This window comes from Vidua chalybeata, chromosome 13 (genome assembly GCF_026979565.1).
Source record: "Vidua chalybeata isolate OUT-0048 chromosome 13, bVidCha1 merged haplotype, whole genome shotgun sequence".
NCBI classification, from domain to species: domain Eukaryota; kingdom Metazoa; phylum Chordata; class Aves; order Passeriformes; family Viduidae; genus Vidua; species Vidua chalybeata.
In genome coordinates this window covers 5244109-5315531 of record NC_071542.1, presented here as the reverse complement: position 1 = coordinate 5315531, position 71423 = coordinate 5244109, and the positions used below count along the sequence as shown (strand labels likewise).

The window sequence follows — 71423 nt, the reverse complement described above, 5'->3', positions numbered from 1 at the left end:
GCTTCTTGCCCAAGCAGCACCGAACCACCCGCCAGGGAACAGGCTCCTTGTACAGGCTAAAGCCGCGAATGCAGGAGCGAAGCGAGTCTGCAATGCAGAAACCCTTCCCGGAGCTCATCAATGAGCCGGGGGAGACGGGGCGGGGGCAGAGCCGACAGCCCTACCCGCATCCCCGCCACGACAACCCGAGGCATGGGGCGGGAGGCGTTTCTGAACGCCCGGCTTTGCCCTTACGGGCTGCGGCCGAGGACGCTGCCCTCAGGCTGTCCGCCCGCAGCTCCGCACAGCGGGAACTTCTGCGGCCGGGGCGCCGCGGGCAAGGGCACGGCAGCGGCGAGGCCCACCTGTGCCAATGACACCGGCCCGCCCGCCGCTCGCAGCCCGGGCGCGGGAGGAGGAGTAGCAGCTCTTACCTGCTCCCGCTGCTCCTCCCGCGAGCCCTCACTAACCGAGCTCCATCTTCCTCCGGCCGGGAGGGGGAAGGGAGTCAACCCAGCGCTGCCGTCCCCCCCCAGCTGCCGCTTTCCGTCACCGCTGTCCCCCGCCCGCGCTGCCGGCGCAGCGGCCGCCTCTCGCCCGCCCTGCAGACGACACCGGGAGACGGAAAGCGAGACCCACCTCCCGTCGCCTCCTTCTCATGAAGTCACCGGCCGCAGGGCCCTCCCTCCCCTGACTGCCCGCAGCGGCCCGGGGAGCCGCGCTCCGCCCCGCTCCGCCCCCGCGGCAGCCGCGCCGAGCCCCCAGCACGGCCGTGGCCGGGGCCGCCGCCTTCTTCCTTCCCCTCGACGGCCCTGGGCGAGCGTGACCTCGGCGCTCCTGGACGATGCCGACGGCAGAGCACGGCCGGGAAGGGCCCCCAGCCGCCCCTGCACCGCCAGCGCTCCTTCGCCCCGCGATGTCCCGCGGCAGGGGGAGATGGGAAGCGTCGCTCCCTTTCCGTTTCCATGCTCCTTCTGGAAATCACCATGCCCACTGCAAAGGTTTTGCCCACTGCAAAGTGGGGTATGTTACAGTAAGTTACTGCTTTAGATGTACCTTCTATCTCGACATGAAAATCTGCTTCTGGTTACAGTAACTTCTCAAGTAACCTGGTTCCAGCTATTCCAGTGTGCACACGGGTGTGTTCTGTCTCACTCGGTTAAATCTACCTCCCCCACACCAAAGCAGTCTTTCATTGTTACTCTTCCAATAACATTAGAGTTGAAAAGGAAATGGATTAAGGAATACACCTCTAGAACTAAGCACTCCATTTTTTTGCTTACTATGACAAAACCAGAAACATGTAAGACCAAGAACAAGGCAAAATATGTGGGAGAGAAGAGAAAAAAACCACAGGTGTACCTGTTCCTGTTCAAGAAAGGCCTCCTTATCTAGAAACACCAAGAATTCTCACCTATTATCAACATACTACAGATGATGTGCAATCAGTGACAGATACAGCAACCCTGAATCAGTAAGAAATACCAGCTGTTAACATTGCAATACATTTTGCACCAACACACACATTGGTCACACATGAAGACAGTTTTGCAGATATGCATTTTCATATCATAAGCAAGGGACAGTTGATGGTTAGGGAAGAAAACCAGATCTAGTTCTCTGATAGAACCCCAATATCAGTTTGGAATATTGTTGAAATCCCCAAAAGAATCTCATCTTACTTTTGAAAAATATTTCGTTCTGCAGCTAATGTAAAGGACAGGAAAAAAACATTTGAAGAAGTTCCCAACAGTTGCACACATAACCTTTCGCTGTAAATGCACTGAGCTATTAGGTTTTGGCGAACCCTTGACAGGCAAAAACCAAAACAGTTTTGCACCTGCATAAAATGAACTCTCATTGTTTGCCCCTCACATTCTCTATTCTCCTTAGTCAAATTCTTTATGCTCATGATTGAAGATTACTTCACCCCAAAACCAAAAAAACCCATGAGCAGAACAGTTCCTTGGTTTCTTCACCAGTCCAAAGTCCAGCATTCTTTAAATGTGGCAAAGAAAAATAAATTGTGAAATATATGGATAATACACTCAAAAAAGAACCATAATTACAGAAGGACATACTTTTTTCTTTTCCTTGATGTGACTGTCTGCACATTTTGTCCTACAGGTGATTCCCAGCCAGTGAGAGTTCTGTCTGTAAAAGAAAGAACAGTTTAGCAGAGTTTTGCTGAAAGCTCTAGTCCATTTGCCTTGCAAAGGGAGTTAATTAGTGAATATGTGACCCTCAAGTGGCTGCTCTAGAATTGCTCACAGCAATGTGAACAGATTCAAGAAACAAAATTCTCTAGACCAAAGAGATGCAACAAGTACTGAAATGTGTCATCTGAACATCTTCCTCCTCTTTAAATTAGAAAGCAGGTGTGCAGTAGTCCACAAAGATCAGAAACCCAGAGATCACTAAATCATTCAGAGACCTTAAATTTCCAGGCTGGAAGAGAAGGGAAGCATGCATATGACCAACACTCCCTGCAAAATCCATTGTATCTCTTCTGTGACCACACACAGACACAGGGGGATGAAATGAAAGAAGTATTGTCAAAACTAATGTTTGACACTGCTCATTAGTCCTGGGGGTTGGGTGACTGTCAGCATAATGCAACTCTAGAAGTAGAGAGGTTCCTGTCATGGGAAAAATGATCTGGTATCACAGAATAGGTTGGGTTGGAAGGGACTTTAAAGATCATTCTACTCCAAACCCTCTGCCAAGTTGCTCCAAGTCCCATCCAACCTGGCCTTGGACACTTCCAGGGATGGGGCAGCCAGAGATCCTCTGGGATCCTCTGGTGTGCCAGGGCCTGACCACCCTCATGGCTGATGACATCAATCCAGTCCAACAGTATACTTCCAAATTTTCTTGGGAAAGAGCTATTTTGTAGAAAAATATAAAAGCACAGAGTGCATAACATTTAGCGGATAAAATGAGCTTAAATGAAAATCTGCTGAATCCTCAGCTTGGGGAATGAGGTTTCCTCCACAGCATTTACTGTAACATACTTTGATGTTTTCTTCATCCATCATGCTTTTTTCTTTAGCCTAGCCACATTTCTACACCTCGCTGAATGCAAGACGTTCTTTAGAGGACCACAGATGTGCTGCAGCTAACAAAAAAACATATAAATACACATATATATATGACCAAAAAAAAAAAAAAAAAGTGGAATAAGGTATCTAATCAGGCTTCATTGGTCTGTTAGGTATTTTACCTCTATAAAACAACTTTGTTTCTATTCTGTCTTTTGTCTTTAATATAATGAAGCATCCACTTTAATCTCCCCCTTCAGAAAACATGGAAACTGGGGCAAAGCTGTCAAGACAAGTTATATACCACAATTTAAACTATATCCAACAGAAATGCAAATTGGATCCCTTTCCATTGCAACTGATACTGAATACAAATGGTAAGCACAACACACAGTGCTCTTATTTCTGCTAATACCTGTTGCAGCACATGTCACAGCTGAGATGGCCACAATACACAGAGTATCATTATACAAGTTTAGAAAGCTTCAACCCACACAGAGTAACACCAAGTCACTACAGAAGGCTGCAAGTATCTGCTCCTCTTGTTCTTCAGCCCAACCTTTCACGCCCCTCCTGTTGATGCATTGCACCTGTGTGCCCTCTGTTCCCTTTGGTGGCTGGTCAGTGCCCCTGGGCACTCCATGGCTCATTGCTGTCAATGCTGTTCACCTGCTTTTCACAGCTGAACCCACTGGGGATGAGGCTGGGCTGCAGCCCCACTCCCAATTACCACAAACTGGATCCACAAATACCCATCTGCAAGACCATTAGAGACTAGATGCAAATGGACAGACAACAGTTTCATCTTGCATACCAAGATAAAGAGATATTTGTGCTTAGAGGCCAACAAAGTTTTTCAGAAACTCTAGCTTTGTCTAATACAGTGAAGACACAATCAACTATCCCCAAGAAGAGAAACTCCTGTATTCATCTTTTATGGTTGCTACATGAGAAATAGCTCTTAGTGATACTTTGATGTAGCACCTGGCAGAGTTTCTAATGAAGTACCTCTTAATAAGAAGAATTATTCTATTTTAATACACAATATCCACAAAAAATATTTGCTTGAGGGTTTAGGAAGAATCTTCTTTAACTGTAGATGTAAATTAAAGCTTTAAATAATTAAAATCACAGACACAAGGAGGCCAGTTAAAAAGGCAAGAAGGACATACGTTATGAATACTTCCAAATATTTAACTTGAACTAGAAAGGAAGGGTATAACTATTTTTAGCTGGTTTTGAGTAGTTGTAGCTAGTAGTGTATAAAATTAGGGCTACTATGAGTTGCTGCTTCCCCTCCTTATGTTTATAGAAATCAAATAATCAGAATCTTTGCTGATCAGTCCTGCACTGCTTAAAGCACATACACTGCAGGCCAGGACAGAATAGGGCAGGACAAGAAATCAGACTGGTTACCTCTTTTACCTTCTGACCTGTGAGTCTGGGACCAAGATGATGTCCTTTCTTAATTAATTTGATTTTTAAAGCTCATTATTATTAAATGTCACTGAAATCACAGCATTTCTTGCCAGCAAATTGCTTTTATGACTTGTTGACTCTGTAAATATCTACTCAACAGGAACACATTTTTCTGTCAGGTCAGCTGGGAAGTTTATTTCTCCTGTCATTATACCAGATTACTATTTTACAGTTAAAGACAGATTGTTATCAGCCTTCAGAGACTTTAAAAATAATACAATATGGTTCCTGACACTCACAAGCAGACTGACAAATGCCACCCACACAATTAGCAACACATTTTCTATGCAGTATGCAAGAAGATTTGTTCTACAGATGTTTTGGAGTTAATTCTGCAGTGAGACCTGGTACAGAACAGAATCACCACGGCATGACAGTTCTCCACTGAAACTTGCAGCAAATCTGCAAAGCCTTTGCAGTTTACTGTAGAGAAAAGTAGATCTGGAAGTTGTTTGTCACAGACAAAAGTGACATGACATTCCAATTCAATTTTTTTATTTCTTATTTCTAAGTCAAGCTGAGTGGCTAAAAGGTCAGCACTACATGCATAAGGAACACAGTAAGCATTCCTGATTTATAAATAATATAGGAAAGTTTTGCTTTGTGAGAGTGACCACACTTTTGGCTGATATTTCAGGAGTGGAGTAAACATCTAATCCACTGGATCTCCATGAACAGAGAGGTTCATGGAGGTCTTTCAGTACAAAATTTAGAACCTGTAGAAGAATATAACTACCTATGTGCTATGACTGAGTACTTGGAACAGTCAATTCTGTATTTGGACAATAATCCAGTAATGAGGATCATCTCAGCTTTCTTTAATAGAGCATTACCCTTGCATTACCATATTGCTGTGAAACAGGGGTCTTGTTCTTTTACCAGATAAACCAACAGTAGTGAAAGAACATCCCTGAGCATTCCTGACTCCTCCTGAATTGCAAGCTCCTAATATATTTTTCACATCTATGCAAAGGCACAACAATACTGTTCCAAAAATCATAGAACCAATTAGCAGACTTGTGACAATTGGTTTGAAAAGAAACAAGCTACAAATTTTAGTTCCTAAAAGCTTTTACAAAGTCCTAAGAATAAAAAGCAGGAGATATATTCTGCTCAGTTTGCAGGAGCCTTGGAAAGAGCAAAGAAAACACTGTCTTTCAAAGGTAGTAGCAATGTCAAATATTTTACTACTGAAAGGTAAATTTTCTTTTGGATTATTGTGTTCAGCCTGAAAATGCTATCTATGAGCAGAAGCTGAAGAGACTCAGAAAGATGTAAAGAAAGAACAGACTTCTAGGTGAAGAGACTACAAGCTATATAGTAAATAGGACAACAGTGGTGGGCTTCTATTATCCTCAGTGGGGAAATCCAGAGGAGCACGTTATTAAAATGAGCTCCACTGACTGAAATTACAATACTTCCCCTTCCCTTTTAACACATTAACTGCATGGCTGTAAGAGTAACTTAATGGTCCAAAGACTGCTTCAGGCTTGAAGCAGAAATTATACATTGGTCACACTGAATTAGCAGTTGTCATAGGGATTTTGGAGACTATTATTCTCTGTATGTACATGTAGCTCCTACTACATTGATGTGGTTAACAAACACACTGAGAGGAAAGCTGGCCCATTATGTGAACATTGTTGCAAAAAGATTATCTGATTTCTCATCCTAGATGGATGACATAGAAGTTTTCAACACAGATTCATTGAAGAACATAAGAGAACACACTGCTATTAAATGAAGGCATGGCACAGAAGAGAATTGAAAGCCTGCCTTTGGAAAGAAGGGGCTACAGGGAGCAATACCATTCCTTAGGAATCCCGCTTTAGAGCATGGACAGGACTGGGAATGAGGCTATATGGACTTCATTCAGGTTTCTGCCATGGATGGATACATTGTATAAACACACACAACTTAATCTCTTCAGAGACCATTAGTGCTATCTAATACAGGAGCCATCTAATATAGGCGTCCAAATTAGAAGCCTGCACTGGTTATACTCACAGAGCCTTTAGAAGACTCCCAAACCTAAACCTACCACTCTTCATTGAGTGTTAAAGAAGGCCATACTGCTGCTGCAAACACTTAAGTATAAATTATTATATTTCCACTAGCAGCAAAATACAGTGTTTTTTTTTTTTTAACTCTGCAGGAGGGAAAAAGCACTGGCTGAGGAAGTACCAAATGAAAAACCACAGAACACCTCACATTTGAGTAATGGCACAGTATATACCTGTGTCAAGGCTCTGCAGGCTCACCCTTCCTGATGAATACAACTGAAAATGAAAGAACAGCTCCCTGGAAACATTACCCGCAGGGATGTCTCATCACCAGATTCTGCAGCAAAGACTTAAAAGAAGGTCATGAGATTAAGAAGTGTGAAGGACAGAAAGCCAGAAGACATGGAAATGCTTTATCCCTTCCTGGAGCATCTGCCACGTATCTCATTCTCATCCATGTGCACACAAGGAGAAGAATATGACTGTTGGGAAGCACTGCAGTGCCATGGCAGAGCAGAAGAACCCAAGTACACTCTGTGTGATGCATGTAGGTCAGTGGAGCATGGAAGAGAATGGGATTTCTGAAAGAGCCTTCTAAGCAACAGCTAAGGATCAGCATAGAAACTTGTTCTATGCAGGTTTGTGACAACACTAGTGACTAACAATTACTAATGTATGTGCGCTCAACAGCAATGAAATATCTCAGTCCCGTGTCACATGAACAGTAGTGGTTTTTACAGGAACTATAAAAACAAGATGATATTTTAAATACTGTGGAAAATTTGCCCACAGAGAAACAATCAAGTTAATTACCAACCATCCCAATCAGAAATTCATCTACTGCAATAGCAGGTTTGCTCTTCTTCCCATCAGTTAGAGAAGGAAGGTAACCTAAGAAGTACAAAATTAGGTGTACATAGAGCTAGTTTTGCAACTGTTAGCTCAAGGTCCAGAACCATGGCAGAGTGCTACACATTTCAAGACCAACTCATAAAAGAATGTTTCTTGCTTTACCCCACAAAACTCAAAACCACAGTAAAGAGTATTATTCAGATAAGAGATGTTGTAAAACCACTCTTCAGTGGTAACCAGTCCTTAAATCAGCCTTTATGTTCCTGCTCAGTTCTTTCCCCAATATAGAATGGAAAATAAAAATCATCACTTCCCTGCTCCTCCCAGACATTTAAAAAAGGACAATTAAAAATTGCAAACAAATGACTGAGTACTAACAGGCAGTTAATAGACCAATACTTAGTTGCTAACACCTCCTTGATTACAAGTCTCTGTTTACCCTTTGGCTCAGCACAGGGTTATTACTAGCCCCTGGAGAGGAAAGGAAGGTTTTATGGACAGAAACAGCAAGCAGGAAGTTCTTTATATCAAAGGAGACAAACCTGTTTCTTAAAAAAACCCTGATGTGCATCTCAAAACATAGAAAGGCAGGATGCTTTCTAAGGCCAATCATTACTGTGGGGTTTACTCCAGGCTGAAAATGACTCATTTATCCAGTTCTCTGGTGAAGTTCAGAAACTGGAGAGTAAGAGGGAAAATCCTAAGCCTTTATTGCTGCTCTTGCATTTCTCAGTTCTTATTCCCTTCTCCTCAAGCAGGAACAGGCCATATGCTGACTAAAAGCAATCAGAGAATACATTTGAGCAAAAGATTCTACAGTATTAGCCCCATCCCCTATGTCAGGCCAGTTTTCCACACTGTCCAATGCTGCCAAATCCAGTAGAGCTTAGCCCACATGTATAGACTGCGAAAAGTGGGCAGCTTCTACCAACAGAATTTACTGGAAGTGTTACCTAGAAAAAAAATCTCATGAAAAAAATTCAGCTTTGGCTGAGAGTACAGAAGACCTAATTAAATAGTTGAGGTGTTTTCCTTCTCTCCAGGAAAAGAGCTGAGTTAGGTGCCATCAGAGGTTTGCTGATAGGACATTTAATGACAACACCATAGAACTCATCCAGTTTGCTCTTGCACATAATGCAGACATTCTTAACTAAGAGAGGGTCTGTGAATTTGAGATAAGATTTTATCCTCTGAAGCCTCCGAGGAAGTGAGTTTTCAACAGTTATCCCATTTGTGCTGATTTTGAGTTGAGGGTTTTCGATTTGAAGGGAGCACAGAGCACACTGTATGGCTGGAGTTTACCTCAGGACACTTAGCTATGACTCACCACACTAATTTTGTGACACTGCTGAGCGAACAAGCACTCCCTGGACAGATGGGTGGATGCCACACATCAGTACAGGATTTAATGACAGGAGGAATCCCCGGGCAGATGGGTGGACACCACACGTCACTCCAGGGTTTAATGACAGGAGAAGCTCACATGCAGCAGTTTCAGGGTTTGCAATGTGCAGAACTTTGCCAAGCACATGTTCAGGAGGCTGGATGCTTCCTGGAGACACTGCTCTCAAAGCCACAGCCTTTACTTGCACATGCACATTTGGTATGTGAGATACTCCCAAAGGAGCCATAGCCAAGGCTCTGGCTCCAATCAGGGTGCTCAAGCAGAATGAAACAAGAGTACCAAGTCTTCACATTTCACTGTTCAAATTTCTGGGAGAACCTTGGGATGTATTCAGTGTATTTGAGAATCAGGAAGAAAGGAAAAAGCAGAAGGACAGATCCAAGTTTCTCTCCTGCTGCAGATCCGCTTAAGCTGAAAGACTACATCTGATCTTCCCACAGCAGCCAATAAAAACTTTCCTGTGCCAAAATCAAAACTTGTCTCTCTGCTGATGGGAGAGAAGAAAAGAAAATAACACAAAGAGAGAAAACAAATAAAAAGAGACATAATGAAAAATTAATTTTCTAAAAGATGGCATTCAAGATGGGTTGCCCTCAGATACAAGGCAGGACCTTTGAGACATGAGTCACAACTGTATGTGTGACTAAGTGCAAGAGGCACATGGATAGGGCTGGTACTGACTGTGGGGAAGCCAACAGCAAAAGCCTCATATAACACAAGATTAAGTTCTCAAATGAATAGGATTCTCGTACATATAACATTCAGGGATCTCTATTTATTACAGAAAAGCATACTTTGTCCCTCTAGATATTTTCATGAAAACGGTTCTTGCGTAATTTAATAGGGTTTTCTCTGAGACGCCTCCTGATTTACACTGCTCTAATAGATGGCACTTCATGGAAAGTAATTAGATGTGTATTCACTTTGGTGAAGTCAGTCTGTCAATCTCTGTTAAGACTGACTTCATTAAAAATAAAACTTTCTTAGGGCAAATATATTTTTGCCATCAACTAGAATTCTTTCACATAACTGCAGACAGAACTTGCACTGGCAAGCCTGAAAATTTTATACTTAAACCAAAATATGTATACATACAGGTAGAACAGAGATAGCAGAGTGACAGCAATGTCTGTTGTGTGGGTTTTTTGGGTTCTTTTGCCCTCCATTGTCATGCAAGGATGTTACTTTCTGACACATATACACAGCAATCCACAGCTGTTCTCCATGAGCCTGGATTCTACAATTGCAATAAAATATGATAAGACTAATTTTCACCAATTTTAAATAGAGGAATCACTATAAACAAACATTAAACATTTCACATTACACATATGCTGGTTTGCCCCTGCATGTATGGGGCAAGTGTATCACTGTGGTGCACACAGGTCTGGAGATGTAGGTTGGAACTGTCCACAGGGACACAATTTATTTCCAGAGATCATTATTCTGCTACAATTAACATACAACAGAATAGAATGAAATTAGCTTGCTGTAGAGTTTGCCTTTCCTAATTTTGGCTTTTCTGTTTCTGGGACTGCTACTGTTACTCCTCTGAGATTTACCAGCACACAGCTCACAGCCTGAAGAGCAGAAAGCACCTGGCACAGGATAAACAGTCAAACACACTTCACACATTATTCCAGTAGATGGGTCAGAGGCACTCTCATCTTGCTTTTAAACGAAGAAACACAACACAATGGGGCTTATACCTAGTTTTTAACCACAATGTAACTTACATACAAAGTGGGAACCCTGCAGGAAGACTGCAATCAGCCCATGAGACACCACTCCCTTCACCAAGAGTTCTATTTCTGAACCAGCATTCTTTCTTTCCCTGCACTCAGCAAAAAGATTAAGCCTTTATTGTAAGGAAAAAAAAATAGCCTTTAACTTTATAATATGCTCTCATTCTCACAATTGCCTACAGAAAGTGTTCCAGTGGCCTTTGGGACTGAGAAATTTGACCTGCAGTTACAGGTTCTTCTCTTACTTTGATCCAAAGTGCCTCAAATGGCCTAATTAAACCTATCCAGTAAGTGTCATAAAGGCTGTCTTGCTCTGCTGAACCTCAGAGGGAAAAAGAAAGCATGAACATCATCCTCTTCAGAAGGCAATCTATTCCATACAGCCGATGCACTAGACAGGAATTCCGAATTTCATTGTTTTGATGCTGACAATTAAGTGCAAAGTACTTATTATGACAAATCTCTTAAGGTTACTAAGGTTAAGAACACCAGAACATTAAAAAAATATTTTTATCAATTTAATCTATATTTTGATGTTTATAGAAGTATAATGAAAATACTATTAATGTTCATTTAACAGACTTAGAATAGCGATTCCCCTAAATAAGATAAAGTTATTTGCCTTAGGTGAACCATCTCTGTTAAAATTACTGTCCTTAACCCTTCCTACTCAAACACTCTCTAGAGCTGACTTGTATTGATTCTCCATTCTCCTGCCTCTAAAAGAGATTCCAAAAAATCACACTAAAACTAAAACCTAACTGGATATAAATATAAATAACTTCTTCAGTCATCCTTAGTCCCTTTTACTCGTGTCAGCTCACAGATAACGTTCTAGAAGTGACAGAAAAAAATCTAGGTTTGAAGGTAGCTAGTCCAGCTTGCTGATCAAAGTCTAATGTTAAAATTACCACAATATATCATTTTATAGTGAAATTACTAAGCAACTAAAGCCTGTGCTTACACCCAGGCTTTTTATTTCTTGCACAAAATCATGAAATTAGAAATTTTCAGTGGTAGTAATTCCTATGAAGTTTATAAGTAACTTCAGGTGTGGAGAAAGGGCTTAAATACTACTTCCTTCTTTACCAATCCAAAATATTCCAAAATATTCCCAAATGACAGCTGTCTGTTCTGACTTGTGTGGCCTCACCTCAAGTCCTGTGAGCAGTTTTGGGTACCAGAGTATAAGAAAGATATCAAGCTATTCAAGAGCGTCCAAAGGAGGCTACAAAGTTGGTGAAAGGTCTGAGGAGGCTGTACGAGGAACGGCCAAGGGCACCTGGCCCCTGTGCCTGGAGGAGACAGAGGGCAGCCCTCACTGCAGGCACAGCACCGACCTCTGCTCTGTGGTGACCTGACAGGGCCTGAGCAAAGGCCCTGAAGCTGTGTCAGGGAGTTTAGGCTGGACATTAGGGAAAGGGTCTTCCCCCAGAGGGTGTTGGGGCGCTGGAGCAGCTCCCCAGGGCAGTGGTCACAGCATCAGCCCGACAGAGCCCAAGGCTCTTGGGCACAGCTGGGGCTGCTGGGCTGCCCAAGCAGGGCCAGGAGCTGTACTTCAGTGATTCCTATGGGTCCCTCCAGCTCTGCATCTTCTGTGATTATATAAACTGACACTCACTCTCAGGAATGCTGTGATCAAGATAGACTCAAGCCCAGATATTTACAAAAGGAAGAGTAGTTTAAGACAGACATCCAAGAGAATGTACTCTTAAGAAAGAGAGGCGTAAAGATTAAATTCTTTGGAATGGGAAATAGAGCTATGAGCTTTCTCTGTTCTGAAAATACATTCGGTATTAAAACATCAAAAGCTTTTTCAAAACCACATTTTAAACTTAGATAAAGTAATGGGTAAATCTTAATTGACTAGACTTAGTTCTCTAGAATTTAATGATACTAAGAAGACAAAATTGAAATGGCTGTAAAACACTTATCAGATGACTGTGAAGGTCAAAATAGTACATTTCACTCTCAGTTTTCATGGACATTATGTAACTCATCTGAAGTTCTACTCTTAAAGCAAAAAGCATTTTATAAAATTTTCCTCCTCCTCCTGACAGTTAGAAAAAGAGCAAGAGAAAAATCAGATTTGCATGGAATTAATTCTGACTCATTAAATAAAAGTTTTTAAGAGTCAGTGAAACAGTATTCACCTAATACAGCTAATCATCTCAAAAAAAAAAAAAAAAATCAGCCTCCCATGTATGGCAGCTGCACTGTTTCTCAAGAACCTCCCTCTGCACTCACAGGGGTGATCACTCCTAACTCCAAGTCACACATTTTGTAAGCCTGCATTCAGGGCAAAGCTGTAGGAAGAAACAGTATTTCATAGCAACTTGTTACCTGCTAGTCACATTACATTTCTCAATGTAACATGAATTTACCTGTCTGAATGAGGAAGATTGAACTTTTCATTAGTCAAATAACCTTCCTCACAATTATCAAGCAAAACAGAATCATCAGCTAGTTTAGTACCACAGATGAATTTGGGAAGAGAAAACAGATGCATTAATTATCTCTAGCAGATCCCCTGTGAGCTTCCTATGGGCCACTGCCATTTGCTGTGTGTCTTATGCCCATAAACCAGAACCAGTGCAATATCCCTGCAGGGAGTTTGTTCTCTACAGTAAATCATGAAGGAGTAAAATTTAGGTAATAGCTCATTTCATCACTATTCCGATCTGAAATAGATCCTAATAATGAATTAATTCCAGCAATTTATGGTATTTTTATATTTTTAGACACAACTTGCTAGTGAGATAGTCAAATTGTGGGAAGACAAACAGTTACTTCAGCAGACCTACACTTGCACTGTGTGCAAAAAAACTCCTACAGATCATACTGAGGTGAGCATTAGGCTTTAAAAACCTGCAATTTCCTTCTTTTTTAGTGTGGTAAAGGTAGAAATAGAAAAGAAACCGAATTCATCTACATATGTATATACAGCACACAATAAACCTACTGTTAAACCAAACCACTCATTTTACAAGAGCTGTACAGAAGCCAAAGTCCAGGTACAAAAAGAACAACTCCAACATTAATCCATGTGACTCAGCGATCTTAAAATTTCAATATAACACATTTATCCTATTCCTCCAATATCAGCAAGGGTGGCCACCTCGTGGTGTTTGAACTAAAGAAAAATAGGAGAAATCATAAAGCTACCTCACCAAAATGTTTTAAAAGCAGATAATTAGACCCATGTATGTAACCATTAGAGAGAGAAAACTCTGCCAATACCAGGCAATTCAGATCAGATTTCAAAACAACTGCTTCAAGGTAAATTTCATTATAAGCATCACCAAGAGGAAAGATACACAATAACACAAAACCTCTTGTAAACATTCTAGAAAAAAGACATATTCAGCTTTGAACTGCCTGGAACTAATTTTAAATGCATCAGACTTCCCCCATCCCTTTTCTGGTTTTATTTCTTAGCTGCAAATTAAAATAATAATAAAAAGAAATTATAGCCTTCAGATGTATACTGGCAGCTCTGCTTTGGACAAGTGGCACTTCACGGTCTCTTCAGCCTTTTTACTGAGATATTAATACAAACAAATGGCAAATTTCCAGACAGTAAATTGCTTTTATTTCCACTTACCTCGTCAGCAATAGCATACTCTCTACTCTTCCTAGAAATTAGATAGAGTTTTCTGCTGTTTGTGTTGCTCTTTTTGTCCCTGGAGTGGGGCCACCCAGGTCTCTTGACCTAAGAACTCTTTGTTAGTTGGGTCTTTGCAATTGACTTGAATTTGGCACTGTCAAGTTTTTCCCTGGCTCTTCACCACTACAAATCCAACCCAAGCTTCCCAGACCTGCAGTCTGATCGCAGCCTCAATCTAGCATTTCACAGATTTACTGTCACCCACAGAGCAATTACATAATTTGCTAAATCTTCAATTCTGTGATTAAGTAATCCTGACTTTGCAGGTCATCTTTAAGGTCTCTAGTCAATACTTTCAAGGTAGCAATCTCCAAACTTCTTTTTCCTATAATGTTCTAGGGGTGCACTGTGAGGCACCTCACAGAAATGGACTATTTCAGCCCAAAGTGTGTCAAAGGTGTTTCCCAGTGGCAATCACAACAGGCAAATGCCTCCTCTCCCACAGACTACAGTGTTGGGTTTGTGCTGACTGCCACCAGCCCTATCTGTGCTTAGTTAAAAGTAATTCAGGAGGACTTCACTGAAGTGACCGGAGGTAAAGCTCTAACTGGGGAGGGTCTCACTGTAACAGCTGCCTTGACCAGGACCACAATCATAACAAACATGCACTTCTGAAGGGAGCAGAGGTTATTCTGTAGGGTTGTGCAATGGGAGGAAACTACACTGGGCCATAAAGGGAAGACTTCTACCTACTTCTGCATAAGAAACAGCAACAAGAAACAGACTCTTCCATTGATCGTGTGCTTTTTCCCACTGTAATGTGGGGCAAGATCCAGCCCTGTGAAGCAGGACCATCCAGGACATTTTGTGTTCCCCAAGGACAGTTACTAGGGCTTTGAGAATGACTTGTCAGAACTACAGCTCTCTGCCAGGATTAAGGACTTCCATGAAGCAGAAGAAAGAAATAAAGCTGTTCTGTCAGTTTGGATCACTTCAGGTACATGCTGCTTTGTAACAAGCCAGGAAAAGTCCTGTGTCATCTCTAAGCATGGCTCAGCTGAAAACACTGTGAGAAAACCTAACAGCAGCAAATGAGAAGTAAACAAGCCACTGGTGCTGAAGAAAAATAGTTTTAAATGTAAGTGTCTTGTGACTACTATATAGACCTTTCTGGGATACTATGCTAGCTGCTTAAGCACATTTCACAAGAGAATAACAATGGCCAAGGAAAAAGAGAGAACTTTATCCAAACCAAGTTATTAAAATGGTCTTTACCTTACTTCATGTGAAAAGCCTGTGTTACAAATTCTAAAGTGTTATATGAACTTTAACTCAATCTGAGGCAATCCATGACAGAATTTCCACATTTTAAAATTAATTTTTCTTTTTTAAAAGTAGCTTGAAGTAGGAAAAAAAAAAAAAAACAAACAAACAAAAAAAAAACAAACAAAAAAAAAACACCCCCCAAAAAACCCCACCACAACCACAAGATTTAGAGTCAACTATTTCAACATAGGGGATGGGGGGAGGAATAAATACATTTCTCAACTTAAAAGTTTACAGATTTGCCAGTTTTATTTCCCACACACATGTGCGCACACAATTCTAGTTCTAATAATGTTGCTAATAAATAGATACTTGCTTATTTCAAAGCACTCTCAGATTATGACTGCATGAATCTCAATTATAGCACAGTCTTCCTGTATAAACACCAGTCCTGTTTCTCCCTTAGGAACTTTTTCTCAAAATTGTACTTCATTGTTTTAAATGAGAGGTACAAAAATGTGACCAAATGTAAAACAGTATTGGCAAGTGGCTGCAGAACAGTTGCTTTGCTCTTTAGCTTCCACCTTCAGAATGGAAACCTGAAGCAAAGAAAGATTGACTCATAATAGGAGTTAATGAATATATAAGTAGGCTACAATTAGTTAAGCAGATATGTTGCTTTTTAAAACTTCCCTTCTGTATTTCAGTCTTATCTCAGTTTGCTCAGTCCAACTCTTCTGACAGCCATTGACAGCAACAGCCAAAAATACCCCAGGCCTTCCTACAGAAACCCTACCAATACTGACTGCTAAATACAGTGGTGCATGTCAATTTGATGACTCATGCCTCTTATTTCATTTTAATCTCCTTTCCTTTCATGTTGATGAACTGAAGTTGTACAGTTTCATTACAGCCTTCTCCCCATATACCTAAGTAGGACAAGTAGAAAAGCCCCCACTGGCAGCCCTTGTGCTGTTGCGATAGCAGCCTTTAACAATTTATAGTGTCTCTAAAGCTTCAACAAAAGGAACAGAGACAGGAACAACTCTCAGTAATGCCACTCTGCTTGCCACACAGTAGTAGGATTTAAGAAGGAATTGTCCTGTTTTCTCTTTCCTTTTGCTTCCTTCCCTACAATGCTGAAATCTGTAGAAATTAGAAGAATGGACACATTTCCATTTTAAGTAGTGCACTAAACAGAACCAAAATAGACATTCAAATCTGAGCCTGAAGTGCTTGATATTTGTGATATTTTGACTTTCCTGCTCAAACAGAGTAACTGCACTTGTGGCTATGATTAAGGCTGTTACATCATTTATTCGAGGTGACCATACCAGATTGTTTTTTCATTAATCATTTAAAGGTTATACCAGTTGATCTTACCATATGTTTTGGCATAGACTGGAACTCTGCTTGGACAGATATTCCTATTACACATTTCTTTTAAGCTTTTGCAGCTGCCTCTAACTTAAGTGGGTTTGAATACTTAAACACAGGGATATGAACTCTGTGTGCAAAACGGCCTCTGAAATACAGTTTCTTAAAGAGGAAAAAAAAAAAAAAACCCAAACAAAAAAGTAAACCCCAAAGTTCCTAAAAATTATGGTACGTCTTTCAGGACTAGTAGTGCTAAACCAACTCCTATGCACAGCTATAATTTAAGAGGTGGTGGGATCTAAAAATTTACTCTCATGCTGATTGATAGTCTTTGACATTTGTGAACTTACACCTACAAATGGGCAAAGCTACAACTGTAATATGAACACAGTTCTCATTCATCCAAATAAACGTGAGAGGGTAAAACTGAGTCCATGACATACTAGAGTATGGTATGTGTTTTCCAAAGCTAACCAAAGCTGGTCTAGGCACTTTGACATTTATGAATTTATACTTCCCTCTCTCAGTCCTTACACAATTATCTGGATCATACAGTCACCTACACTAAGCAAGTCATGGGTGAATGGGTGAATGTGAGAGAAAAGAGCATTTCTTCACAGAAAATTTGGGTATTTGGTTTTGTGAAATATTATTTACAGTTGGTGTCTGACAACCAAATTAATTCCAGTTTTGCTTTTTTACTATGCTGCAAAGAAAAACCACTAAATTCTGAAAATATCAGGTAATTGTCAAGCTATATTTACCTACCACGTTTCACTTGTAAGGAAACATCAATTTAAATAAACAGATGGTGTTGCTATGGGGTTGCCATCACAAGTAGAAGCAACTCTGAAAATGGCAGATACAAAGGACAAGAAAATTATATGCAATGCTGGGCATTTCTGGAAGCAAAACCATGGTTATACTAAATCTTTACTTCATTCCTGCACTCAGTAACAGTGTCTTACTGTTAGGATCACTTGATTCCTAAGAACTAAATAAGAATTCATAATATTAATCCTCAAATAATATCAGAAGTATTTGCATCTCTAGCTCCATTGCTCCCTCCCCCGAAATCCCTGGGAAAGCAAACGTGGTTTTGGTTACTTCCTCAAGTCATTTAGGTAGCTGGGAGTCTACTGAAAATAGATTGTCATGCTGTTTCAGGAAAAAGGATGCCACTGGCCAGCTAATGGATTTAGCCATTGTTACTTAAATGTTGGAATAGAGATTTTTAAAAAGCTCTCAGAATAAAGAAATGTGCAGAGTATTCCAGTTCCTCCAAAGAAATGCAAATAGAAGGCCTGTTTAGATGTCTATGATGTCTGACATTACTTGTATAAGGAGTTGAACTTTACTAAAACAGAACATCATGTTAGAAGAGAGGCACTGTTTTATTTCCAATAATTGCTTTAAAACTACAACAGCTAGAAATTTTTCCAGACTACAACGGGACTTTCATCTGTTTAAACACTCAAATAACATTAAATTAAATAATTTAAACATTCAAATTCCAAGTTAGTACCAAGAGGAATGAAAAGGGAAGCATGGCCAATTTCATCAGCTGCTTAAGTAAGTTAATCATTGCTCAAGAACACTGAAGATAATGTTACACTATATTTGTGGATTACTTTGAGATTTAGAAAGTGGTTGGTTGTTAGATTTCATTTTGGCCTTGTTGGTATTTCACTCAAATACAGATAGTAAAAAACAGGTATAACCAATCAGTTCAGCAATATATAAAAGAGCATTTCCACAAACTACTTCTGATATGTAGAAAGGACTGTGATTATTATTTACTTCAGAATTTCTCAGTGTACTAACACAAGGATGGGCCTGCAGGAAAAGTCTTTCTCCCTTTAAAATATTACCACTGCACTACTGTCTAGGAAAGAATAAAATATGCCAAACAGGAAAATTCCATTACTGACACAATGGCCTCTTCATATTTCAATGTCAGAAACGTATTGAAATTTATGACAATTTACAGCATTTTATGTACAACCACAAGCAAGTCAACAGGAGTAGGGAATTACTGAGCAAAATGAGAGCACAAAAGAAAACTGTAACAAATTAAACTGAATTAAAAAAAACTATTGAAGTATTGATGGGGACCACATTTAAAGTGTGATACAGTAAAATCAAAATGTGAAAGATCACGTATTGCACTGGACAGAGGTGAATATGCTTTCCTTGTTTACAACAAATATACAGTGATAAAACTTACCCTGCTACAGATACAACACCAATCACTATTCACAAGCTTAAATTCTGGGTTTGTTCAGGAGCAGAACGTTTCTATTCATTAAAACCAGAAAATTGTCTTTCTGTACTTACTAAACATCCAGTGCTAATGGTAAAGACTGGACATTTTTCTTTCAGTACCAAGTATCACAAGCTTGGCAACAGCCATTCCCACTTTCAAGGGTAATACCTTTCCAAGGTACAATTGTTAGATTCATACTACCTGAGAGAGAAGGTATGATAAACCATTCCAATTCACAGGTAGAAAGGACCTGGCTCAGTCCTTAGTCTGTCTAAGGACCCTGGGCAGAACAAATCCCCAAACCAAGTTACCCATCACCTTTGTTTTCATACCTCCTTTCATGCTGTTCTGTAGAATGATGAGCTTCCCTGTGGCCTCCTTCCTTCAAAGTGTGATGTAATGCACTTTATTTGCATTACACCTGGCAGCAATTACAAAGCTTTTATATTTAAATGATAATTAAAAGAGTGTGAGCATAAATAGCTGCATGTAAGTAGAACCTTGCCAGATATAGATTTATTTCTATGCAGAAGTACTAATACAGCATTTTTTGAAGCTATAGGTATTTTTTGAAGCTATGGAGATCAAGCAGCACAATCACCAGTTTCAGTGAGGTCATTGTGCCCAGCATGCAATTATCTTTCCAGCATGCTCCAGATCATTACCACTAACCAGAGATTAGCACCCATGACATTTTGTCCAAAAAAATTAAGCATGCACACAGCTTCAGTCTACCTGCAAAATCAAAGCCATCCAGGAAATTATAAATAATCTGATTTACATGCTAGATCTGTGATAATGTATTGTAAATAGCATGTTATTGTAATGGGTATAAACTACCTTAGAGCCTTCAGACAGGAGTTGGTTTATGAAGTTTTTAAAATTCTCACAGCAAAGAAAGAAGCAGCACCCTAGAAAAAGCAGCTTAACTTCAGACACCAAGTTAATGAATGCATGCAAATTGAGATTCCTCCCCACTCCTCTCAGAGGCAACACTTCCTGCTCTTGCAATTTTATCATGACTCTCACTATTTTTAGTGCTTTGCTTAGAGTCTGCTACTGGAATCACGTCTGAGACTCAGCATTAATTTTAAAAGAAAATATTTCCACTCCCCTGCATCCTGAGAAAAGCTTGAAAGTGTGAAACGACTGCAGTCTACAGGCTAAAAAACTAGAAATAATACCAAAAATTCAGGGGGTTTGTTTTGTTCTTAAAAAAGCTCACAATATATAAGCTGATTGCCTGAGTGGCAGGAGCTGGATAATACATTGATTCTTCATGGCTGACTGTTCCTCAGAATCTTCCCAGAGCAGATGTAAGGCACATCAGCAGTTTTACATTGAAAAAATATGCAATGCCACTGTCACTGCTCTTTCTGTGCAGTGGACATTCTTACTCTTCAGAATACCAATACAGCTTCTCTTTAAAGTCATACTTTTAAAAATAACATTCGACCTTTTGAACTAAAAAGAAATATTATTTTGTGCACAAACTGATCTTGGTTTCTCTTCTCTGAAAGCTAACTTTTCTGCAACTAAAATTATTTTGCTTAAGAAGATAAACCCAACAGTTATGTTATCTGCAAGAAATATGTAAACACATGTTAAGAAATAAAACATCAGGCTTCTTAGGGGAACGATGATGCTTAATATTCACATTCACACAGCTACTTGCTTTTAATTATGCATGCGGTTGGAATCTAAAACAGAAAGTTAAATAGATTATCTGCTTTTATCTTAGACGATTGAGAGGCTTTTTGAAAAGGTACCACTAGATGGTGCAAGAGTTTAAATAATTAATAAATCCACAGCTAGTCCTCTGCCTCTTCTCCGCCCCAGCCACAGCAAGAGACAACTTAGCACTGCCAAGCAAACAGAGCTTCAGTGATTTGTATTTGGCAAAATTGCTGACTTTGCCCTAGAGGCAATAACTCACTCCCTTCTTTGCTATTTCTTTCAAAGAAGAGGAAGTATTTGGTCGTCTGAGGGAAAACTGGTTGCTCAATGGCTGTGACGTCCCTAAGGCTCTGGGACTTGGGAGGAGGGAAGTGACCGACCACTGCAGATCAGGGTGGACAGAATGCTGTTCTTGATCGCGAGAAAAGGCAAATTCAGCTCCCTCCTCTGCTGGACAGACTAAGTCAGCAAACCCAAAAAACAAATCTCGACCTCATTGCACCTCAGTTCTCATTTGGAAATAAGTTCATGGAGTATTTGTTAGCACTTCCAACCTCAGAGGGATGCTGAGAGGAAAAATACATTTAAAAATGATGCCACTTTCCAAAATGGTGAAGTATTTTAGTATATGTATGATGCCTTTACTGGTGGTGAAGAATGACTGGATTTTCATTTTAGTAATTTTGGTTAAACATTTAACAAGAGTACCAGGAACCATTTATTACAAATTAAGTTAAACTGATATATAAAGCAAAATGTCTTCTCCAGTTCTAGATGCACAGCATAGGAAGACCTGAGCTTACTTTGTTCATGACCAGCAGAACTAGAAGCCTAATGTGTAAGCTATTCCAAGAAATATTTTTTTAATGATCATCATTAATGAGATTATAACCAAAGTTTTGCATAATATACATTGAAGCCTATAAGAATAAAGTAAGTGTTGGATAGGTAACATTAGGAGTAAGTCAGTAGACAAGGTAAATTTTCTATCAGCTAGTAGACGTCAAAGAGACTATTTAATTATTCAAGTATGCAAGATAACATGGAAAGCACACGCCTTCATTGCACAGGAAAGAAACCTCCACCCAGCCATGGCTACCCACCACATGAACCTAAAACCCCCCCAAAACCAAACAAAAACCTGCTGAGTAACACACACCTACAGGATGATTGTGACTAATATATTAATAACTAAGACCTGAAAACCAAGATAACAGAAAATTCTTCTCACTCTGAATACATTAATGGGATAAAATTTCCCCAGGAGATTACAGGACTTGTGACTTTCATTATAGGAAAGAACATTTCTTGGATATATATTATGCATTTAGCTGTCAAGCCTTTTACTATTCTAAACAAAACCCCACAAAATCAGTCATCAAGTCTGTAACTCTGCCAGATTGGCAAAGAGAAACTGAACTGACAGTCTCAAAATTATGACAGGATTTATCAGGAATCAAACTGCCCAGGAGGGATACCAATGTGTCCTTTTCCCCTTGCACTGCACTGAACAGAATTGTCAACATGTCAACATTTTAAAAACAAACATGAGCACAGCTGTTAAGAGATAAAGTAGAAATCCTACAATAATCCAGTAACAGCTTGATTATTCATGGAAGAAAATGAAGATCAATAATCCAGTTACAGTCAAATTTTTCTCATACACCATATAAATTCTTTATACAATGGAATAAGGTAGGTATATAGTTACTAAATAGCTTCAACAGTGATGTAGCCTCTTTTGGCTGATACTATTCCCATAGGGAACAGAAGAAAATCTTTTCACACAAGGATGAGCAGAAACCACAAATCAATACTGAGGGCACATCTGCACTACAAGGACTTTCCCAGCACAGCACGTGGTCTGTGGCACTGTGAAAGGCCTGTATTACCACACCAGCAGAGCTGCTGGCATGTACTGAGAGCAGTTCATCCTGAAATGAACTAATATGTCACTCCCTTAAGTGCCATAGGGAGAGCTGGCCTAACCACATACTTCCATGTGGCAAAATTATGTTTACACTGGAGGGTTTGCTAAGACAGGTGTTTTACCAGGCCAAGTCTAAACTTAAATCTCCACAAATACAGCTACCCACTATGGTTATTGAAGTGCCACCTTCAATATCTCCATCTCAAGGTACTGCTTAGGGCACCTCCCTAGCTCAGCCCACTTCACTTCCTCTGAGGTAGAAGATGAAGCCATTTCAGCAAGATCTGTCCTTTGTAAGGACATCTAAACTGGATGAGAATCCTGTTCTATTAATTTCCTTTTCCTTTCCTAACGAAGCTCTTCCACTTGGTTGCAAATTTGGCCTCCATCCTCTTTGTTCCAATGCTGCTGCAGACAGGGCCACTACACAAAGTAGGGGACAGTTTGAAGAGAAACCAGGAACAGGGCCTCTAGCCCACTCTGAATCCCAGCATCAGCTAGCCCCAAAATCTGCTGTGGGAAAGTCACCTTGGTTGCCCTGTGACCATGACTGCTGGCAACTCTTCAATCCAGGCTATTAATTTCATTATCAGCCTCCAAGCGACAGAATTTTAGTTCCATTTTTCCACCACGAGATGATGCTTGTGGCCATTCTGGACAGCAGCACAGATATAGGTGAAACAGGGTATTTTACAGGGTAAATTTAACAGGGTAGAAATCTATTTGGATTTAGATGAAATGTGCTGCTTTGAATTATTAGTATCTTGCTAGCATAGGTAAAATATGCTGTTTAGTCTGCTAGCTCTCCTGCGCTTGTAAAAACTGCCTCAGCCGAGGAGAAAGAATGCGAATTTCCAGGCTGAACAGATAAGAGAGGCCCCTTGAACTTTGAAACTAAGAGAATAAAATCCAAAGCTGAGTCTGCAAGAGATGGACAAAGTGACCAGAGAGTTCTCTGTACAAAGACTGTTCTCTGTACTAGGACTAATTGCAAGCTGTAACACGAAACCAGTAAAATGAGTATTCATGAACCTATTGTGAAATTCTATGCATATGTACTAGAAGGAAGAATAAAAAAGGATCAGGGGTTCTCAGAAGTGCACATGTCCTTTGAAGGGGAACAATCCCCACATGTGCCCAGTGCTGCAATAAACATACATACCGGCTTTACAAAGTTGTAGAGTTTGATTCTTTTTTCCACAATTCACAGGTGTGACCCAAGGTGACCCAGCCTTGCAACCTAAGAGAAGCTGTGTCAGAAAGCATTGCATGACAAACTCCAGGTCAACCCACAAGGAATTACATACAGCACATTAAAGCAAATAGAAGCCAGGCTGTGGCACCTATGCTTTTCCTGGATCCTCCCATCCTGAGAACAAACACAAGACAGCAGGGAAAAAAAAAAAAAAATCTGTCAGATAAGCCACTCTTGAGAAATCTGCTGGCTAATACGCAGCTGTCACAAAAGCAAGCAAGGAAACACTGCAGACAATACACAATTTCCATGCCAGTGTGTGTTTTGCATAAGGCGGAAAATAACAGTGACAAGCCATACAAGAAGAGTAAATGGCCCCAAGCTGCATCAGGGGAGGTTAGACTGTGACAATCAAAAGTGCTGTCAAGCACAAGAACAGGTTCCCCAGGAAAGTGGTTGAGTGACTAGCCCTGGAGATAAAAGAATAAATGCGTACAGTAAAAGCGAGATGTGGTGCTTTGGACATGGTTTAGTGGTGGACTGAGCAGTGCTGGGCTGACAATTGGACCTAATGGTCTCAAAGGCCTTTTCCAAGCTAAACAATTCTATGATTCTGCAATGGAGACTACACTGGGTTCTGTAGGAGGCAGAGATTTCCAAAGCATGTACTGCATATCCAGTCCTCTGATTAAGTTCATAGGTCCTAATCAGGGAAGATACTAAGTGCACATTTTTCAGCAGATATTTGCAGACTTGATCCCTCTGGGTGCCCAAGAACATTTATGAGCTAAAATGCCAATCTAAATGAGAAAGATTATCTTTATGATTAAGTCTTATGTACTCACATGGCACCTCATTATGTAAGAGATTACATAGAGAAAATATTTAACTTAGGAAAAGCCCTTTGAGACACACAAAAGGAGTACAAAAATGAAGATAAAGAAATTACATTATATTGCTTTTCACCAAAGCAAAGTCTAAAAATGAAAATGAATCCTATTCCCAGGCTAGCACTCTCAACATCCTTGTCTTCTCTGAGGCAGGAACAGTCTCTCTTCTTTTTGCCTACCTTATTTCTTTACTGTTAGACAGAGTAATAACACTGGAAGAACACTGAAATATATGCACAGATTCTATCCAAACTGCACCTTTTCTCAAAGTATTAAATTCTGTGAAATGTGTAGGCTAATTGAAAGATGGCATGATCAAAATTTATGTCATTAACTAGGATAAAGCAAGGTCAGACAGCATGGCTAAAAAAATAATCTAAAAAGCATTTTTTCTTTTAACCACAAAATATACAACTTATAGATTGTCTAAAAGTTCAGATTTCAGGTACATACAGGCACATTTGTGTTTTACTGGTCACTAGTGTGGACTTTAACAGTTATCTATATAGACATCAGAAGAGGCAATTGGAAGTGTTCCCTTATCTCTTTCTTTCTCACACAAACACACTTTTTCCTATCTAATCCAAAAGTTTTCTATTTTCTAATAAAAAGTACCACAAAGTATATAAAAAACAAAACAAAAAAAAAACCAAACAAACAAACAAACAAAAAAACATAAAAAAACTGAACAAATGCATAATTTGTCTGGAAAATTACTTCATTTTAGTTATTCTAGTAACTTTAAAAAAATTATTTTCCAAGTATAGGCATAAACTGATGAGCTCCCATTAAAAGAATTTCTAGTGTATTCCTTTCTGGAGTTTAGTTAAATTATTGTGGAAGAAAGCAGAAGGACTGCAGAGAAAACACAGCCTGTTGTCCCTGTCTCACGCCTTTAAAAAAAGCTTATGTGACTCTGACTTCTAGGTCACTGAAATTATCTGATAGAGAGAAATAAGTTGAAATCTTGACTCTTTTCTGATGTGGCTGCTCTCATTACAGTCATCCTGCTAACAGTGACAAGGGAACTCAGAGCAAGCAGAGCCATCCCTCCTTTAACCACCAGGTGAGTGGGTTTATTGTATCCAGACAGGTGCTAAGCTAAAAGCCCTGGTGTTCTTTAGGAAGGAGACATTGAGTTATTCTTGCATTACTAAGCAGGCACTTGCCCAAGAACATTGTATTCACATATTTTAAAAACATAAAACTCATTCTGTAGTAATTTATGATTCTGCAAGGTGACAAAAACAAATTAACTTTGCTCATTTCATAAAATGAATTAGAAATATGCAGGAGAAAAGACAGCTGATATTGCTTGAACAACATACATGTTTGAATACAGCAAACAATAGTTTTTAACTTAAAAAGATAAAGTTCACTTTGTCACCATTACTTTGTGATTTGATTCAAAAACACTGCTGCACAAACCAAATAAAACCACACAGAACCTGTAATGTTTGAGGAGAGTTTTGACACAAAATTGTTCTTCCTTTCTAACCAGCAGTACTGGTCTTGGTGATTATTTTAGTCATGTTTTATTCGTTTTTCCTCTTGAAAAAAACAACTTCCTTTTCCTTTTGCTTCCAGTAGCACTAACCTATAAATTCCCATTAAAACTCACATTCTGTGTCTCAGTAGGATAGAGATTTGGACACATGGGAGTATGTGTATATAGGAAACAGTCATTTCTAGCTGAGGGAGACTCTTTAAGGATTTACAAAAGGTAACAGGCAATGTGCTATACATACCTGCACTGTCAGAGGCAGTGTCTAGTCCCAGCATTCACTGGAAGACAGAACAAGATTTGTCACTAAGGATGAAAGTTCTCCCTCTCAATGCCATCATGTTGATACTGCTCAGCTCCTCACTGGAAACCACTGACAAGCTATAAAGACACATAGGGAGTAACTAGCTCACATTTAACTAATAAGACACATACAGCTTTTTCACCATACAAGAGTGTAATTCTATCAACTATCACTTGTGACACTGCTCAGAAGAGGCATTTTATCTTTATATGTACACAAAATAAATATAATTAATTTGAAGTTCAGAATTAGTAACTGGCAAAATGTCTCACACTCATTATTTGAATAATCTGCTGGAAACAATAGAATAATTTGAAGTACAGTTTAACTCTTCACCCACAGTTGAACAACAGGGATAGTCAATGGAATGTAGCCAGTTCCCTGAGCTGTAAATTAACTTCAGTTTCATTAGAAACACAAGGAGACAGTGGAACAGTGTCAGAGGCAGATCCTGCAATATACTGGATTTGCCAGATCCTCTCTGTCAGCTGTCAGACAGAAGGTGTTGCTGACACAGCCAGTAATTTGGCAAGGCTGTGTCTACTTCAAGTGCTTGTCTAATTTAGTCCCACTGTTAGGTCATTCGGTTGGTGTTGAGGGTTGCAGAGTCTAGCACTGCACTCTGGCAATTTTTCATGGATTTTGAAGTTGAAAAGAAAAGCAAACATTGCTGAGATGACTCTGAAATACAGAGAAATTGCTTTTTACAAGTATGACATGCTTCAAGTGTTCCTTTTGAGGTGACTTGAAAACAAAGAGTTGCTTGGGTTTGGTTGTTTTTCAGTTGGTTTTTTTTGTTTTTTTTTTCCTGAAGACTTGTATCCTCCCTTCAGCTTTACTCACTTTGCACTAAAAATGAAGGAGTTGCAAAGTGGGACTTGTGCACTTTGCAGGCATTATTTGCCTGCAGTTATATCTGCAGTTGAAACTTGGCACTCCATCTAGAAGGCTTTTGACCATGTTGGCAGCTTTAAGCATACACAAAGTATTAGTAGTGAACAAAATTGATGGCCTGCAGATAATCTCAAATTAATCATTAATGGAAGCTCCAAACACAGCTGGAAATCAAAACATTGGACAAGCAATTTACACCAATCCTCTTATGGAGGAAGGAAAGAAAAATGGACTTCTACCATCATCCTAGAAAAGATAATATTTTGTTCCGTTTTACTAGAAAACTCTATAGACTACCAAGTATTTAGCATTTGTTCTGGGTTTTTAGTACCTTGTTTCAAACAAGAATTTTTCTAACCCAGTTTTCAGCTCACACCTGTTAAGGAGGTAATAGAACCATGGAATTGTTTGGGTTCAAAGGGTCCTTAAAGATCACCCAGTTCTAACCCCCCTGCCATAAGGAGTTGGAACTAGACAACTAATACCTGACCAGCTCTCCATATGCAGCAATATTGCCTTCTTCTCATGTCTCTTCTCTAATTAATGCCTCTTCTTATCTTAATTTAGGTCTAATCCCTGAATTCCAATGCTGCATTCTTGATATAATTGCCTGTTCCTTCAAAAGACAAGAGTCACTAATTTCCAGTGAAAAACCTCATCCCTCGGGCTATTAATTGATAGAATAAAGTTAAAGAAGAGAACATGGAGCCTTTCTGATCTTTTTTCTTACAGTACTCATTCAGCTATTTGCTCACAAAAACTCTGTTATCAATTCCCGTGGTAAAAGCTCTTTTCAGTATATTCCCTTCTCAGAAACTCAGTTGTTTGTTGCATATTGCCCAGACTCTTTTGGGGTTTTCCTGCACTCACAGCTGCAACTTTTCCCGATTGCTGGCCACCTAGAGATAAACTGCTATCTCCTCTATGAAAGTACACAATGTTGTCAAGTGTCATTAGCAGGTGACAAATTCAAAGCTACAAAAACAAAACATTCACTGGCATGCTCATATGTGAAACTGTGCACACAGCCCAGCCATCTACCCTCACAGTCACCCAGTATTAAAAACAACATCAATATGGAAATGGTGAGTAAGAGCATCAACAGCACCTATTATTCTCTACCAATCTGAGGTGAGAACACATATGATGCCTGAAGGCCTGGAGGGATGCACCATGATGACCTTTTCTGCATTTTTTACATTTTTATCTCTTATTGGCAAGCATTTCATTTACCATTACATTTGGTCACTTCTGGTGCTTCAAAAGCAGGAGAGTCAGCTTTCACTGCCTGGTAAAATCTGTGTCACTTTGATTCCTGTTAGAGCTAACCATAATTTCAACATGCTTTACACATAGGATGAAATAATGGCAAAACTACCCAGATAATAATGCCAAAACTACCCAGACTGTAGCTCATACCCTCATATGTGTAAAGGTTTTCCCTCTTTTTTGGCAAAGAGAGTTTAGTCTGTGATATGTATTTTTTATTCAAACGAACACAACCACAAACACCACATTTCCTGACCCAATTCTTTTCTACAAGTTAAACATTCACACTAGTGAGTATATATGTGTCTGTCAAGTCTTAGCAGTAAAAAGACACAGCCGTATTGCTGGTGAGATTTATGGTTCCAGTTACACTAACGGTCATATAAGAAAAAAAAATATATTTAAAAAAAGGAAACAACAAACCACCAAGCAATTGATTACCAATACTCTGCATTTCCTCCTTCCCATTAGCTTTAGCAATGGTGGCTAACACCTTGTGTCAGCAGCAGGAGGACAATGCCATCTGTATTCTAAGAACTCTGTCCCACACTGGCACAGCACAGGGCATTCTGCCACAGTATCAGTCAGGATTTACACATCAGTGCTGGGATCTCACCATTTTAAATGTGGAACAGTGTAGCCCTTTTTGCTGTATCATATCCAAGTAGTTTCCAGGAGATCATGAACCATAACCTTCCTGAAATAAAGAACATTAGTACTCTTAAAGAACACCTTGTTTTAGTATGGAATCTATTGTTTGCTGAAATATACCCTTACAAAGGGTGGTAGTTTCCTTGGCATTCTTTTTTTAGCTTTTTTTTTGTAGGTCTACCTGGGGAAGATGGTAGGGAAGAACAGTTCCAACTTACCAGCTTGGTTGAACCCAGCCTTTATTGTCCAAGAACTGTTCCACAATTAGTCAAATACACATTTTTCAAACATTCTAATTTTTTATGCTCTAGCATATGGCAAAATCTTTCTAGTCTAACCGTTTTTACATATACACCTCAGAAGTCTGGTATGGTTTTAGTGACAATTCCAGTGTTTTTTCTCTGAAACAACCTGCAAAATTTCATCTCAGTTGTGACTAAGAAAAATAGCTTGAATCATTTTTTAACTGAAAATATATTTTATAGTATCATGTCACTCTTCTGCAAGCTGCCTAATAACTAGAGATGCATATATTCAAATAGTTATTTTTATTTAGAATCATAAAGACAGTGGCTCTATGACTTTAAATTGCCATAAGAGTCCAGAGATGAAGTTATTAATAGCTACTTGTGACAACAGTAAAATTGCTTTAAAAAGGTGGGTGAAATATTCTGGAAACAGCTATTCACAATAGCAGCATTAGACAATACTGAAGTAATCTAAAGATCAGCAAATCACTGAAACGCTCTCACTCTGGTGTATGGACTATTCCAACAAGAGAAGTTAAGACACTGTACCTTTTTAGCTAATGTCAGAGCAAACTTCAGCTCAAAGGTTCAGGTAAAAACTATGAAATTATCCATTTGAAGTGAAACACATACACACTTCTCTTTTTCCTCTCCATCTGATTTCAGTAAGAGTGGTTCAATTCACACACTCCCACTCAGATTTACTGCCACTGTTGTATAACACCCTCACCCCTGAAACACAGAAAAAGTAGAAGTAGAAAAAAAGACTTCATCCAAATCTAGGACTGAAAATAACATTAAGATAGTGACCATGCCAGTGTCGTGTATTTTTAAGGCTAAACTACTACTCCCCTTTCCACTGCTGAATTTGTAATTAAGGTGTTTTACCATAAGGCCTAAATTTTGGTATTTCTGCAAAGCACACTATTTGCCTAAAACAAGTGCCAAAACCATGGAGGATGGCATCACTTTATAGGCAGAAAATGCATGTCAGAAGGTTAGAAGCTATTGGGTTTTTGGGCTTGTTTTGGGGGTTTTTGTGTTGTATATTTTTTTAGTAAGAATAGTAAGTAGAAATACATTTGCCAATATGACATCTAGCACTACATAACAAGCTTTGTTCACAAAGATAAGCTCAGTCATGCTCATTTGCACACACTGAGGAGTACAACCTTCAGTCAGCTAAATCAATATTTCAGTCTTTGGACAGTGAATGCTCCTCAAAACCCAGAGGAGTTCTTCCTTGGCCCCCTCTGCACAGGCAGGACACACCAGCATATAATAGGTGCCAGAAGATGCAATTGCTGTCTGCTGCATCAGCACCACTGATGCAGCACTGAACTGTTCCAGAATAAAGGTCCACACACTGAAGCACTGATTACTTGGAGGTGGGATGCTCAAATATCTCAGTGGTTGTAGACCTCAGCTGTTCACCTGATGTACAGAAAGCTTCTTTTTTGCTATTACTAACCTTTTCCCAAAGATAGTTTACAGCAGTATGAAAACATCACAGACAGGCAAGCTGTAGAGACATGTTATAAGCATGAAAAGAACGAAATAATAAGCAGTAAAAACCTTAAGGATTTTCTCTGGCATAAGTGCAGCTAATGTTTCTTCTAGCTTTGTATAAGGAAGCAGAAGTGTCAAATGCATAGGAGAATTTTAAAGGATGAAAATATGAAGCAAACATATCACCTGAAATAAGGAAAAAATGGTACTACACTCCCCACAACTGCATTTTCCCCTACAAAGTAATTTCATATTGACTTCTACTATGAATGTATGGCAGAAAAAGCAGGGCACTCAAACTATTATAAAATACTTGGGTTTCTTTGCAGAATTCCAGCCAGAACAAGGGCAGCACATGGCAGAAACCTCACACAGAGCTGAATAGCCCACAACAGTTCTAGATGACAATCACCTTTCCCCCATTGATTCCTTGTGTGACTTCCCTTATAATGTACCCTATGAGTGTGAAGGAGTGCTCTGGGTGAATCCTCCAAGCATTGAAGGAAAATTTACTGAACTCACAATACCTGTTCAGCAACTGGATAAAGTCCCAGCCCAAAGTATTCTTAGGCAGCTGTAGGACATTCAAAGGCAGCTGTCGCAGCATACGTCTCAGTCAAGATGGCCACGATGCACAGAGTATCCCCAAAAAGTTCCAGAGAGCTTCAACCCAGAGTAACACCATACCCCACTAGAAGGCTTTAAGCAGTCCCCCATACACAGTAACACCATACCTCATCAGAAGGCTTCAGGCATGTGCCCACACAGAGTAACACCATGTCACTACAGAAGGCTGCAAGCATCTGCCTTTCTTGTTCTTCAGCCCAACCTTTCATGCCTCTCATGCTGATGCACTGCACCTGTGTGCCCTCTGTTCCCTTTGGTGGCTGGTCAGTGCCCCTGGGCACTCCCAAGGCTCATTGCTGTAAGTGCTGTTCACCTGCTTTTCACAGCTGAACCCACTGGGGATGAGGCTGGGCTGCAGCCCCACTCCCAATTACCACAAACTGTGTGCCTATAGGCAACCAGACCAGCTGTAGGTCTAAACATATTAAAATATTTCTGGGCAGCCAGAGAGACATGAAAGCAACAATCTCCATTACACAGAGGCTTTGGACATGATCTGTGTGTCAGCCCTCACTCTGTGCATGTGTCTGTGTATCGTGGCAGACTCTCTACTTGTGACCAAATTGAACTGCACAGAACATTGATAAATTGATAAAAGTTCTACCACAGAACAGAAACACCTCAAGTTCAGAATACTATTTAGACAGCTGAAAACAAGGCAAGAAATAAAACTAACATGCTTTTAAGGGGTAAAAGACAAAAACCTTTCTCAGTAACATTTGTGTCTAATTCAGGAAGTCCCTTATCTCTTAAGAAACAATCTCTTCAATAAGACAGTTATAATGGAGTTTTCATTGTGGGGAAATGTACAAAATTAAATCCATTCTTTTTGGTTCTTTGTTCCTGAAGCCCTGAACTCCTCTATCATCTGTCTATAAGAGTTTTGTTTTCTGTTTTTATTATATTTCCCATGATGTATGAAGCAACCCTTTTCTAGAAACAGTGCAGCATGAGCTAATGTATTTATAATCCCCAGTACCACTATGTCTTCTTCGTGCTATATCCTTCAAGAAAAAAAACAGGTTTTCTTCCCCAGGACACAGTCCAGCTTACAGTGTTGGTCACCACAGTCAGAAACAGTGCCAGTCTTAAGAATGGTTTAAAGGAAATACTTTTAAACATCTTTACCAGCATCATCCTATTTATTTGTCTGTTTCTTCAGCAATCTGTATAAGGTGAGTAAAGCCTTATCACCCTATTTTGCTTTATTATACAAAATGTAGTTGAGGAAATGCGTTATACTTGATGAGCAGTGTTCAGCTGTTGTGTAAAATTTCAAGTAATCAATACTATCCTATAGACTATATCTCAGTTATGATTGTCTGCTTCAACTTTTTTCTAAGCCTTACTCACTTATGCTCTTCAGTCCAGCAATTTTGTCTTGGATCAAAGCAGAAATCCTCTGACTTCAGTAAAAGTGCACAATGGGTCCAAGAAAGAGCAGAGCAATGAGTCTGCAGCTGTAAGGTGAATAGCATCAGGCAGTGCTCAGTTAAATAACAGGAACTGGTATGCATGCAACAAAAATTATTGTGGTTTGATATTTTACTTACTGCTTTTTCCTGTCACCTTTTCATGTCCTTTCTGAATCAGCTTCAGACATACTGCATGTAGTGCTTTCAAACCATTTGTCACAAACCAATAATGAAGTAGAACTCTGAAAGGAAAATTAATTAACATCCAACAGTTTCTTCAAAGATGAACTTGACCTCTATCTTATCATCAAACTGACCCAAGACTCTACTAGTGGGCATGCAATCTCAGCAGCTTGTAAAGATACAGCTTGAACTGTTAGTACAGGACTGTAACACATCATTCAGTTGAAATTAAATGGAAGCAAACAGAAGCAGAATTCTATAATCAGACAGTTTCCAGTTTCAAAAAGCAGAACCTGCACAAGATCATGTTCATCATGTTAAAGTTTCACAGATAAAGTGTACATACACAATATACTTATATTTGGGTAAGGTTTATTTATTTTGAAACCTCAATACTTCCTCATTCCCACCTTTGCTTTGTTCACTTTCCCACTCTGGAGTATGTGCCAAAGACTCCATATAAAAAGAACACTGAACTTCTGGTGTCTGAAGACACATAATGAGAAAGCTATCATGAAATTTTCCAAATGTTTGTTGGTAATTTTAAAACTATAAATCTCAAAACTATAAGCCAAACACAATCCCATGTTTTTTAGGTAAGAATCACAATACCAGCAGAGACAGTTTAAAAAAAAAAAACACCAACTGAACAACCAAGAAAATGGAAATGTAATTTCTTCTCAATTTCTGTCATAGTTCAAAGGAAATACTGATTTTAAAAAGAACAGTTCTTTTGAAAAGAGCCATTACTACTTGACACCAATGCAAACATTCCTTATGTGAGCACAAATGAAAAAGGTGGAATACAGTGGTTCACAAGAGGATACTGTACCTTACTACAAGATATGTACTTGACAGCAAATTGCATACAAAGTATACCTAGGAAAAATTTTGCTTAAATAGCAGTCAGTGAGAGTATCATTAATTTTGCTTAGTAATACTTTATTACATAACCAAAAAATTAAAGAAAGATCAGAGCCAACCCCAAGTATTTTTAGGTGTGGGCCTACAAATTAATTTTACAGGCCTCATGCCAGGTTAGATATTTCTCACATAACTAATCCAAATAACTCTGGAAAGAGGCAGCAAGCTGATTCACCATGGGTTTAGGTTACCTATTACCTATAAGCCTGGATATCTATATGTCTCTGACACGTTACCTATACCACAGAAGTTCAGGTTGTGCAGACTCTTGTCTGCTTCAGGAGTCAAACTGTCTGGACTCTGTAACAAACCTGTTGCTTGAAGTTAGTAGAGACGTTAACAGCCACGCCTTCTGCCATCGAAGTTTTCATAAAGACATTAGCACACATCCTCCCTATCAATCAGAACACTGGAAAAGCAGGTTAGACACCAAAGTAATCTAGTAAAGTCTTTCAAAAAGGTGCATTACAGAGGGTTGAATTCTAGAGGAATTTTCCTTGCATTATGTGCTGGACAGGGGTAGGATGAAATATCGTTTTTTAAACAGACACAGAAGATTACAGAACCACCCCCAGTGTTGATAAAACCAAACAGAGCCACGCCACGGGGAGGGAGGGGACTGTTGTTCACCTGCGGTCACACCGGGATCGCCCGGGCACTGCTTCCTCACCTCCGAGAGGCAGCAGGTGCCCAGCTGTCGGGCTGCCCCGGGCGGCAGCGGCTCCGGCTCCCTCAAGGCAGCGCAGCCAGGAGGCGAGGGCAGACCCAGCGTGGGGATGCAGCGGTGGCAGCGGGCCCCGGCGGCGCGGCGGCGCTGGGCGCTGCTGCTCGGGCCGCTGGCGCTGTTCGCCGCCGCCCTGGCGCTGCGCGGCACCGCGCGCCCCGACCCCGCCGACCGCTCCCGCCTCTACCGGGCGCTGGAGCTCTCCCCCAGCCGCAGCATCAACTGCTCGGGGGTCGTCCGCGGGGACCACACAGCCATCGAAAAGGCGCAGCTCAACAACCTGGAAGTGGCGAACAGAAGGGCTTCAGTGACGCCCGGCGAGTACCTGAACATTACGAGGGACTGCAGAGCCTTCAAGGAGACCCGGCGCTACATCGAGTTCCCGCTCAGCCAGGAGGAGGAAGAGTTCCCCATCGCCTACTCCATGATCATCCACCACAAAATCGACATGTTTGAGCGACTCCTGCGATCCATCTATGCCCCCCAGAATGTTTACTGTGTCCATGTAGACAGCAAATCCCCGGCCGCCTTCCAGGAAGCCGTGCGGGCCATTGCTGCCTGCTTCCCCAATGTCTTCGTGGCTAGCCGCCTGGAAAGCGTGGTCTATGCCGCCTGGTCCCGGCTGCAAGCCGACCTCAATTGCATGCAGGACCTCCTGCAGAGCCCCGTGCCATGGCGTTACCTCATCAATACCTGCGGCACTGACTTCCCCATCAAGACCAACGCCGAAATAGTCCGGGTGCTGCAGGTGCTGCAGGGCCAGAACACCGTGGAGTCGGAGAGGCCCTCGGCCGCCAAACAGCAGCGCTGGGAGTACCACTACGAGGTGGGCGAGACCATCTCTCGCACTGCCCAAAAGAAACTGCCCCCACCCCACAGCTACCCCATGTTCACGGGCAGCGCGTACAACGCCGTCACACGGGACTTCGTGCAGTATGTCTTCGAGAACCCCACAGCACAAAAGTTCCTCGAGTGGTCCAAGGACAGCTACAGCCCTGACGAGTACGTCTGGGCCACCCTGAACCGCATGCCGGGCGTGCCGGGGGGCACGCCCCTCAGCGACAAGTTCCAGCTCTCGGACATGAACGCCCTTCCCCGCCTGGTCAAGTGGGAGTACCTGGAGGGTGACATCAGCAAGGGCGCGCCCTACCCGCCCTGCACCGGCCGCCACCAGCGCTCCATCTGCATCTACGGGGTGGGCGACGTGCCCTGGATGCTGCAGCAACACCATCTCTTGGCCAACAAGTTCGACCCCGAGGTGGACGATGCGGCCATCCAGTGTCTCGAGGAGTACCTGCGCCACAAGGCCCTGTACGGCCGGGGGCTCTGAGGGGCAGCCGCGGAGACTGGCCAGCACCTGCTGCCTTCCGTGGCGACTCCAGCCGACGGCACCTCGGGGACAGCGGGAGAGGATCCCCTGGGCCCCTGAGGGGCTCACGCCTCGGCGCGGCCCCAAGGAGAAGCCCCGCGGGTGGGCGCGAGGCTGCGGCTCAGCCGAGGGTCGGACGGATGGACAGACGGACGGGGCGGCCCGCCGGAGGGAAGGGCCAGTGTGGAAGGGCGGGAGGCTCAGCCCCGGCCCGCTCGGCCCCCGTCCTGTCCCAGCCCGCGGGGTCCCCTCACAGGGCGCGGGAGCGCCACTCTCCCCCAGCCCCGCTGGAGGCAGCGGGTGGGGAGCTGTACAGTCCCTTCCCGAGTCTACGGGCAAAGGTGACCCCCGGACTGCAGACGGGCAGGCCCCAGTCACGGTGCCTCCAGGTCGGCTAGGGGCAGAGCTGAAACAATAAATTAATTTGCTTTTCCATAGAGCAGCCACAGGCTGCTCAGCTGAACATCTGGCTGCTGCTTTTGCCTCACTTTAAACTTTGACTCTATAAAAACCCGTTAATCATTAAAAGCCAACCTTCAATAAAATCCAAGACAATAAAATACATAGTGCTTTGCTGTTTTATGTCCTCTGAGGAGAATGGTTTGTGCTCCTGGCAGAAAAGCAGGCAGCATTAAACCAGTTAAGCCTTTGTGCACCCACTTCTCCATCTCAAACACAGGCAGAGGGATGCACACAATGGTGTGCATTTCTAAGATCTACATCTCTCTTCCCACCCACCACCCCCCCACCCCCCCCCCCCAAAAAAAAAAAAAAGATATTTTGGTGATATTTCAGTACTGTAATTGCCATATCCAGTAATGAGCAATGAACAAACCAATCACCTAACACATTGTTTTTTAAAGTTTCTAGTAGCTGAAAGGAAGATTTGTAAACTTCTGTATTTCCCCCACATGTGTTTTTCTCACCTTCTCATATTAAAGCTAGCTACTTTCCATGGATCCAACAGCTTTTCACTACCTGTAATGCTAAGAGATTAATGTCATTGGTCAAGTAACTTTCTTGTAAGTAAACACTCACCTTTACAAATTTAAGGTCTACAGTGGAGAATTAGCATTATACAAAGAATATCTGAAGCAATTCCATAACACCAGGCTACGTTTAGATGAAGTTATGATTGCAGTCACACAGATCTTTAAAACATTGACTTCAGTAGGATGAGAAGATGAAGTAACTGACTTGAAAAGGTGTGTCATTGCAATTTTGTTAAACATTTTAAAGTGAACTTGGTTGTAAAATAGTGATTTTCAAAATGCCATGGTGACTTCAAGACAACACCACCAATTACTGGCAAGAAAAGCTTTCAAGCATAAATACCCATGTATAATTGGGTATTTGCTTATGCAAAAAAGAACAAATAAATAGAATTATTGATCCTGGGGGGAGCTGTTTCCAACTTAGATAAGCAGACATTTGCTAAAGAGATGAAAGCTTTATGCTAACCTGATGGTAACATACAAATTTTTAAAATGGTTTCAGCAGCAAATTCAACATTAAATAGAAATTATCTCCATGTCTAGTACATTATTTTAGAACAAACAAAACTTCTCTGATGACTTAGGGTAAGAACTCCCACCATAGAAGACTGCATAAAAACCACTGCTGCCTAACCTGATTTTGCTTCTTAGAACTCTTTTGCTTACTTTAATACCTATTAGTTCAAAATGGCAAACTAGTGCCAAGGGGTTCACTGGGGGCTGGGATATGTTCAAGTTTCTGGACTGAAACAGGCAGAGAAGGGTCACCATGTTTCTAACTGTGCCAAAGTGTTGTCTTTTTCCCTTAGAAAATGGAGGAAAAATGTGCACATTCATGAAGACAAAAAAATCCCCATACTTAACCGTTCTAAGAAATTGCATCAAACCCAAATCCATCGATGAAATGGATGTTTGTAAAAACTAAATAATTTATTTCTTAAAGAACAAAGGTGTTTGGGGGGCTGGAAGGAATCCCAGCTTGAAATAGTGAAAGATTATTGAATGAGGGGCCTATTGTTTTGCAAACATACCTGTAGAGAAAGATACATACTTACAAGTTAGTTACAGACTTGTCAACAGTAATTTTTATCCCCTTTACTTTGAAAATATGTTTAATTTCTTCAGCTGTTTCATCTCTCAGAAACATGAAGTATTACTTGTACACATATAATAACAGCGTTTTATCTGTTGTCAGACACAAAAATGTTACAGACAGAGTCAGAGACAAGAATTTACATTGGGGGTGCAAAGTGCCACTTCAAATCTGTTCCATGGTAAGCCTTTTAGCAAAGTCAAAATATGTTTTCTTTTTATGTTACTTACTGCAATCTTTGCCCTTCCTGGTTAGACCTGAAGACAGAGAATCTAAGCATCTATCCAGATTTGAAAGAGCTTGCCCATAGAATATGAAGGCATAAAGTCCAGTATACCAGAAAGCCAGCTTGCTGACTCAGTACGAGGGACAGCAGTTATCTAAAAGCACAGCCTAGGCAGCCCTCCCGTTCAGAGGTCATTGCTTTGGATGAAAATGACTGTTCTGGCGTTATTACCTGCAGAGGCAAACAACTTCCAAACCTCGACATCCAATTGTCTTGATCCAAAGGAAATTTCCTGTTTCTAATGGTGTTACTACCCAGAATTCCTCTCAGATGATTTGGTTGCAAAAACAAAGGCTATCTTGTGCAAATTTATTTTCAAATCACTTCTTTTAGGAGTGACCTAATTTCTTCTGAAAGAATAAGCCTACTCCCAAATGCTTAAGGTGAACTAAGACAAAAAGATTCTTACAAAGGAATGTTCTCAGCATATTCTCTTTCAAAGATATTAGGAATGTATTTATGAATGTAGTCATACATTAAAGCAGTGATATGTCTCTGCCATTAGAAATGGCAGTAAAAACCACCACTCAACTCTAATAGAGAACTTTGCCTTCCAGAGATCTCAAAGGATGTTAGCTGGCATCTTAGAAAGTTGGCAACAGAGCACAGAGAAATCATGTAACTTGCCAGTTAGTTGTAGAACTGAAAAAAGAATGAATTTGGAATAGAGCAGAACTAGCCCAAAGTAACAGAATCACACCAGATTATAGGACTACCTCCAAAAATAGGTTAAACCCCATATGAAATTCGTCAGTAAAATCAGGGGCTGTCCAATTGGAAATCATATCAGAAATATTAACTTTGTGTAGTAAAAAATCTACTTCTGGCACTTCTGTCTACAATCATTAATTAACAACTTGAACTTGAGATAAGCTACCAGTTGTTTAATGAGGTAATATGCTGCAAATTTACCTTTCAAGAAGTGCACGGGGGGCAGATGAAACTATAATTCTGAGATTTAATAACAGATTTATTTTTCTGGTTTAAACTTGTCTTTATATTTTATTTCCAATTGATTTTCACTTTATTTTTACAAGAACAATAAGGCTTATTACATACTTACAAAACAGCTCCATAACAGCTCTTTTTAGCTTTAGTTAGGAGGGTTTATTTCCTTCTTGCTTCGCATTTGATACTTTATATGATCATCTCTGAGATGCCCTATAATAAAGAGATGGGTCAATGAAAATGAATTTGGAGGAAAACAGGTAATAAATTCTAAAGAAACAAAAGTAAATATGAACAATATGAACACAATAAAGTATCTGCAGTCATGAGTAAAATTGATTCAGGGAATAAGGTTAGGGTGTTCTTTTTCTTCTGACTGCAGCAGCAGTGACCATTAAATGTTAACTACTCTCTGTGAACAATTTTCCACTTCCTTGAATGATGCAGGTTCTTTTAGCACAAGACGCAAACCAAAATGTTGATATATCTGTAAATTACTACCTCGTAGTCCATAATGGCTAATGCTAACAAAAACCACCCTTTAGGTTACAGCAAAGACAAAGTTCATGTCTCCCAGTACACTCTTACTAAAGTGTTTTGTAACATGCTTCTACTTTCCTCCCCATCCCAAAATTTTTGACTACAGAAAATCAAACCCAGGTCAGTAGGACTTGACTGAAATCCTACCCCCTAAGCTGCCAAGATGCTTAAACACAAGTATCTGTGCTTTGAGTAACTCTTCTCTACCTCACTGTGCCTAGTCATCGTGCAAAGGTACATAACGATCCTGATTAAACTTGTCTTCTGGAAAGTCATCATAAATTCTTCCTGCCCTGCACTTTAAATTTGTGCCTCTCTTGTAACATCTGAAGTCAGGTATTGACATCCTTAACTGAGCAAACAGCTTACCTCAGATAACATCCTGGTTTGCACACCTATGGAATTGACAAAATCCTTGGAAACCATGTTTGAACAGGCAGTCATCCACAGCCAATTCTGCACTGGTATTTACTCTTCCCTTCACTCTCTTTAAGTTAATTTACTTTCTAAGTACAAACATCTATTCCAGTTCAATCTCTCTGCTGCTGAGAAGTGGAAGCAATTGTGATCTTTCTGAAGAAAATCAACAAGGAAATAAATAAATGAAAAAGTCTGGAATACTACAGGCAAAGAAGAGCCAAATAGGCAACAGCAAGTGTACTGATGCTATAGCAAGTGAAATGATGTGTCTTCCACTGGATATTACAATAGCTTAGTATAGCAGAAGTGCAGTTGATGCTTTTAGTTGTAAATTCAATCTTCCAAGACCACAAAGTACGTTAATCATGTGAACTTGGCAGGATTAGCTGAAATTCAAACCAAAAAATAGCAAGTGGCAAGAAAGTTATGAAGAGGAAAACAACAAAAAGCAGAAAGAAAGAAAACCTTGGCACCAGACTGCCTTAACTTCCCTTTGCTCCCTGCTCCTTCCATGAACTGAAACAACCTCCATAGAAGGAGCAGATCCAGCACCTGGAATACAGGTGCAGAAAACACCATCACAGAAATACAGTTAAAGCCTGGACAAGGGGGAAATGCCTTCAAACTGAGAGAGGGTAGGTTTAGATAACAGGAAGAAATTCTTCCCTGTGAGTGATGACACACTAGAAGAGGTTGCCCAGAGAATCTGTGGCTGTCCCATCCCTGGAAGCGCTCAAGGCCAAGTTGGACAAAGCTTGGAGCAACCTGAGATAGTGGAAAGTGTCCCTGCCCATGGCAGGGGACTGGAATGAAATCATCCTTAAGGTCCCTTCCAACCCTGGCCATTCTATGATTCTAATGCGCACTTAATTGGAACAAAATAAAATATATAAATATTTGCATTAGGAGAGTCAAAAGGCTACAGAGAACTCGAAATGGAGAAGTCTGTCTAGAAACAGGAAGAGACTACAAGTAGTTGGGAAATTGGAAGAGCAAATTTTTATACTTGTATGGGTTGAAATTCAGTTTACCACATGATTATTAGAAAACAAAAAAAGTTTAGAACTAGAAGATTGAGTCTGATGTAGAACAAGAGAAGACCATGATACAGATACTCATTTGCATCCCTTAAGACAAAAACAGATACTTATTGTGCTATTTAAATAAAAGCAACTTGTTTGTTCTTTTCGTTCCAATCTGCAGTGTGCAGCAAAGGGCACGTAGCAGAGCTATTTATAGACAGAAAACTGCAGTCATAAACACACAAACATGCTGCCCAGCAAGAGCTGCTAAGCTTTTGCTGATGTCCTCCTCCATCATTCTGTAACAGATATTTCTTGCAATACCTGAGAGTGCAACCACACTAGGAAGGCTGTAACTGAAAGATGTTTTCATTTGCAACATTTCTCTAAACACACTTAGAAAATTTGGGGGAAATATGGTATGTTAATGCTAGTTTTAAACAAAGTTTTCCAATGATCACTCTTTCAAAAGTTTTTAAATAAAAGTTTATTACAGAAATTATTTTGAACAAAAAAAGACAACAGTATCTCTTGCCATTAAAAAAAAGGTAACATTATATTCATGCCCTATAAGGTGAAATGAAGAAATGCTACAGGTATTTCTTCCTCTGTCATTCTGTGATGCTTTCTAGTATGGATTAACTCACATCTGCATCACAGGAATTGAGTATGATCAGTCCCTTTCCATGCTTCTCTCCAGAAAGTGCTGCATATTAACAGAAAACATTGCAGACAAACCACAGGTCTATTCATTCTGCAGTATTGGAACCAGTGTCTAGGAAAGAAAAGAGAAAGTGAGACAAATACACACCTCCACTGAAAACAGAGAACCAAGAACTTTCTCTAGTACCTCCCCAAGTTCTAAAGCGTTCCCCAAGCATTTTAGAACATGTTCTGCACCTACCCTATTGTCTCTACTGCTCTCAATGCCATGCATGAACTGCTTGTGCTGTTTCACTTCACTTAGCAACACTGAGAAGAGCCAGCACAAAACTCCAGAGCTGTGTACACACACGCATTAAAAATACTGAAAGCTTTGCTCTAACATGTAACGATACACAAACCCTTTACTGCAGTCAGCCACAAGCACATCTGGCTATCACCTACTAAGGAAAAAGGTTTTTGCACATCCAGCACCATAAGCTCTGGTGGAGCGTGGGCTGAAGAATGTCATTTATTTTGAAATAGATGCAAGAATGAACATGATCTTCATAAAGCAACTGAGACCAATTCTCTGTTCTGACCTTTTATCAGAATCACCAGTTAGTGCCAGTGCACTTTTTGATACACAACCATTACTGCTTTCTTGTTTTTAGAGTTGTGGAAAAAGTATGTAACTCAAACATGGAGAACAACAAGCCAGTGTTTAGAGTACTGCTCCTTCAACAAGTCAGCTTGTCGTGGGAAAAAAAAAAAGGTTGTAATGTTAATAGCAACTTCAAGTCAGCCAGTTTAAATCTTATCTGCACAATTTATCAGGAATGAAAATGATTAATACTTGGAGAGTTAGGTTTCCTCCACTAGCTATAATAAGCACACAAAAACAAAGCAGTAAGATTATATGCTTGGCTAATACCAGAAGTTGAGAAAACAATAAATTCTGTCAACTCTTTAGAACTACAATTTGAAGGGACTATTGTGAGCATGCCAGGGTCAGGGAGCCATGAAGAACCTGTTTCAGAGGTCTATGGTGCATTTAAATAAAGCTTTTTCCAAGCTCAGTTCCTGCTTTTATCATCACTCTCTGAGGATGAAACAAGTAGCACCGTTTCACACAGTTTTAGCAATACTCTGCCACATTGATGGTTTTAAAAGTTATAAAGCAGCTTGCCACAAAAGTCACTGAATTACTTTTTCCAGTAAAGAATCTCAAAGGACATGGACAAAAGTAATCCAGTCAAGCAGATATGGACTGCAAACTCTCACAAGCAGTGTACAAACAGAGGGTCTGTTAGGCAACACATAAGTCTTATGACTTGCAAATGCACACAAAAACTTTGCATGGGTTTGTGTCCCCAAGTATCAAATCCAGAGAATGACTGCTTAGACGCTTTTCTCAGACAATTCCTTGCTCACACACTCTTCAGATTCAGTAAAACATGGTGCTATCCTAAAAAATAGGTTAGTACTAGAAAACTCACCACACAGAAAGTAAAGATTACTTCTGACTTTCTAATTGCTCTAGTATTATGTACTTACCAGCAACAGGTGCACAGCAGTCCCTAACACAGTTCTACCTCAGTGCCTATGAGTCAGGGAAGCACTTAGCTGGCTTTTGCTTCATCTCTCATCAGATGTAAAGGGGAATACAGAGCCCTACTTCTGTCTAAGTCACACAGTCAACTTGGCTTTAGTAAGACATTTGGCCAAAGCTTTCTAAAATCAATCAAGTCTCGTGTCTCAGCCTATTTATATCATATTTCATACTTACTTTTTCCATCACATGCTACAATTTTCACTTTATCCACTTTCACAAGTTCGGTGACCTCCCTAAATTCCACATCATTCAGTACAAATGTCCATACATTGTCACAGAACCTGTATGTGTTCAGAGACCCCTATAAAAAGACAAGAGATATTTTCTACAGGATGCATCTCAAAAGCAACAGAAAATATTATGAGCATCTATTGAACTATGTCCCTTCTAGAACAGATATGCTACAAGGACAGCAGTGGACCTGAATGCATACAAACTGGCAAGCAAGCAACTCTGAGGAAAACTGAAGTTTAAATGCCCTCCAGTGGCTGAAATTCTCAAGACTATGGAGTGCTGTTACAGGATATCCAAGGGGAGGCTCCTAAGGTAGGCAAAGAAGTTCTACAATTTTTCTAATGTGTACAAAGGATCAGTAGCAGAAAACATTTCTTAAAATATTGGGCCATTAGAAAATTCAAATACAGCAGCGGTCACAACAGGATGTGAATTCTGCAATTACTTAAACAATGAGGTAGCTTAAATAAAAAATCATGACAAAACTGACATATGTGACATAAAGGGGTATCCCTCCTATTTGATGTATTACTGAGGATGACAATATGGCAAACTTCTGACCTCCACTATTACATATTTTAAATTGACATTCTTGAACTTAGAACTTAAGCTCTAAGTAATGTTTTTAAAATTTATCCAGTAAACACATGCTAAACTGTTTTTTATACCATGCTACCTCTGCAAAACAATTTAAGTATGCAAGAGAAATGATGCTATTTTAAACATCTCTAGGTTGTTTAAAAATCTAGTCTTTTAGGAACCCACTCACATCATGAATGTGTTCTACATGCACTGTAGAGAAGTATTACAACAAAAGTTAACGTAAAGCTGGGTTTTGTGCTTTTTTCCTTAACACTACATTCAAGTTGACGTTTAACAACTTGCTGGCTATCTAACATCAATTAGGGTGGCTGACTGGGAACACCCCCCCAACTTATTTTTCTATGATACCTACAGAAAATAGCTACAAAATGATCCAGTGAAAGGGTGGATCTAAAACTCTCTAGTCTTTCTTCACATTACTGATGTGGCTGAAAATCTGGCCTCATCTCACTTTTGCTAGGGACAGCTGCGAGAAACAGAAGTCTCCCTCCTCATCTGCAAGACACTGAGGATGGCAATGTTAGCCACCAAAAAAGCATTTCCCTCTTCCCTGTTTTCATCATCTGATTTTTGCATTTATTCAAAAGATCCCTGGCAGACCAAGGTAACGAGCCTTACAGCTGCATACAGAATAAACAGGTAAACAGTCATTATCAGAGCCAAAATGAACCCTCTTAAGTTCTTGCTTAGAGCACACAGCTTTAAATGACATTCTGCATCAACACTTAATTGCTGTATCTCATGTAAAACTTTAAGATAACATTTCCTTACCCTGAAATTGACTCTGTTCCTGACTCGCTGTGCCAGTGCTGAATTTATAGCTTTATCAAACTGAAGTAGCACCTGAAGGGCCAACTGAGGTGTAATTTGCTGTGACTGAAGTTGTTGAAAAGAAAACAAGTTTTGAGTTGTTTAAAAGTAAGCTCAAACGTACAGTATAAGTTAATAAGATCAAAACAAAGTTCACTTCAATAAAGCAAATCTCTAGAAGAACTAGCTACAAAAAAAATTATGTTCCTGTATTTATTTCCATTTTTTAATTTCAATCCTGTACTACACAAAGATCTTTCACAATAAATATTTACTGGAAATAATCAGAAGAACAGTAAATTGACTGTAATGTTCCAGCTTAAGGTGGTTGTTAATTTACTGAGCCACATGAGATTATGCCACCGACATAAAACACTTTACTCAGAATGTAAAGAAAAAACCATCACAATACCAAACCCTTATGATTTTAATCAGGAAGTTTCCCAAACCTTCGCCATAAGTACCCCGACACAGGAACAACAAAGCCATTTGAATAAAAACTTCTCTCTTTATTAAGCTACTCGCCCAGACCCCAAGCCCCCAACCTGAATGAGCTCATCCAGACTCTCCTGAAGGCTGTTCCCCAGCGTGGTGTTCCTATACAGCTGATACGCCATGGTTTACTCGGAGGGCTGGACACGTCCTGCTCATCCACGGCTGCACGCCTCTGCTGTTCTCGCTCTCATTGAAAACAAACAAAGGTAACAATAAAACCCTCCACGCCCCACAGCCGAGCCCGTCGGGCACACACAGCGGGGCACGCACAGTCCAAAACACCACCCCGCAACACCGCCCCGACCCTCGGGCGCGCTCCCGGCGGCGGGGCCGCACAACCCACAGCCCGGCCCGGCTCCGGCAGCCATCCCGGCCGGAGCCATTCCGCGCGGCCCCGCCAAGCCGCACCCGGCCCCATCCCGGTCCCGGTCCCCCCGCCGCCCCCGGGGAAGCTGCCCCGGCCCGGCCCCGCGCCGCGCCGCCATCGCCCCTCACCGCGCGCGGCCGGAAGCGCGGCCCCTCCCGGGCGGCGCGGCCCGGAAGCGGAACGGGGCGGGCCCGGGCCCGGGCAGCAGCGCCGCAGTCACACACTCGCTGCACCAGTCAGGCCTTTACTGGATACAGCTGCGCCTCGTCAAAATACCCCGTGAGTAATGACCGCTAGCACATTCACACACGTGTTTACCGCATTACCCCGGGACGCCCTGGAACGCAGGCAACGAGCTCATTTAAAAAGAAAGGATCGTAATAGCCTGAAGAGGTAGGTGAAGAGTCTTCTACTTACATTTTTTCTATTAAAGGGACAAAGGAAAATAGTCACATCTGTGAAGAGTTACTAACCCAAGTAAGCCAGTCCTATTACCCATAACTCACAACCTGTGCTTTTGCAAGATTACTACAGCTTCACTTTGTTAAACCCTGCACGTTTCCCATTATCACGCATAGTAAAGTTTACAGACACTAATTGACAGCGTAATCATTCTATCTTAACCCTTCAAAGTACCATTCAACCATTAGAGCACCTTACTGCTCAAGTCTTTCTTGTTAATAAAAAGAAACATTGCAGAACTGCAGAGCCACTGGTAAACTAAGCATCTGTCCTCCATGAATATTTATTTGTAATTATTAACCTGGAATTCAATCTTACCAATATTAACTAGCAGTTGAGCAAGCTAGAGTAAGGAACACGGTAAGATAAGGACTTTTGGAAAGCACTCTGATAGCTTCTCTTCAGATCATTTTCAATACTAAAAAAAAAAAAATCATGTAAATCAGAGTAATCTGGGCAGTTGAAATTGCAAAAACTGAAAAAAAAACCTAGTTGAGCAAGGAATGGCTTTAATTTCACTGATCTCAGTCATGCTTGAAGGGAATGATGAAAAAGTAACATGACTGCACCCTCCTCACAAATGCTCTTTTTTCCTGTTAGTTTAATATGGGTAATGAGATGTGATAAAAGAAACAGTGTAGTTCAACATAGAATTCTGAAGCTAGGAAAGCTGCAAGATGTCTTTCAGAATATGAATACTTAAATATTCCTTACATTTCAGAGTGTTACTCTGACTAAAAGAAGGTGTCCTTAAAAAGTATCATTAAAGCACTTGTTTCAAGTGTCTCTGACAAGCAGTCAGTGAAACAAATCCTCTTGAGAATGACCTGCATCCACAAGGACTGAGTAAGAATTTTGACTGCAAGATTTGTAAGGCTTCTGTGGTTACAAAAAGCTTGCAAGCTGTTATCCCTCTCCTCTCCATTCCTCATACGAGGTTTTTGAGGGAGACTGGAATGACTTGAGACTTCAAGTCATTTCCAAAGATAACAGCTTTTGAGAAGACGTGAATTTAAACCATCTTTCTAGATACTAAATACTGTATAAATCTGCAGGATACACTGACAAAAATTTTACACTGAAAGAAATATGCTTTTAACCAGGAAACTTTCTACCTTGTGACAGATGTAGTTAATAAAGTGCCTATTCACAGCATAGTTCGATATTTTTCAGTCAACTACAGACATTTCAGCAGACAGCATCAGTGAAGCTGACATGACCAGGCACCAATGACACCTTCTCCTGTCCATGACACACCTGGAGATCCTTCATAAAAGATTCCATTGCTACCACATGTCATCTGACCTTGAAGCATGACACAATTAACTGCTGAAACTGTTTTAAACTGTCATAGGAGCATTTAGGGTATGATGCAACAAAGTTGCTGAAACAGACACAGGCTCTAATATCTAGTGGCTGCAATTTGGAGTGTAGCTGCTGTCTCAGTACAATGCTCCTCACAGCAACTGGGGCTGTTCTTCACTTGTTTACTGAGAGTAAAGGAAAAAATATGTCAAACTGTGTTGTAATGAACAAGGTTACATATTATTCTAAGTAGGTCTACCCTTTTTGGAATAAGAGTTCTTCAATCTGCTTCAGCACTAAATCCTTTTCCATTACCCTCCAACAGAAGATGGCTCTGCCACATTACACAGATCAAGAACACTCAAGCAAATCCAGAGTCTACTCACATCAGTTTTTAAATGACATTTTCTCCAGAATTTCTTTGCCACTTCTGAATTTACCCTGTTGCAGAAATCATTAGGAAATGTCACAGTGAGACGCCACTGGCCCAGACATCTCTATTTCAGCTGTGCACAGCAATAATGAGATAGGTAATGACTTATTACTACATATGTAAATATATATAAACTAATGAGACCTTCAAATCAGAGGTAAATCAGTGACTCATGAATTTTTTTCTTGACAGGGGTCACCAAATTCTAGCAAAATTACTCTTACTTTTAGAAGGAAGTGCCATTGAAAGGTGAATTCCCTCCAATACTGAATCTTATCACAAAGTGATTCAAGTTTTTGAAATAAATTTTATTTAAGTATGACATTCCAACTTTTCAGGTTTTTAAATATTAAAATATATTACATTATATTATAGATTTCAAAAAACTTAAGTTTGACAAAACATTATCCATAGCTTTGGGACCACTTTGCTTTTTGTAAACATCCATCTCACCACTAAATGATGAGCTGCAGGAAGGCAGAGGGGAATAATTCTTTAGTACACTTCTTTCTCAAGCTGCTTATCTTTAGAGACAGAACAACTGCTGTGCTGTATACTCATTCACAACAACTTATACTAGAGAAATAAACCATTTATGAGCACATACACATTTCCAACAGAAATCGTACTACTGCAGCATGAAACTGTAGAATCCTTGGCTACCAGGAAACACAATTAACAATCCCATCATTTGGAAAACGTGGCATATACAGAGGAATAGCTACTCAGGAAGCCACAAGACATAGAGAACTACAACCCCCTCCACAAAGAATATCATTTTACTGAGACTAATCCTTTTATCAGTTAGGAAAAAATGGAAATGAGATAACCAGAATGCTTCCTGTTTAGCTTAGGACACATGCCAACCCAGTAAAAATCAGATTTGCATGGTTGTACAGACCACACCGTGAAAGGATCAGAAGTAAACAGGCTGCAAGTGCTCCATGTACTGACGTGAACTTTACATTAACCTGTGTCAAGATCAAAACTGAAGCAGGAGATAAGACAGCCCCAAAGAAAGTGCATTTGTCTTCTGCTTTCAGAGCAAGATCCAAACCTGATGGAGTGGATGCAAGGTAACTTGCATTGGTATTGTCTGCTGTGTAAATACATCCTGCCTATCAATCTCCATGAAACTCTGATACAGAAACTACTGCAACAAAAGGACTTAGATCTTGAGATGAAAGTATCTGAACCATAGACTTCAGTAAACCTCCAGAGATGAGCGTTTTCCCTCACCTGACATCCATATGCTCTCAGAGTCTATGCAGGTGTCATTGGAGACAGTGGATTAATTGTTACTTGTTAAGTCTTGACCAGGGAATATCTCACAACTGCTATCTATCAGTGTCATGTAATAATCTGGTTGAACATAACTTTTTTTTTAAAATAAGGTAACTGAGTAACATTAAATATAGTTAAAAAGTGATATTTTTTACCATTAAGACAAAACTGTGAGCACAATAAACACCAAAAGCAAAGATTTAATATATTTGCTACAACATATTAAATTGCTCAACTCCTGAATGAATTTATTTGCATACACCTGCCCTTACATGGAAAATGCAATGTTTATCAGAAGATGTTACAAACTTTTACAATGTATCAACCAGTGCTTTACTGTTGTCCCAGTAAACCTATACACACTAGTTGTGTCCAAGACCTCTTGCAGACACAGATTTACCACCATTGCGGGGAGTGAAAACACCCCAACCTTTAAAACACTTAAAAGATAAATTAGTGCTGGTATCATGTGACTAACAGCTTTAGAAATGGATGTTTCATCTACAAGAATGACACAGGTAGCATAAGACTTCTCACATTTCTGCCTAAAAATGGTATTGTGGCTAGAATACCTGTGTAGCTCCCAGGTTCTACTGAGCATGACCAGAGTTCCCACCAGAAACAAGCAAGATTCATCACAAAGAACTGCAGTGAACTCATTTCCTACTGCTAGCTGAGACAGTCTTGACACACTGAAGCAGAATCTAAAGTCACAACTTCAACTGAAAAGGGTCTGGTATCTTACCAGTCACAGTTCAGCTTTTGTGGCTTAGGCTTAAACCTCCTGGCCAACAAACTGCCACCCACAGAACTGCAGTTCTGCATCCTGAATTATGGACTGAAAGAGACCAAAGGTGAAGCTTGGTAAAGGAGTGAGCTTGTGTAAGGTAAATGAACAAAAATAAGGATCTCTGTATTTGTGAAAGCCAAGTTAATGTGATTGTTAATATCCAAACAAGTTTTCATGACAACAAAGAAATGCACTTGACCATTTACAGCAAAACAGATTTATACAATAGCAACAAGTAACTTATGGCCTTGTCTACCTGCAAATGAATTCCTTCAGCAGGTACACACAATATATTGTTCAGTCATAAAAATATATATATTATCTCTTTCCTTTAACATTTAGGTATATAAATATTTTACTGAAGAACATGCATCATTTAGATAAACAGTTGCAAGAACATCCTGTGAAAACATAGGGTTCTTTGCCATTTAGCAATATAAAATGATTACATAAACAGCAATTAAAGTCAAGACAAACCAATACAGCAGTAAGCAGTTCATTTTGTGCTAGTCCAAAGCACCTTTTGCAACAGATTATATAATACATACACACAGAGAATGCACTGTAATGGAGCACAAACAGCATCGTTCCATCTGCATATTCTTCAGTCTTCTTTGGACTCCAAACTTACTGTTCACTTTTCTGCTCTTGTTTCCCATTCAGCTCTTGGTCAACTCTGCTTAGCAAAGAAAGTAGCAAAATTAAACTGTGTTTACATAGTTTGATAGCTCATATTATTAAGAAAATACTATTAACAGGAAAACACAAAGCTTTTACATGGGAAACGTTTTAGTAAATAAATATTAAATTAAGGTTTTTATTTGATGTAGTCATGATGTTTGGGTTCGTTTCAATATCTATTTTCCTACCACCCCCTAGAAATTAATTAAAATTGTTAGGAAACCATTTAAGTAACTACAGCACTTGAGAGGAAGCATTTTAAAAGTGCAAGTGAAGTTTGACTACAGAAGAAAAAAGCGTGGCCTGTGCTCATAGTAACAAATGCAAGCAGGAATACAGTACAGGTAACATGACAATACTGGCAAGCACTACCACTCTGATGAATTCATAAGCACTGAATTACCTTCTTGGCTTAACTACTATAACATTAAAGGTAACAGCACTAGTTGAATTAACAAAAGTGAAGAGGCTCCTTAACTACAATACCTTTTCTATTACCTTCTAAGACTCTTGCAATTACCCTTCAATTCACCATCATGCTGATAAAAGTGGGTTTGATTTTGTACCTTATTTTTTACTATCTGCCTTGGGACCAGCAAACAAAATGCTGCTTTGCAGATACTAGGGGATGATTGGAAGCCCTGCACAAAGTGTACTTTTCCTCTTTACAGTAAGAATAAGCTACAATCTTGGTAACATCTTCTGGCAAATAAGTTGTGCATGGAAATAAATTAATTTTAAAACCAACAGCAGTTCTAAAGTGAGAAACTACCTCTAACAATCTGTCTAACATACCTGTCCAGTTTCTCAAACTATAACCAGCCAGTTTTTCAAAATGATAGAAACAGTGACAGCTCCTTTGGGCCACAAATCCATAAAAAGGAGCTGCTTTCTACCTGACTGAAGGCTCAGTATCCAATTCTACTTGTGATCTCTATACCTTATTTTCACTGAAGAACATATTACTTTTTACAAAAGTGATGGTAGTATAGGTGAAATTATCAACAGGGACACTAAAAAGTGCTTGTTCTACTGGAGATTTTTTTAATTACCCCTTAATTGGAGTAATTCCTGAAGAATGTTCAACACATCACTAGATTTACATGTGAGTTTCCAGAAATAATTTAAATTCATTTTACTTCAATCTCAGTGTTCCTCTACCCAATTTAGACAATAAACCTTAACAGTTAGGCACACAAAAGAAAAGTAATTAAAAAAACTCCAAAGTTAGTAGCAAAATCTTTCAGTCTATTTATTAGTGAGTGAAAAAATAACATATCCATTCAAAAATTTATCAGCTGTGGAATAGCTTGAATAGTTAGCAGGAGACTGGAAATAAAGTGGAAATCCAGTATTTATTAGGAAGGAACATAGGCACTGCAAATACAAACAGCACTAAAATACTAATTTAGATTGCATCTATGCAAGTTAATAACTAAAAAGGTAGCAAATACCAAAAATACAAGATTCAATATTAGAATTTCTTACAGAGTTGCATCTCTGCTAATGCATAGCTACAGCTTAGCATCTAAATACAGCTCATCTCCAGAGATCAGTTCGTGTTAGAAACAATGACATTTGCTTTAATGGGTTCATACAGAAGCACTACTTTTGCCTCTTAAAGACTTCCAAGTTGAGAACCCATGTATCCCCTTAAAAGTGGGCATCTCACATAAAAGTGTAATAGAAACTATTTGCAAATAGCTGTCTGAACACCCAGAGTGAGTTCTTACAGATTCCATACTGCCTGCAAGTACAGTATAGTTGCTGCCATGCATAAACACTTGGGCACTAGTGCATGTTTATATTTACAAATGCTTATTCCTTTATGCAAGCCAATCAACTGGGAGTTAGTTGCAGTGCAAATTGTCTTATCTAGATGCAACCCTAATCAAAAGATGAATATACCTTTTCTGTTTCTTTCTAAACTTTTCTTCTTCATACCTTGGTGAGGAAAAGTTTTGTTTCAGTAAATATAACATATGAAGGCCAAAATCAACAGAAGCTGCAAACCAGTATTAGTGTCAATAGAATTTGCAGAAACTTACCAAATTTTGAAACTGATATAATTAAGAAAAAACCACACTCTACCTCCAACTTTATTAGCATTAAAAAACCCATTAAGATTTAGTTACTATGACATAACAAATGAATTCAGTACGACCTCTTGTACAGAGTTAGCATTCATCACTAGAATTTAAAGTCTGTGTCCATAACAGTTTGAAGCCAGATATAATCCTCCACAGAAATCTGAGAATTAACTCTTTAAGTTAACCATGTCCAGACTTTCCAGAACAGTTAAAGGTTCATCAATACAGAGAGAAATCTTTTAAAACTCAGAATGACAGTCTAAATATTCGTAACACACCCATAAAACCCCAGTCAAAAAAATTCTAAAGAAAGCACAAGGCTGCCTTAGCTTTGTCATGTGTTTCACTCCCACCCCATGAAAACTGTTTTTCTGTCTTACAGAGTTAAACTGTGGAACTGACAGCAGCTAGATGTCTACTGAAGTAACCAGCCATCTGCAGGGACACAAGGCTTTGTCCAGCATGGGTGTGCCTGCATGACACTGGGCCACCTTTCCCCAGTTTGTCTCACCTATTACAATGCAGACAAGACAAGGTTTGTATGCCATACCCTCTATCTAATAGGCTGTCATCAGGATTGTTAAGTGTTTTCATTTGGTTTTCTTAAGACCCAAGTTTATGGTTTCTATTCTATTACTGCATTCACAAATGCTTTTGACAAAAGGATCATCATCTTATTTGACAGCAGAATTGTGCTGATGTTAAAATGGCTATTTTTATCTGAATGGGAAGGAAAAAAAATTAACACTGGTGCTGTCTTCATTTCTTTACCAAAGTAGTTTAGAACTGTAATGGGTAGGAATTCAGTGTTTTCCCATCATTTTTCTTCAAATGAAAACCCGATCCAAGTGATATTTCAGCACTTAAGTTGTTCCACATTTTAGTTAAAATGCTTTAGAAGACATTATAAATAACTTCAGTATCAACATGCCTACAATTTCTTACTCACAAGCCAGTTTAATATACACACTAAGGTGCAGAACAACTGGAATGAGTCTAGAAGGCTTAATTCACACACCACAACTTTGTAATTGCACAAAGCTCCACTCTGAAAATGACTACACATTTCCATTCCAAACTGCCTTTAGCAATGAGGTCACACATGGACACTCCTCTTAGAGAGAGCAGTAATCACATTTAAGTCATTATGTGCCAAGTGTTACATTCAAACCAAACAATGATTACAACATCTACCAGTCCTAAACCATGATCAATGTAGAAGATGTTGGAATAATAAGACGTACTGTTTTATGCATTCTGGGATGCCAACGTATTCCATGGGGATGAGTTCAGCTAGTTCTGCCAGGGTAAAGACATACCTAATTTTTTGGCTGAATTTTGAGCTGTGGAAGAACAAATGCAGGGTACAGTTACAACTCTAAACATTTTTCACTAGGTCAATATTAAAACAGTCTTTTAAACAGTTGTCAGAATTATTTATGAAAAAGCTTCCAGAGTATTACCTAATAAAAGGTTTTGTAATGGCCAGGAGAGTTCTGATGAACCAGGAAGGATGAACTATGATTAACGATTTCAGATTTTTCCTTAACCTGAAGGATTTAAACAATGGATAATTACTAGAACAAAAAGGCAGCATGACCAGGGGTTTTGGAATATGTAAGAAGTATGTTTTTAGAAGCACAACTGTCACAAACACAGTATTCTGACATCCCATTATTAGAAGTCAACTTCCATGAGAGGAAAAAATACTACACAACTGTAAAATAAAAACTAAAGATTCAGTATCAATTTGACAAGGAAATTCCATTCCAAGGAGAAGCTCCTTTAAATCATTTTACAGAGCTAATGATGAAGTGGATGACAAAGGACCTCTCTTATTAACCTTATGTTAATACATTAAGTTGTAAGGATGTTCTACAGGATAACAATATTCAGTATTCTAAGAGTACTACTTTCACTAAAAAACACTCTGAGAACAACAGCAACAAAAAGCATACACAAAACCCCCAACCAACCAAAAAAATCCACCACACAACACTACCCAGGCATGTCTGTAGCATCATCCCACATTGCCTAGCTTAGGAAGAGGTTTTCAATACACCAGTTTCCTTCATCAAATCTTAACCAGAAGAGACCACATTAAATAGCAGTTTTTCCTAAATAGGTCTATCTCTGAGTATGTGAATATTGTAAGAGAGTATTGCAGAGCTTCTTACCTTCTATCAATTTGCTGATAACATTTCCTAAGCCAGCCTAAAGTTGGCATTTTTCTCCGTGTTGTTGCACCATTCAGGTAAACTATCATATAGTTCTCTGCTACTAACAGCTCTAAAGTGCCAATTACATACCTGGAGAGACAGCAAAGAAAATTTAAGATGAAGATTATGGATATTGAAGTTAATTCCTAGTAGTGCTCAAATATATTAAAAATAACAAAAACTCAGAAAAGCAGATGATGACTTACTTAAATAGATTGTCCATTAGGTATCTGTAGTTAGGCTGGCTGCTCTCAGGCATGAAGCAAACAGCAAACACAACAATGGCATTTAATCCATCACCATAATAACCTAAAAAGAAGTTAAGCAGCAGTAGTGACAAAGGTGACAATACACTGACTACATTTACACAAAGTCAAGCACATTCAGTAAGCTTTTTCATTATTTACCTTAAAGAGATATACACACATCCATATGGACACATTCATGCAGTTACAGAAAACATCAAGGTATCTTTTTCAAGTTTGTCTACTTCTAAAGCTGAAGCTGATGTCAGTCAAACACTCTATCTATAACCAACATTTCAGAGTAGAACCTCAGTATATTTAATAATATCTTATGTTCTTAATCAACTTTTTTTCCAACCTAAACTTTACAGACTACTGGAAAGAGTCATGAATTGATTTCTGCCTTAGCAGATCAATAGTTAATGTTTTCAATAGTCTAGAAACCAAAAAATTAGGTAGCAGTGACACTGTAGAATAAATATATCTTATTACTTAGGTGCATTTTAGTACATGTGACCATGTGTACATTTTGGAACTTTAGTTTAAAAGAGAAAAAAATATTTTATCAAACATGTCTTAACACTGCAACAAATTAATTACCATAAGTCTTTATGCCCAATGCTCTTCCTCTGCCTCCCCATCTCAGCTTAAAGAAGTAGTTTCCCACAGCACATCACCAATCCTTACCACCATGACTGATAACTTTTTTGTACGGTTCAATTGCCTTCATGTCCACCCTATGGTCCTGTTCTCCGATCCGAAACATTCGCCAGCGGCGACCATCATCCTTCTCCTCTGCCACAGTGTACTCAGCCAGTGAGCCTTTCCTAATCACATCAGTAGTTTTTGGTTTTGGAAGATCGTCTGCCAAAATGAGAACATGTTCAAGACCCATTATGAATACCATGCATAGTGACAATCTGCTACAACACAAGTTAACCACTTTGCTATCTAATCTATTTTGGTATTCTTCAGCCAGTCAGACACACCAGTTGATGTCATGGATATTTTATTAACAAACTCATGTTGGCAGTTATCTGTTGACTTTAATTTTCTCTATTACAAGTATGTGAAAAATTTCCATTCATGGAGAAGCCTAATTAATTGCAGGCTTTCAGAACACAGACCTCAATGAATTTGACCAAAATAGACAAAGTGGTTAACTCCAATGAGAATTACAGAGGTTGATCACAGATTTACATGAAGCATGATTTAAAACATTGAGGTACCTTGCAAGCAGACATGCAGACAAATCTATTGGAAATTAAATCTAATTCATGTGTGCAATCAAAATATATGAAATTTGTGTTGAGAGGAATCTGTAGGACAATTTGCTCCAATGAAATTATGATTCTTGACTTTGTTGCATGGACCTTACCCAAAGCGAGAAAAACCTACTGCAAGTTAGTTGTCTGTTCCCGAAACAAAGCTGTTAATTGAAACTATCCTTCCAGGAAAATGAAGGCAGCAGCATTAAAGGAAGAAAAGACAGAAACCCTTTTCAGACACTTTTAAAAACAAGACACAAACATCCGGAACATTTCCTTTGCATCACTGCAAAAGTAACCCTAAATGCCAATTCTTCTTCATTAAAACAGTGAAAATACTTTTACAAATTTAAACACACAGTCTCTGTTAAGAAAACTTCCACTGCAATGGTGGAATATGCCTTTAGCTATTTAAAAACCAAAACCACCCCCTTATTCTAAAGGGTTTTTCTTTCTCCACAGGTAGTGTTTCAAACATAACAGTGAGAAGAGAACTTCCTGTTTATTCAGGATTTTAAATTATTTTATTTTCAGTTTATTGAGTTTACATATTTACTTATTAGAGACATTCCTAAACCATGAAGTTTACAGATGTTAGAAACTCCAACAATTTGCCCAACACAACTGTTCTTGGCTTCCATAAAGAGGGCCTTAAGACATCATTAAACTCCAAGTTTAAAATTTGTGCTTTAAGTCCTACACAAACCTTTATTTCAAATAAAATGTGTTAGAATCTCAAGGTTTTGCCTGTAACATATATCACCTATTAATGTCTTAAAACTGAGATCATTACTCACTAGTGTGGCTATAGCTACTTTAAGTTCCTATGAAGTAATTTCAGAATTCCTTGACATAAAATAGAAGCTCTTCTACTGCCTCTAGTCAGTCTGGAAATATGCATACTTTAAAGCCACAGAGCTTTTGTCATTCTCACCACAGGAAGATTTGAGATCAGGTATTAGTTAGTATTTTTAAAAATACTATTCAGTCCTCCTTAAATTGCAATACAGCAACTTCTGAGTAGCTAATCTATATCCCTTTGTTTGGCTCCCTCCATTTAAAACTCATTTCTAACACATGTAAAATACCTTGGGTACTTTCTTCTGTTGGGTGATTCTTAAAAACTTACTGCAATAGAGGATTTTCCGTAACTTCAAGTCTTCTAGATGCATCTGTAGATGATCTTCACCTAAGTTTACCTGCAGTTACAGCTAGTAACTGTTTGCCTGTTTACTAATCAGATGAGGTCTGATTTGCTCTTTAAAAAGTCACTGCATCTATTTCTAATTCCTAATCTAATCACTCCCTTTGTATTTCTCCTCTTGTACTATTGAATCATAGCTATTTCTTACTAGAGAAACAGTCGACCTGCACATAAGAAAATATTTTAGAGTATCAGACAAAAGAACCAAAATACTCACCTTCCCATTCAAATTCATTGCTGTTTTCTGAAGGAGTATCTAAATCATCCAAATCAATCTCTCCACTCTCATCCAAGTCATCAGACAAAACAGATTCCCCGCTGGGATCCAAAGTTAAGCTAATATCTGGAGCCATTAGTTTTTTCCTCAATTTTGTTTCATTACCCTCTGTATCTAAAGAAAGCAAATTATTTATTTTCAAAGCTAAAGCAAGTTTAGATAAGCATATTACCAAGACAGAAGAGCTCAGTCCTTTCTCATAATGCATTATAAATCATTGCCCATAATTTAAACAAGGTATCTTTGGAGTAAGACTTTAATAGGGGATGGAAAGAACAGCAGGTAAAAGTTCTCAAGTTACCCACTGCACACACACAGTCTGAGCAAGCAGGGTGGTAGACACTACTACCCCTGCCTGCTGCATCCAAGTGTCCCAGGAGCTGCTCCAGATATTACACTGAATAAATCTTGCAAATAATACAACAGATTCATGTCCCTAGCACTTGCTTTTGTTAGGCTTCAGTGACAACCATCTTTGATAAAATAGAAAATATACAAGCTGAAAAAAAAATACTGACAGACAACAGTGAGGACATAAAATTAACGAATCTGTTCTGTGAATACACAGAATGCTTCAAGGTACAAGGCAAATATTGGCATAACTTAGACAGGAGTTGAAAACAAGGAATAAAATCAGATTACCAATCCAGCACTGGAAATGCCGCAAGTAAAGCAGACTGACAAAATAAAAAAAAAATTTTAAATGTAAAAACCTCCAAACCTCCAAAACTCCAACCAATGAAACAAAAAATAAAAAAAATCAACAAAACCCAAAACCCCCAAAACAAACAAAAAATCCCCCCAAACCAAGGAGCTTTAAAGCAGCCATTTAAGTAGGAAGCAGTCAGCTGGACTGGAGTGGAATGTTCTTACCAGCTTCACTTTCTGCTCCAGCTGCAGCCAATGCATCAGAGTCAACAGGATCATCCTCTGGCAGGGGCCTGGGACACAAAGAAATTATTGTTACAAACCTGCTTTGATCTTTTTTTTAATGCCATATATTAAGACTTGCACATTACTAAAAAACCCACTGTAATTTTAGTACTGAATTAACTTTACTTATAGCCTAAATTCAAGCTTTCAGTTGACAAACACCAAGGCAGCAGAAAATTCCTTTACAGCATTCAAGTGACCATCCCATCCTGTGACAAATACCAAAACACTGACTACTACCAGTGTGTCATCCTTAAGAAAACTTGTCATATTCTTGCTTGACAAAATTTGACTTGAAATAAATTACACAAGTAGTTTAGTCATGTTATCTTAGAATGGATCTAAAGCTGATTTAATTTTTTGTAGGCCCAAGCACCAGTAGCAGCATTAACTTTTAAAGACTTTCCTCAGAAATTTCGCTTAATGAAATATTTGGGCCATGAGGCACTGGGAGTAATATGCAAACAATGTAGTTACAAAATATTATCATAGGAAATAAACAAAGCCAAGCTTACAAATCTTCATTTCAAAAACACTGAAAATGTCAACAGTAGCAATCATTAAGAAATATGCCACAAAACCTTTCCAAAACTGCTATGTTGATGGAAATCACTTCAAGATTATTACTGAGTATTAGTTCACCAGGAAGACCAAGAGGTAGCTTATTGCTGACATTATGTGTTTGATCCAAATTACTTTTAAAATAATTCAAAACCTTGGAAAATCTTCATCTTGCCACTCTTCCTTAAACTCAACCCCTTCCATTCTCCAGCTCACTTCAATAGCTAACAGAGACTCCTGATCAGGCAGAACCTCTGGTCTTCAGCACAATGGGCTAAAGAGGTGCTGCAGGAACATAACAGAAGGTGTTAGTTCAATAATGTGGTAATTCCCATACTTGCAACACATCCTTTAACTTATCATCAAGTTGAGGTATGATGCAGAATAAAACCAAAACAATACAGGGAAAAGTTTTTTGTTTGTTTCCATTTTACTTTTTTTTTCCATACAGAACTCCTCATGGAATGGTTTATCATACCATAATAATTTAGGTTGGAAGGGATTTAAAGCAGTCAAGGAGGATCAACCCCTCAGTTAAATTAAGGCCTTGAGCAATTTGTTGTATCATTTATGATTACACCAGTTCACTCCAAAATGTAAGAAACCTGGAGTGTCTGTAGATTCTATAGGTGCTAATTAATAAGTGTATATTTTGAGAAAAAGTCCAGATGGTCAGATCTCAACTACAAGCCATTTAAAAAGAAAAAAAAAAAAAAAAACCCAAAAAAAACCTCTCTAACAACACACTTTAAAAATAACTATTTAAGACAGTGTTTTTGGAGAACTCACCCTATGATGTGCAAGTAAAGCTGTAGTTTTTCAGGCTCACCCATCACCAGCAACGAGGAATCCCCAATAATAGAACATGGTAAACCATTCTGCTGACATAAAAGGTGAAGCTCTTGGCTGTGTTGGCTCTAAAGACTGGCAGAAACAGGTAAACTCATCAATGAAGATATTAAGAAAACCAACACCCATCAAAACAAGAAACCATGGAATTTTGCAAAGAACCAATCAACAGAGAACAGCAGTAAGTACAAAGTTTGAATTCAACCAATACTCCTTATTAACCCAGAGATATATTTTTTTAAATGGCTGAAAACCAAATTACATTTACTGTTCTGTAGAACCAGCTTTCCTTTCATGACAAATCAAATTTTTTCTTCTCCTGACCTGATTTTAAAATGTCCTGCAATGCTTAAAGCTACGCTATGCAAATTGACTAACAAAGAAAAATTAAGTGATCTTTTTGTAAAACTGCAGTACTACAAAGTAAGCACTAATGATCTCAATTTAAGCCTGTTTTACTGACATTTCCCTGCCTCCCTACCCAGAAAATATTTAAATAAAACTTCTAGAAGGTAGGAACCTAGTTCCTCTGAAGGGCCAGACTCTCCTTGAGACATTCAGCACCTGCACCTCTCAGTTGTTGTTCTTCAGCAGTGTGAAGCCATTGCCCCAGCCAGTGGCCTGCAAACTCTCCCTGTTTGTCCTGACTAAAGCTCTGCTTGGAAACAACTCCTGCCTCTCACCAAGCTGATGATGTTCTCAGCATACAAGGTGTGGATACTCCTGGCCACCAACCTGCTGGCTGCAACAGAGTGTTTTAAATATTTGCTCAGAGGCAAGATCTCATTTGGCTCAGCAGTAACAGTGAATGTGTGCAGAACTCTCCATGTGCTTGTTTCAGGACACTGAGGTGAAGCCCAAGGAGTTTCCCCAGGGGCGCTCAGCAGTCAGGAGAATGCAGTGGTGGAAGAAGGCTGCTGGTTCCAGCAGCATGGAACAAACCAGCTGATGCAAATATGCAGGTGACTATAATCCTGAAAGAAAATCTTAACTCATGACTTCACTGTTAAAGGACAAAAAATTGGCAGTCAAAACCGAAATATCACCCCCGTCCAAGCCTGTCACTGTGCTGGTGGCTGTAAGATGCTCCCCTTGAGCTCACTTGCACTGCATTTTCTATACAGTTCTCAGACAGTTGAAAGCAGGGCTTTGCTCCAAAACTTGAACAGTTTTCTTCCCGCACTTCTGAAGAATACCAAACACCAAGTAACACCTATTAATTTCAAATGGACAGCCTTTCAGTGCAGAAGCATTTCTACCTGCACATACTTCATCACACTGGGATAAACCTGTTATACTAAGACAAGAGTTTAAAAGCTACTGGTGCTGTTACCTAAGCTTAAGGTGCTTTTATGGAACACTCCTCACACTACTTGCAGAATTCTCATCAGCAGTTTCTCAAGAAGGTAGATTATAAAGCAATCATTTGTTAAGTACCAGGTAGGACACCTGAAAGCAACTTACAAAGCAAGCTTGGAGTGAAACTTCAGAGAAAACCAAATTTAGGTTTTCAGCATCCTACTTAACACACAGACTAAGTAGATGGTTTGGATGTTTTGACTTCTAGTCCCACCGATAAAAGCACTGTCATTTGTCAACTAGAAGAATGAGAAATCATGAAGGAAGGGTAATCTTTTCAAGGAAGTTAGAAAAGTGATGACTTCAGAGCTATTTTACATCAACTGATATAAATGCTTACTAGCAGGCAAAAAAAAAAAAATCTACTTCTGCTTATGCAAACTAAAGCTAAGTTTAGAATAGTCTTTCTACCCCTGCTGTGGCACTGCTGACATGTTTATAAAATGCCAAAGCCATTTTTATTCAGCTGTAAATCTTAAAATCTAAAAATGTAACTTGGAAAATGTAAATTTTAATAATGCAAGTATTTATCAGTCATGTAGAAAAAAACCCAAATAATTTGTACCTCATCCTAGCACTCTTCATGGCCAGCTCAAAAAGGTTTGGTTTCTAAGAACAGCAAGACTGATCTTATCCTCACCCACTGCTCTTTCACTACAGCTAATGAACAAATTTCCATTCCAGAACAGCAGGTTAAACCTACTTAAGTTTGCATCTGAAGAATGTCACTGCTTGCACCAGAGGTCAAACACCAGTGTTTTCTTCCTTTTTTCCTAGAAGAATAGGTCATTTTCAAAGTTCTCTCATTAATACTAAGCTGCCTCAGCTGGTAGGTTCTGTCATATCAAGTACAACAGTGTTAAGAAGCCTGTTAAAAATTGCCATTTATAAAAATTTACAGTACAGCTAAAGAGAGACTTGGGTCTGTCCCATATACCTAAAAAAGGGGTGGCAGCAGCGGTGGGACAAAAGAACAACAGAAAGCATGAGATCATTTTATTTACTAAGTTAAAGGCTGCTTGCAAAAATTATTATTTAGGTTTTCATCTCTGAGTTCTCAGGCAAGCACACAAATAATTACAAGCCAGACATTTCCATGGTCACATCTGCCTATCCAATACAAACACCTATATTTAGTCTTGATCTAAAATAGAATAAATACAAAGTTTAACTTTGCAGGACAATTACAATGTCAAGCATTTTTACTGAACAATGTACCTGACTGGCAAAGAACAGAATGCTGTTTCCATCTCAAAAAGTCAAAATCAACTTCAAAACACGGTTAGCCTATATTTCCCCCCTTACATTTCACTTTACTGTGTCAACAGAAACATTAACTGAGTGTCAAGTTAATTCCAGGCATTAAAGCTAAACTTGACTGACTGAGTGTCAAGTTAATTTCAGGCATTAAAGAGGCGCATTTAAGAGTAATTTTCACATCTGATTTTGCAGCAAGCCTAAGGAACAGACACCTTCTGGTACACAACCCACAGGATGCAGCTCACTGCAATTTCTAAATGCTTCTATAATTCCAGTGGCTTTTAGAACGTGGCCAGATTAGCCATAAATCCAGGACAAGTTTCCCAAAGCTGAAGATGGACCTCCAGACTTTACCACTTGCAAGTTTGCAAAATGGGACGATGCAAAGACTATAGTTAATAACAGATCAATTGTCTCCTTTTATTCCCTTCTCTCAGCATCAAAGCACAGAGAAATCTGTCAACTAAAAGAGAAAGCTTCTGAAAACTCTTGCTTTCCTCCCGAGGATACTACTTTAAACTCCACATGCAGAGCAACAGAAGGGTCTGTATTTCTGCGCCACTCAAACTTATTGTTCTCAAAACAATCCCAAAGAATTTCTACCCTGCCCAAATACCCAGGACTTAAACACGCATACAAGTCAAGCAGAAATAATCAACCATTATTTAGTGTTGCATTACTAACAGGAAATCGGGAGGGACTAAGACAAAAGGCACTAGAAAGCAACTCTGACTTCCGCGACACGGCTCTGTACTGCGCGTTCGCTACGCCTGCAGCGGAACAGCTCCGCCACGCGAAATCCTGAGGGGGCAGGGCAGGGGATTTTCCCCTCGGAGATTTACGGTTCACAGCCCTCCCCTCTGCGGCGGCAGCGGAGCGGCGGGCGCGGCCGAGCGGAGCCGAGGAGCTGCCCGGCCGCGGGGTCCCTGCTCACCGCCGCCCCGGCTACGCCAGGCCAGGCCAGAGCGCTGAATCCGCCGCCCTCTGCGCACCTGCGGCCGGGCCGCGGCCTCGCCTCGCGCCCGGCTCGCGGCTTCCGGCCCGGCGCTCCCGCCCCTACGCGGCCGTATCTGGCGGGAGCGGGGCCGCGCCGCGCTCGGGGCCGCGCTGTGCTGCGCGCCCGCGCTCACCCGGAACCGCATCCGCCGCCCGAATCACGTGATAGCCCTGGCCGCGCGGATATTCGCGCGCATGCGTGACCAGCGCGGGGCGTGGCTCGTGCCGCCGTGAGGGCGGGCGGGGCAGCGGAGCCGCAGAACGGCCGCCGTGAGGGCGGGCGGGCTCGGGCGCCGTAAGCGTCACCGCGTGCCCGACAGCGTTGTCCAAACGCTCCTGGAACTGTGTCAGCTTTGGTGTTGTGAGCACTGCCTGGGGGACCATGTTCCGTGCACGACCACCCTCCCGGTGAAAGCCTTTTCCTGATACCCAGCCCTGCCCTGCCCCAGTCGTTCCTCGGGCCCTGTCCCTGGCCACAGAGCAGAGATCAGTGCCTGCCCCTGCGCTGCCCCTCGGGAGCAAGCTGCAGCCCGCAGTGAGTTCCTCCGTCAGTCTCCTCCAGGCTGAACGGGCCAAGTGCCCTCGGCCGCCTCTGCTGTGGCTGAGGGACGGCGCCGGGCCGACGGGCGCTGCCACCGCCCGGGAGCGCGGCGGGGACGGGCCGTGCACCGGGCAGCCCTCGGCTGGAGGTAACTAACGCTGATTAGCTGCTGTCCCTGCACTCGGTACCGCCCTCCCCCACGGCCCGTGCCGCTTGTCGCAGGACTGATCCGAGAGCTCGAATCCTGGGTCGCGCCCCGCGGAATACGGGATGGAAGGAAGTCAAATCCACTCGCTGAGTTGTGCGTGCAGGGCTGGAGTGCCGTGCCGAGGGGCCCAAAGAGGTGTAAAATGAGTGTCAAAAGCACGAGGGGAACCTCCTGCATGAGGGAAAGGAGCACAGGTAATGTCAGCACTAACATAGCGGTAGCCGAAGTACCGAGGCAAACCTCAGAATCGCCACATAATTTGCAGCTACAATTTCACCTGTATAAATACAGCATCCAAAATACAGACCTTTATCACAGTAATATCATGGAAAGGCAGATAAACCCAATTTCTTTTATCTCTTTCACGTGCCAAATTGTAATGGTACTAGGTTTAGAACTAGAATTAAAGTTTTGGCTAAGGTTTAAAACTTTCCACTAGCACATAATATACAGACAGCTACTGACTTGATCACAGCTGATCTATTGACCAATAGACACAACGATAGCAACAAAGTTTGTTTTATTTTAGGATACTAAATGAACTTGGAGTGACTGTGTCTGAAATGCAGAAGTGTGGAAGGAATTAAAAAGGGATATAAGGGTGCAAAAAATGCATGGAGGAAAACATGAGAAAGAAGAATACCACTGAAGAAAAAGCAAGCAGCACCAACCAGCAAATAAAAAAAAATAACAGGGAGAAAAGCACAATTATGAAGATATATTAATTAGAAAATTGAAAATATATTCATAAAGAACTAGTATCATGCACAGCAGATGGCCTGAGGGCTGTATACATTATCATATAAAAGTTACAAATGTAAAGGTAGAGCTCGCTTAACTATAAAGAAATCACATTTTAATAAAAATTGTCATATTAAATACTTTCAATTCTTTTTGAAATGTGCTTCAGTTGCTGATAAACTGAAAAATGTATTCAAAATGAAAAAATATCATCTGCAGGACTCTAATGCCGAACTCAGGTCACAGTGGTCAGAAAGTTGTGTAATTTCCCATCTCTTACACGGGGTGGCACAAGATAGCTGGAAATCCATCATGTGCTCAAATTGAACCGAGAAAATAAGCAAACAAAAGGTCACAGCCAATGACTGGGGAATGTTGAATAATTATATTTTTAAGCATCAGATAATTGCAAATATAAGCAGTTTCTGACATGAAAGCATTACCAAAGAGAACAGTCATGAAGGAATAATGCTCTGTTGTATGCATGGGGAAAATCAACTGTTACACAATTTTGGGGTCTGACATAATTGACAATTAACCTTTAAATAGAAATTAGTCATCAAAAGTAGTGGAATACAAAACATTCCCCTTTTTTACAGTCCTTTCACGTTTTACATATTAGAAAAACATTTTCTAGTAATCTAAAAAACCCCCATCAACTAGACAGGAAATGCCTCCCTTTCAAGTTGGTTCAGGCAACAGCTCAAAAATGTTGGAACTTGAAAACATTAATTTGAAAGTCTGTCCCAGTGGGGGTGGATGTGGAGACTGCATTTGTACAGAACTCCTCCTTGCCATTTTCCCTATACAGGAAATCCATATACTTTAGTGTGGGTTTTTTTTTTTTTTTTTTTTGCAACTTTATTTTGCCCTTTTTTGATGGGAAGGTTTTTGGGTTGTAGTTTACTTTGCTTTTGTAGTCCATAAAAATAATTTGGCTCCTGCCTTGGACAACAGTGATATGAAATTTTAAGATCAACATGTTACAGAGTAGCAGCTTTCAGGTATGTGGGTAAGAGGTAGGTGGTATATAATATTCTGCTTCACTTCTGATATTTCTATCATCTCCTCTTTAAAGCCATTCTGTTGCACTCAGTTGTCCCACTGCAGTGATAGCTGGGTTGCACAGTCTTTGCATATCATGAGGTAAGTTATTGATCTGGAAGTGACCCTCACACAGTCTGTGTCCCTGTGTTCTCTCTTCCCAAGCTTCCTGAGCTACTTCAGGTACAGCTCATGATGCTGTAGTGGATTAGTTCTTAAGCAGACTTTCACTTCACATCCCTCAACACACCCTCTGGTGTTTTGTCTTTTTCTGTCTCTGGACAAATGCACTGTTGTTGAAAAGAAGCCAAGTTCTAAGTCAGGTCTACATTAAGAACTTGTGTTTGGAATTTAGCTGCAGAAGTACAAAATGTGCATCCTTCTTAGAGTCAAACAAAATCCCACACATTTGCTGTTTCAAGGACATAGCTATTACCTACATACAGTCTACTGATCCCCTCTGTGTATGATTTTCAGGGAGTTTTATATCTTTTTCTCTGTCAGAGAGCATCACAGTGTGTTGGCTACAAACAGCCATACTGGTATCAGAGGAAGCAAGAGCCAGCTTGCTACCCATTAGAAACTTCCTGTCTGTGTTTGGAAGGGAGGGGATGTATAATGATTGTTTTGTTTACAGAATTTGTTAATGTTTTTTATTACTCTTTAAATAAGATTTCTGTATTGCAAGTGAAAGGTACTAAATACATGACTCCTGATACTATGCTCTCAAGAAAAATGAATATTAATCCTGAATTTCATTTTGGCTGAAAATTGGGGAACCTATTAATTGTGGGAATAATGCATAAAAATAAAAGCAATAGATCTCTTGCATCTCCTTCCAGGTAGGTACCACTAGATAATTCCAGTACAGCAGTAGAATTGCAGACCAATGTGTGGTTGTATACTGTTAATTCAGCATTCCTAAATTTGTACTGGGAAGTGTGCCTGTCTCAGAAAAGGGAAACAGATACAGATAACTTTTGTTTTCTGAGGTTATTTTCTGCATATTTATTTTTGACAAGGTAAACATTCTTACCTTCCTGTGCCTTATAAAAATGTCCAATCTTTGCCATTTGCAGTATTAATGTCCAAAATAATGCTGTGTTAATATTATAATTTTTATCATATTGTGGTCTAAATCCAGTATCAATTGTGGATAACTCATACCAGGAAAATATTTATGCATAATCAAAAAATCTGCCACTTCCTTGATACGAAAAACAGTTGAGTTCTGAGTTCGTGTTTTTGTGTGCTCTGATGGTCAGGCTGTAATTCCTACCTGCATGCAGGATGCATTCCGTTCAACTCACTTCCAACAGCTCCTGGAAAAAAAACACAAAACACACGAAATTCCCTGTTACATGGACAGAAGATATCTTTCCTGGTTGAGCTTGAGGGGAAAACTGGGTACAATTATATATTCTTTTAATTATTCATGGCTTGGGTCTGAAATGAATGTGTATACATTTTTCACTTATTCACTTTATAAAATTCAAAACTAAGCCCGGGAGCAGTTTTATTCTTGGCAGCATGACAAGTTTCCTTTTCTCAACGAACCAGTCAAAGGAATTGTTCCTCAGAGAGTTTGTCATTCTCACATATCCCAGAGAGGCAGGAGGGAAGCTGACATTCATTACGCCCCTAGTCACACATGTGTGTGTGCTCTCTCTCCTTCTCCCTTTCTGACTGTGACAACAAGCCCATCTCAGAGGACTGTGTTCATCTCTAGCATGTGGTTTCATTTGTGTAGCTGATTTGCAGTTCATTAATCTAGAAAGCATTGCTCAGTTCTGGGAAGGACGATGCATCCATCCAGATTCTGCTTACTCCCCCCTCTACTTCTGATGCAGCTCAGTTCAGAGAGAGGGAATTTGTGCTGTTTTGCAGAGCAACTACAGCTAGAGCAGCTCAGAAGCCAAAAGCTGATGTAAACACACACCAGGAAATTGTTTTGATCTGGCCTATCAGGCTGCTGGCAATGCACAGTGCTTCCTTGGGAGACATGCAAATTTATGGGACACAACTTGACATGATTAAGGCAATGCATACAGAATAGGTAATTGCCCTTGGCAAGAGAATGATGTCAAGAGCCAATGATTCTTTACATTCTTGGTAGTGCAGGTAGGATCATGAAATTAAGGACTTCTTGGAGATGCATTATAATTTAGGTGTTGGGTTGGGTATTTTTTAAACTATGTTTTCCCAACTTTTATGTGGTATTACTACTAATTGTTTGTCTTACTGGAGAACCTAAGAACAATAGTCAATTTGTAGCCTTCAAAACCTAAATCTGTATCTGCTGATATTATGACAGCTTATGATAGCTGTTGAGTTTGGAGACAACAACAACAGAGGAGTGAAAATAATGCCACAGGGAAACATCAACTTCTGCTGCTCACTTACAGCAGTGGGGTTCTTCACTTTGAAATTTAATTACCAGAGATACTGACACTCCTTGTTGGCAGACATGTGCTCAGAACTCATCCACATGCCTGAGTGGAATTGGATTCAGCTTGTGTCAGGGTTAATGAGAAATTACTGATCACTACCTGGGAATTTGGGGGTAAGAATGACTGAACTTAAGGTGAAAGACTCCATATCCTATTACTATTCCCCTGAGCCTGCCTAGCAAATAGCTAACTGTAATGTCTTAATTAACCATGTGCTAGAATCAGCCTTATTCTCCCTTGCAAGCTGTACACATTGCTGACCACATTAAATAGGCACACAGAGCACAAGGGAAGCAGGCTGGGGCAGTTGTGTTTCCCATTGTACTGTTGAGCAAGGCAAGTCCAGTGGCACTGGGAAGATGTTGGAATGGCACCCCTTCATTTAATGCAAACAGGAGGAAGGAAATCACATTCTGTGTGTGCTGGAGAACATTTCCCTTCTGACCCCTGGACAAGGCAGGCCTGTCTAGGCCAAACTTAACAGGGGAAAGCAATGCAGGGGAACAAACTCATAGTAGGAGCACAAAGTATGGCACTGTCACCTGTCACACATGTGCTACACAGAGAGTCTGTGACACACAGATTCTGCTGCTCTGAATGCTGAGCAGCCCCAGTGCCAGCACAGCAAGGCTGTGAGAGGAAAGAGCAAGTGTGCTTGGAGTGTGTTGTGTTCTGCCTCTGAACAGCTGGCACATGATTCTTCAGGGACTTGTGCCATCTGGTACAGATGAGAATCTATCATGTTACACAGTGCCTTTATCAGAAATAGGAATTTGGAGGAACATCACAAAGCTGTTATTAGTTTGCTGGTACAAATTTGACTTTTGAACTATAAAACTACTTCTAAAAATCACATTCTCTGGTTTGTCCAGTACATAGCTAATAGGCACTTGATTTACTAGGTTCTGCTATTTGGGTAACTAAAAGTGTGGAATTAACAATGTGTAATTTCTTGAGGTTTTTTAGGTCTAAAAAAATATAGTACCAAAGTTATTTTTAGAGTTAAAATGCTCCAAATTTGATTTTTGCCATCCTTTTCCAGTGGTACACAACTTTGACTTTTCCTCCACTGATACCTGTCACATTCTTTTTTAAATCAATTTTTAGCTCTCTGTTGCTTCCTGTATTAAATGCAATTTTTGAGGTAATTTCTATCTAAGCTTTCTGTATCAGGCCCTTAGTGTCCAAGCTTTTATTCAGGTAGAATACTTGGATTTTATCCTGGCCATTAATTTTAATTTTCTAACAGTATTTTTTTGAAGAATAGCTAAATTAAATCATTTTTGCAATTAGTGTCAAATTAATCCATAATGGAAGGTAGATAACAGCAGAGATGAAGTCTTTTAGATTTTGACAGATACCCTCATTGGGTTTAATGTTTTGTATAATATCTCCTTAAGTGAGGAAAGAGTTCGCCTTGATGACTTCCTTCCTCATGCCCAGGCTGCTGGCCACAGAGAATAACTTTTTCCATTTCTGCATTCTAAGAGGGAGTGCTGTTAACCCTGATTATACTAAAAGCCATTTTTGCCTTAATCAGGCCTTAGCTCTGGCACTTGATAGCTGATGGTTGCTGAAGATTATAACATATGAAGTCTACCACAAAATATAACAAAACCAAAAAACAAAACAAACCCAAACCCACTCAAAAATCCCCTCAAGCTTGATTTCATAGAGATAGGTGAAGATATATGATTAATCTGACCAGTGGAAACCAAGAAATTGTAATCTCCAGTAGGCAAACTAGTGGAGAAAAGGAGGCTGGAAATGGATTAACAAGACCAGTCATCTTAGGATCAATTCCTGGATCAACAAAAGTT

At 40.0% G+C, this 71423-nt stretch overlaps 4 protein-coding genes and 2 long non-coding RNA genes across 11 annotated transcripts; 3 read left to right on the top strand and 3 right to left on the bottom strand.

Annotated features, from left to right (window-relative positions):
- Positions 1-35016: 35016 nt before the first annotated feature.
- On the top strand, positions 35017-36294 carry GCNT3 (glucosaminyl (N-acetyl) transferase 3, mucin type). The gene has a single exon (XM_053955217.1). It carries the CDS (start codon positions 35017-35019, stop codon positions 36292-36294), a length of 1278 nt encoding a protein of 425 aa, XP_053811192.1.
- A 3353-nt stretch (positions 36295-39647) lies between these two features.
- LOC128794917 (uncharacterized) lies at positions 39648-41074 on the bottom strand. Its single transcript, XR_008433309.1, has 2 exons — positions 40565-41074; positions 39648-39868 (listed from the first exon to the last, which is right to left on the bottom strand). It is a non-coding gene; the product is annotated as an uncharacterized LOC128794917 (long non-coding RNA).
- A 1032-nt stretch (positions 41075-42106) lies between these two features.
- GTF2A2 (general transcription factor IIA subunit 2) lies at positions 42107-46571 on the bottom strand. 2 transcript variants are annotated; one of them, XM_053955225.1, is made up of 5 exons: positions 46532-46571; positions 46087-46222; positions 45503-45607; positions 44069-44195; positions 42107-42412 (listed from the first exon to the last, which is right to left on the bottom strand). In XM_053955225.1, the coding sequence occupies exons 2-5, from the start codon at positions 46156-46158 to the stop codon at positions 42387-42389; spliced, it is 330 nt and encodes a 109-aa protein (XP_053811200.1). In that variant the 5' UTR covers positions 46159-46222; positions 46532-46571; the 3' UTR covers positions 42107-42386. The 2 variants fall into 2 exon arrangements, with proteins under 2 accessions (XP_053811200.1, XP_053811199.1); XM_053955224.1 differs by lacking the exon at positions 46532-46571 and having other exon boundaries at positions 46087-46408.
- A 20-nt stretch (positions 46572-46591) lies between these two features.
- Positions 46592-57610, top strand: LOC128794920 (uncharacterized). The gene is made up of 3 exons (XR_008433310.1): positions 46592-46796; positions 53831-53983; positions 57367-57610. It is a non-coding gene; the product is annotated as an uncharacterized LOC128794920 (long non-coding RNA).
- Positions 48891-64603, bottom strand: BNIP2 (BCL2 interacting protein 2). 5 transcript variants are annotated; one of them, XM_053955222.1, is made up of 12 exons: positions 61740-64603; positions 60945-61072; positions 60291-60440; positions 59535-59602; positions 58602-58775; positions 56600-56776; positions 55874-55976; positions 55626-55757; positions 54912-54998; positions 54693-54791; positions 53267-53302; positions 48891-51353 (listed from the first exon to the last, which is right to left on the bottom strand). In XM_053955222.1, exons 5-12 carry the CDS (start codon positions 58735-58737, stop codon positions 51305-51307), a joined length of 819 nt encoding a protein of 272 aa, XP_053811197.1. In that variant the 5' UTR covers positions 58738-58775; positions 59535-59602; positions 60291-60440; positions 60945-61072; positions 61740-64603; the 3' UTR covers positions 48891-51304. The 5 variants fall into 5 exon arrangements, with proteins under 5 accessions (XP_053811197.1, XP_053811194.1, XP_053811195.1 ...); XM_053955219.1 differs by having other exon boundaries at positions 60310-60440; XM_053955220.1 differs by having other exon boundaries at positions 60310-60440; positions 60945-61079; positions 64308-64603.
- Positions 64604-64814: 211 nt separating this feature from the next.
- Positions 64815-66551, top strand: LOC128794763 (uncharacterized). The gene is made up of 3 exons (XM_053954962.1): positions 64815-64841; positions 65035-65308; positions 65383-66551. The coding sequence occupies exons 1-3, from the start codon at positions 64815-64817 to the stop codon at positions 65805-65807; spliced, it is 726 nt and encodes a 241-aa protein (XP_053810937.1). The 3' UTR covers positions 65808-66551.
- Positions 66552-71423: the final 4872 nt, after the last annotated feature.

Coding starts and splice junctions, on each gene's coding strand:
- GCNT3 (XM_053955217.1), top strand. CDS start 35,017: ATGCAGCGGTGGCAGCGGGCCCCGGCGGCGCGGCGGCGCTGGGCGCTG.
- GTF2A2 (XM_053955225.1), bottom strand. CDS start 46,158: ATGGCGTATCAGCTGTATAGGAACACCACGCTGGGGAACAGCCTTCAG. Junction 45,608..46,086: donor GTCTGGATGAGCTCATTCAG/GTTGGGGGCTTG, acceptor CAACAACTTCAG/TCACAGCAAATTACACCTCA. Junction 44,196..45,502: donor GGAACAGAGTCAATTTCAGG/GTAAGGAAATGT, acceptor GTCTTTTTATAG/GGGTCTCTGAACACATACAG.
- BNIP2 (XM_053955219.1), bottom strand. CDS start 60,359: ATGGAAGGGGTTGAGTTTAAGGAAGAGTGGCAAGATGAAGATTTTCCA. Junction 55,977..56,599: donor AAAAGTTATCAGTCATGGTG/GTAAGGATTGGT, acceptor ACTTCTTTTTAG/GTTATTATGGTGATGGATTA. Junction 54,792..54,911: donor ATTACAAAACCTTTTATTAG/GTAATACTCTGG, acceptor GTTCTTCCACAG/CTCAAAATTCAGCCAAAAAA.
- LOC128794763 (XM_053954962.1), top strand. CDS start 64,815: ATGCGTGACCAGCGCGGGGCGTGGCTC. Junction 64,842..65,034: donor ACCAGCGCGGGGCGTGGCTC/GTGCCGCCGTGA, acceptor TCCCGGTGAAAG/CCTTTTCCTGATACCCAGCC. Junction 65,309..65,382: donor CGGGCAGCCCTCGGCTGGAG/GTAACTAACGCT, acceptor CGCTTGTCGCAG/GACTGATCCGAGAGCTCGAA.